The sequence below is a fragment of the Zea mays genome, chromosome 1 (genome assembly GCF_902167145.1).
Source record: "Zea mays cultivar B73 chromosome 1, Zm-B73-REFERENCE-NAM-5.0, whole genome shotgun sequence".
Classification (NCBI taxonomy): Eukaryota; Viridiplantae; Streptophyta; class Magnoliopsida; order Poales; family Poaceae; genus Zea; species Zea mays.
Window position 1 is genome coordinate 228,191,473 of NC_050096.1, and position 71,417 is coordinate 228,262,889.

A 71,417-nucleotide genomic window follows, 5' to 3' on the forward strand; every position below is an offset into this window, starting at 1 on the left:
GAGGAGCCCGAAGAACTCGCAGGAGAAGCCCCTGAGCAGCAGTCGGTTGGTGGAGGCAAGTGTCCCTTGACCTATCTCTGTCCTATACATTCTTTAATTCACCTCCCGCATTACATATTTATACCTAAGGATTGACTAGCTTTTGTTATCCATGTCCTTGTTTACCTATTTGGGTTGGATTTTTATTGTTTAGCTTTATGCTATTGCTCAACTCTAATCAATGAACATGATGAGATTATCTATGATACGTTGTTTTCCCTTCTCTTATTAAGATGTTATACTTGTGGCCTTTAAGGGGGCTCGAGCGGTTTCTCGAGTGCCTCTCCGTAAGGACCTGTTCTTTGGATGACCGCTCGGGAAAACAGTGCAACCATGAGGGTGGAATGGGGTGCCCTTAGCTGAATAATTAGAGGATCCGGGGTGTAGTTCGCTTAGCCGTTGTGCCGTCAATGGGGCTCGGTGTATGCGGCTCGCTCTGCCAAGCTTGGGTTCGCCCCCTTGGGGAGGAGTGCGGTGCATTTAGGAAACCTAACGGGTGGCTACAGCCCCGGGGAATCTTTGTAAAGGCTACGTAGTGATGCCCTGCTGGGTCACCTTGGTAGTGATCAATGGAGAGTCATGATCTCCGGGCAGAAAGGGAATCACGGCTTGTGGGTAAAGTGCACAACCTCTGCAGAGTGTTTGAAAAACTGATATATCAGTCGTGCTCGCGGTTATGAACGGCCAAGGGAGCTCCAGTGATTAGTGGTACTTGATCAGAGACATTTTGGTTTACAGGGGGCAATGAGATTGATGGTTATGGTTATGACTATGGTGCTGGTAAGTGGTATTCTTTCCGTTTGGAAAGGGTACATCGGACTAATAACTTGGGTTAATGCTAAAACCTGGATTTCTACTAGTAAATAATAATCTGACCAACTAAAAGCAACCACTGCTCAGGAGAAGATGAAGCCGTGGAAGGAGACTTCTAGGAGTTCCAAGACTACGACGAGTTCTAGGCGTGGGTTAGCGGCAACCCCCCAGTCGGCTGCCTGTGAAGGCCACGTTTATCTACGTTTCGTTTTCGCACTTTGATTTATTGTAAAGACTATGTGGATGTCTCAGACATATGATGTAATCGACTATTTCCCTTTTTAATACTATTTGAGCACTGTGTGATGATGTCCATGTTATGTAACTGCTGTGTACGTGAATTGCTGATCCTGGCACGTACATGGTTCGCATTCGGTTTGCCTTCTAAAACCGGGTGTGACATAGGTGCTCTCAAGTTGCTAGCGCGCGGACCCGATGTGACACCGATGTCGGAGGTGACGCTGCGATGACAGAGGCGACGGCGTGCTCGGATAACTCCACGTGACGAGAGAAGACGAACCGGGGATAGCCACCCGACGTCCGGTGACCGAGGATGTTTCCACGCGGGATTTGGGCCGAGACCGGGCCAATAACTCTGTGAGGCTGCCTTCCAAACATGCTAGTGTCGTACCCGTGAAAAAATCCCGCGTGGGCCGCCGGCACCGGGAAAAATGTGAATTCCACGCGAGGAAGCAGGCTGCCAAACTGGCCCTAAAGGGATTCTTGAGACGGGCTCAAAATGAGTTCGGCTTGAGAATCAAGAAGATAAGAAGCGACAACGGGACGGAGTTCAAGAACTCACAAATCAAAGGCTTCCTTGAGGAGGAGGGCATCAAGCATGAGTTCTCTTCTCCCTACACTCCACAACAAAATGGTGTAGTGGAGAGGAAGAATAGAACTCTATTGGACATGGCAAGGACCATGCTTGATGAGTATAAGACTTCAGATCGGTTTTGGGCGGAGGCGGTCAACACCGCGTGCTATGCCATCAACCGATTATATCTACACCGAATCCTCAAGAAGACATCATACAAACTCCTAACCGGTAAAAAGCCCAATGTTTCATATTTTAGATATTTGGTAGCAAATGCTTTATTCTTGTTAAAAGAGGTAGAAAATCTAAATTTGCTCCTAAGGCTGTAGAAGGCTTTTTACTAGGATATGATTCAAACACAAGGGCATATAGAGTCTTTAACAAGTCCTCTAGACTAGTTAAAGTTTCTTGTGACATTGTGTTTGATGAGACTAACGGCTCTCAAGTAGAGCAAGTTGATCTTGATGAGCTAGATGATGAAGAGGCTCTGTGCGTCGCGCTAAGGAACATGTCCATTGGGGACGTGTGTCCTAAGGAATCCGAAGAGCCTCCACAAGCACAAGATCAACCATCTTCCTCCATACAAGCATCTCCACCAACTCAAGATAATGATGTGGCTCAAGATGATGAAGGAGAAAATCAAAGAGATGAGCTACCTCAAGAGGAGAGCAATGATCAAGGGGGAGATGCCCATGATCAAGATGAGGAAGATGAACAAGCTCCAAGACCGCCACACCCAAGAGTCCACCAAGCAATACAACGAGATCACCCCGTGAACACCATCCTCGGCGATATTCAAAAGGGGGTAACTACTCGATCTCGTGTTGCTCATTTTTGTGAACATTACTCGTTTGTTTCCTCTATTGAGCCACACAGGGTAGAGGAAGCACTTCAAGATTCGGATTGGGTGGTGGCAATGCAAGAGGAGCTCAACAACTTCACTAGGAATGAGGTATGGCATTTAGTTCCACGTCCTAACCAAAATGTTGTAGGAACCAAGTGGGTTTTCCGCAACAAGCAAGATGAGCATGGTGTGGTGACAAGGAACAAAGCCCGACTTGTGGCCAAGGGATATTCACAAGTCGAAGGTTTGGATTTCGGTGAAACCTATGCACCCGTAGCTAGGCTAGAATCAATTCGCATTTTACTTGCCTATGTTACTTACCATGGCTTCAAGCTTTACCAAATGGACATGAAAAGTGCCTTCCTCAATGGACCAATTAAGGAGGAGGTCTATGTTGAGCAACCTCCCGGCTTTGAAGATAGTGAGTACCCTAACTAAGTTTACAAACTCTATAAGGCGCTTTATGGGCTCAAGCAAGCCCCAAGAGCATGGTATGAATGCCTAAGAGATTTTCTTATCACTAATGGCTTCAAAATCGGAAAGGCCGATCCTACTCTATTTACTAAAACACTTGAAAATGATTTGTTTGTATGCCAAATTTATGTTGATGATATTATACTTAGGTCTACTAACGAATCCACATGTGAGGAATTTAGTAGGATCATGACACAGAAATTCGAGATGTCGATGATGGGGGAGTTGAAGTACTTCTTGGGATTTCAAGTGAAGCAACTCCAAGAGGGCACCTTCATTAGCCAAAAGAACTATATTCAAGACATTCTAAACAAGTTTGGGATAAAGGATGCCAAGCCCATCAAGACACCCATGGGAACCAATGGGCATCTCGACCTCGACACGGTAGGTAAATCCGTAGATCAAATGGTATACCGGTCGATGATAGGTTCTTTACTCTATTTATGTGCTTCACGACCGAATATTATGCTTTCCGTGTGCATGTGTGCAAGATTCCAAGCTGATCCTAAGGAAGCTCACCTTAGGGCCGTAAAACGAATCTTGAGATATTTAGTTTATACTCCTAAGTTTGGCCTTTGGTACCCTAGGGGATCCACATTTGATTTGATTGGTTATTCAGATGCCGATTGGGCAGGGTGTAAAATTAATAGAAAGAGCACATCGGGGACTTGCCAGTTCTTGGGAAGGTCTCTGGTGTCTTGGGCTTCAAAGAAGCAAAATTCTGTAGCTCTTTCTACCGCCGAAGCTGAGTATATTGCCGCAGGTCATTGTTGCGCGCAATTGCTTTGGATGAGGCAACCCTTAGGGACTATGGTTACAAATTAACCAAAGTTCCTCTTCTATGTGATAATGAGAGTGCAATCTGCATGGTGGATAATCCCGTTGAGCATAGCCGCACTAAACACATAGCCATTCGGTATCATTTCTTAAGGGATCACCAACAAAAGGGGGATATCGAGATTGCATATATTAACACCAAAGAACAATTAGCCGATATCTTTACCAAACCACTAGATGAACAAACCTTTAACAAACTTAGGCATGAGCTAAATATTCTTGATTCTCGGAATTTCTTTTGATGTTTTGCACACATAGCTCATTAATATACCTTTGATCATATCTCTTTTATATGCTATGACTAATATGTTTTCAAGTGTATTTCAAACCAAGTCATAGATTGAAAGGGAATTGGAGTCTTCGGCGAAGACAAAGGCTTCCACTCCACTCCATCAAACTACTCACCCTTCGCCGTCGCTCCGAGCCTCTCTCCAACTTTGGTATAATCTTCACTCATATGTTATTTACCATAGGGAGAGAAAGTAATAGAGGGCTTATATTTCACTCAAGTATCCGTTTTTGGCGATTCATGCCAAAGGGGGAGAAAGTATTAGCCCAAAGCAAAAGGACCGCACCTCCACCAATTTCAAAAATTTTGAGTTAAGAAAAGATTTTTCAATTAATGATTTTTCAATCGGTATCTTATTTTTTAAAGAATTTCAAATTGGTACCACCCTCTTCAAAACTAATATATAAAACCCTCTTGAACACTAAGAGGAGGATTTTATTAAGGGCGAGTTTTGTTTAGTCAAAGAAAAAGCATTTGAAACAGGGGGAGAAAATTTCAAATCTTGAAAATGCTTCTCAAAATCTTATTCTTTTACCTTTGACTATTTGCAAAAGGACTTTGAAAAGAATTTACAAAAGAATCTTCAAAAACAAAACATGTGGTGCAAGTGTGGTCCAAAATGTTTAAAAAGAAGAAATCAATCCATGCATATCTTATGAGAATTTATTGGTTCAATTCTAAGTAATCTTTGCACTTACATTATGCAAACTAGTTCAATTATGCACTTCTATATTTGCTTTGGTTTGTGTTGGCATCAATCACCAAAAAGGGGGAGATTGAAAGGGAAATAGGCTTACACCTTTTCCTAATTGATTTTGGTGGTTGAATTACCCAACACAAATAATTGGACTAACTAGTTTGCTCTAGATTATGAGTTCTACAAGTGCCAAAGGTTCACAACAAACCAATATAAAGACCGAAAAAGGATTCAAATATAGAGAGCAAAAGTCAGCCGAAGTGTGCCCTGGTCTGGCACATCGGACTGTCCGGTGTGCCACCGGACAGTGTCCGGTGCACCAGGGACTCCAACTCTGAACTGCTCACCTTCGGGAATTCTGGAGGCCGCTCCGCTATAATTCACCGGACTGTCCGGTGTAGCACCGGACAGTGTCTGGTGGCGCACCGGACTGTCCGGTGTGCCAGCGGAGCAACAGCTACTTCACGCCAACGGTCGTCTGCAGAAGGCATTAAATGCGCTACAGTGCGTGCCAGAGTCAGAGCAGAGCCTGATGGCGCACCGGATAGTGAACAGTGCCTGTCCGGTGCACCACCGGACTGTCCGGTGGCCCAGAAGACAGAATCTCTAACGGTCGGAATCCAATGGCCAGGTGACGTGGCAGGCGCACTGGACAGTGTCCGGTTGCGCACCGGACTGTCCGGTGCGCCATGCGACAGCAGCCTTCACCAAACGGCTAGTTTGGTGGTTGGGGCTATAAATACCCCCAACCACCCACCATTCATTGCATCCAAGTTTTCCAACTTCCCACACCTTACAAGAGCTATAGCATTCATTACAAGACACACCAAAGAGATCAAATCCTCTCCCAAGTCCATAGTTCATTCCAAATCAAATAGTGACTAGTGAGAGAGTGACTTGTGTTCATTTGAGCTCTTGCGCTTGGATTGCTTCTTTTTCTCATTCTTTCTTGTGATCAACTCAATTGTAACCGAGGCAAGAGACACCAATTGTGTGGTGGTCCTTGCGGGGACTTTGTGTCCCGTTTGATTGAGAAGAGAAGCTCACTCGGTCTAAGTGACCGTTTGAGAGAGGGAAAGGGTTGAAAGAGACCCGGTCTTTGTGACCACCTCAACGGGGAGTAGTTTTGCAAGAACCGAACCTCGATAAAACAAATCCTTGTGTCTCACTCTTTATTTGCTCATGATTTGGTTTCGCCCTCTCTCTCGGACTCGTTTATATTTCTAACGCTATCCCGGCTTGTAGTTGTGCTTAAGTTTATAAATTTTAGATTCGCCCTATTCACCCCCTCCCCCTCTAGGCGACTTTCACCCCCTTATGAATATCGCCGAGGATGGAGTTCACGGGGTGATCTCGTTGGATTGCTTGGTGGACTCTTGGGTGTGGCGGTCTTGGATCCTCATCATCTTCCTTGTCTTGATCATGGGCATCTCCCCCTTGATCATTGCCCTCCTCTTGAGGTAGCTCATCTTCTTGATCCTCATCTTCATCATCTTGAGCTTGATCCTCATTTTGGGTTGGTGGATATGCTTGCATGGAGGAAGATGGTTGATCTTGTGCTTGTGGAGGCTCTTCGGATTCCTTAGGACACACATCCCCAATGGACATGTTCCTTAGCGCGACGCACAGAGCCTCTTCATCATCTAGCTCATCAAGATCAACTTGCTCTACTTGAGAGCCGTTAGTCTCATTAAACACAATGTCACAAGAAACTTTAACTAGTCTAGTGGACTTGTTAAAGACTCTATATGCCCTCGTGTTTGAATCATATCCTAGTAAAAAGCCTTCTACAGCCTTAGGAGCAAATTTAGATTTTCTACCTCTTTTAACAAGAATAAAGCATTTGCTACCAAAGACTCTAAAATATGAAACATTGGGTTTTTTACCGGTTAGGAGTTCATATGATGTCTTCTTGAGGATTCGGTGTAGATATAACCGGTTGATGGCGTAGCACGCGGTGTTGACCGCCTCGGCCCAAAACCGATCCAAAGTCTTGTACTCATCAAGCATGGTCCTTGCCATGTCCAATAGAGTTCTATTCTTCCTCTCCACTACACCATTTTGTTGTGGCGTGTAGGGAGAAGAGAACTCATGCTTGATGCCCTCCTCCTCAAGGAAGCCTTCAATTTGAGAGTTCTTGAACTCCGTCCCGTTGTCACTTCTAATCTTTTTGATCCTTAAGCCGAACTCATTTTGAGCTCGTCTCAAGAATCCTTTTAAAGTTTCTTGGGTTTGTGATTTTTCCTGCAAAAAGAATACCCAAGTGAAGCGAGAATAATCATCCATAATAACTAGACAGTACTTACTCCCACCGATGCTTATGTAAGCTATCGGGCCGAATAGGTCCATGTGGAGTAGCTCGAGTGGCCTGTCAGTCGTCATGATGTTCTTATGTGGATGATGAACACCAACTTGCTTTCCTGCTTGACATGCGCTACAAACCCTGTCTTTCTCAAAATGAACATTGGTTAGTCCCAAAATGTGCTCTCCCTTTAGAAGCTTATGAAGATTCTTCGTCCCAACATGGGCTAGTCGGCGGTGCCAGAGCCAACCCATGTTAGTCTTAGCAATTTAGCAAGTGTCGAGTTCAGCTCTATTAAAATCAACTAAGTATAGCTGACCCTCTAACACTCCCTTAAATGCTATTGAATCATCACTTCTTCTAAAGACAGTAACACCTAAATCTGTAAAAAGACATTTGTAGCCCATTTTGCATAATTGAGAAACAGAAAGCAAATTGTAATCTAAAGAATCTACAAAAAAACATTGGAAATAGAATGATTAGGTGATATAGCAATTTTACCCAGTTCTTTGACCAAACCTTGATTTCCATCCCCGAATGTGATAGCTCGTTGGGGATCTTGGTTTTTCTCGTAGGAGGAGAACATCTTCTTCTCCCCTGTCATGTGGTTTGTGCACCCGCTATCGATGATCCAACTTGAGCCCCCGGATGCATAAACCTACAAAACAAGTTTAGGCCTTGTTCTTAGGTACCCAAACGGTCTTGGGTCCTTTGACATTAGAAACAAGCACCTTGGGTACCCAAACACAAGTCTTGGAGCCCTTGTGTTTGCCCCCAACATATTTGGCAACTATTTTGCCTGATTTGTAGTGAGCACATAGGATGCATCAAAAGTCTTAAATGAAATGTTATGATCATTTGATGCAATAGGAGTTTTCTTCTTAGGCAATTTAGCATGAGTGGATTGCCTAGAACTAGATGTCTCACTCTTATACATAAAAGCATGATTAGGACCAGAGTGAGACTTCCTAGAGTGAATTCTCCTAATTTTGTGCTCGGGATAACCGGCAGGGTATAAAATGTAACCCTCGTTATCCTGAGATATGGGAGCCTTGCCCTTAACAAAGTTAGATAATCTTTTAGGAGGGGCATTGATTTTGACATTGCCTCCCTGTTGGAAGCCAATGCCATCCTTAATGCCAGGGCGTCTCCCACTATAGAGCATGCTATGAGCAAATTTAAATTTTTTATTTTCTAACTCATGCTCGGTAATTTTAGCATCTAATTTTGCTATATGATCATTTTGTTGTTTAATCATAGCAATGTGATCATGAATAGCATCAATGTTAACATCTCTACATCTAGTGCAGATAGTAACATGCTCAACGGTAGATGTAGAGGGTTTGCAAGTTTCTAACTCAACAATCTTAGCATGTAACATATCATTTTCATTTCTAAGATTGGAAATGGAAACATTGCAAACATCTAAGTCTTTAGCCTTAGTAATTAATTTTTCATTCTCAATCTTAAGGCTAGCAAGAGAGGCATTCAATTTATCAATCTTAGCAATTAAACTAGCATTATCATCTCTAAGATTGGTAATTGAATCATCACATACATTTGAACTTTCAACCTTAGCAATTAATCTAGTATTTTCATTTCTAAGGTTTGAGATAACATCATGGCAAGTGTTTAGCTCATTAGTTAATTTTTCACATTTTTCAACTTCTAGAGCATAAGCATTTTTAACTTTAACATGCTTTTTGTTTTCTTTAATTAGGAAGTCCTCTTGGCTATCCAAGAGTTCATCATTCTCATGAATAGCACTAATCAATTCATTTAACTTTTCTTTTTGTTGCATGTTTAAGTTGGCAAAAAGGGTGAGCAAATTATGCTCATCATCACTAGAATTATCCTCATCACTAGAAGTTGCATACTTAGCGGAGGATTTTGATTTTACCTTCTTCCTTTTGTCGTCCTTTGCCATGAGGCACTTGTGGCCGACGTTGGGGAAGAGGAGGCCTTTGGTGACGGCGATGTTGGCGGCGTCCTCGTCGGAGGAGTCGGTGGAGCTCTCGTCGGAGTCCCACTCCCGGTAAACATGGGCATCGCCGCCCTTCTTCTTGTAGTACCTCTTCTTTTCTCTCCTCTTTCCCTTCTTGTCGTTATCCCTGTCACTATCACTAGACAAAGGACATTTAGCAATAAAATGACCGGGCTTACCACACTTGTAGCAAACCTTCTTGGAACGAGACTTGTAATCTTTCCCCTTCCTTTGCTTGAGGATTTGGCGGAAGCTCTTGATGATGAGCGCCATCTCCTCATTGTCGAGCTTGGAGGCGTCGATGGGAAGCCTACTCGATGTAGACTCTTCCTTCTTCTCCTCCGTCGCTTTGAAGGCAACGGGTTGCACCTCGGGTGTTGAGGTGGAGCCTTGCTCGATGATCCTCTTGGAGCCTTTGATCATCAATTCAAAGCTCACAAATTTTCCTATAACTTTCTCGGGAGACATTAGCTTATATCTAGGATCACCACGAATTAATTGTACTTGAGTAGGGTTAAGAAATACAAGTGATCTTAGAATAACCTTGACCATTTCATGGTCATCCCACTTGGAGCTCCCGAGGTTGCGCACTTGGTTCACCAAGGTTTTTAGCCGGTTGTACATGGCTTGCGGGTCTTCCCCTTAGTTGAGCATAAAGCGATTGAGCTCCCCCTCGATCGTTTCCCTCTTGGCGATTTTGGTCACCTCATCTCCTTCGTGCGCGGTCTTGAGTACATCCCAAATCTCTTTGGCGCTCTTCAACCTTTGCACCTTATTATACTCCTCTCGACTTAGAGAGGTGAGGAGTATAGTAGTTGCTTGAGAGTTGAAGTGCTCGATTTGGGCCACCTCGTCTTCATCATAATCTTCATCCCCTACGAATGGTACCTGTACTCCAAACTCAACAATATCCCATATGCTTTTGTGGAGTGAGGTTAGGTGATATCTCATCATATCACTCCACCTAGAATAATCTTCAACGTCAAATGTCGGTGGTTTGCCTAATGGAACGGAAAGTAATGGAGTATGTTTAGGAATGCGAGGATAGCGTAGGGGAATCTTACTACACTTCTTGCGCTCTTGGCGCTTAGAAGTGATGGACGCGGTGTCGGATCCCGATGTAGAGGGCGATGAAGAGTCGGTCTCGTAATAGACCACTTTCTTCATTTTATTCTTCTTCTCGCCACTCTTGTGCGTCCTAATGCGTGACGGGGATCCCTCCTTCTTTTTGTTGCCGGACTCCCTTGATGGAGCCTTCCCGTGGCTTGTGTCGGGCTTCTCACCGGTCACCATCTCCTTCTTGGTGTGATCTCCCGACATCACTTCGAGCGGTTAGGCTCTAATGAAGTATCGGCTCCGATACCAATTGAAAGTTGCCTAGAGGGGGGAGAATAGGGCGAATCTGAAATTTACAAACTTTAAGCACAACTACAAGCCGGGGTTAGCGTTAGAAATATAAACGAGTCCGAAAGAGAGGACAAAAACAAATCACAAGCAAATAAGGCGGATGACACAGTGATTTGTTTTACCGAGGTTCAGTTCTTGCAAACCTACTCCCCGTTGAGGTGGTCACAATGACTGGGTCTCTTTCAACCCTTTCCCTCTCTCAAACGGTCACTTAGACCGAGTGATTTTCTCTTCTCAATCAAACGGGACACTAAGTCCCCACAAGGACCACCACACTTGGTGTCTCTTGCCTTGGTTACAATTGAGTTGGAGTCAAGAAAGAATGAAGAAGAAAAGTAATCCAAGCGCAAGAGCTCAAATGAACACAAGTCTCTCTCTCACTAATCACTATTTGATTGGAATGATGTTTGGACTTGGGAGAGGATTTGATCTCTTTGATTGTGTCTTGTATTGAATGCTATAGCTCTTGTAAGGTGTTTGAAGGCTGAAAACTTGGATGCATTGAAGTGTGGTGGTTGGGGGTATTTATAGCCCCAACCACCAAAAGAACCGTTGGTGAGGGCTTCTGTCGCATGGCGCACCGGACAGTCCGGTGCGCCACCGGACACTGTCCGATGCGCCAGCCACGTCACCCGGCCGTTGGATTCTGATCGTTGGAGCTTCTGACATCTGGGCCACCGGACAGTCCGGTGGTGCACCGAACAGGTCCTGTAGACTATCCAGTGCGCCTTCTGGCTCTGCTCTAACTTCTGCACGCACTGTAGTGCATTAACTGCTCTCTGCAGACGACCGTTGGCGCGAAGTAGTCGTTGCTCCGCTGGTGCACCGGACAGTCCGGTGATACACCGGACAGTCCGGTGAATTATAGCGGAGCGGCTCCCAGAATTCCCGAAGGTGAGCAGTTCGGAGTTTGGGTTCCTGGTGCACCGGACACTGTCAGGTGGTGCACCGAACACTGTCCGGTGGCACACCGGACAGTCCGGTGCGCCAGACCAGGGCACATTCGGTAGTCTTTTGTTCTTTTTATTTGAATCCTTTCTTGATCTTTTTATTGGTTTATTGTGAACCTTTGGCACCTGTAAAACTTATAATCTAGAGTAAACTAGTTAGTTCAATTATTTGTGTTGGGCAATTCAACCACCAAAATCAATTAGGAAAAGGTGTAAGCCTATTTCCCTTTCAAAAACCTCCGCTATCACCGGAATCCTCAGATATTCCAGCTAGTGTCTCATATGCAATCTTCTCCGCATTGGTTCTTTCCATAGCTTCATAAAATCCGGACAGCACCGGGTCCACAATCCTCTTTCCGTCAGCCATCAAACTGAAGGTCGTTGAAATGCCTAAGCTTGAATTCCAGCTAAAACTCAGCAAAGCAAGAAAGTTCGAAATGACGAGCGCAGTGCAAGCAACTGGAATGGCACAAAATGTTTTCAATGCGGGCTCCTATTTATATGCCTAGTGCCCCACGGTTTGTTGGGCTCTTCATGTCAGTGTTATTCGCTATTCTAGCGAAGGGAAGGTGTTTTTTCGGACCTTCGGCTAAAGGCTTTCGTTCACGTCACAGTCTAAATTTGTTACAAAAACAAATTAATACTGCAAGGGGCTAGCTACTATTGGGGGCCTTCTCCTTCCGAAGGTCCTCAAAAACATAATTAACTACTTGTTTTTAGCATAAGTTATTACAGGAGGCTTCGTCTCGAGGAGATGAACTTCTTTCTCATGACCAAGGACACATAGGATGAAGATAGATTCAAAGAAGATAAGGGTAAAACGCCGAACCTATTGCCGGACGGGAAAGCTTTGGCTCGCAACGAAGCAAAGGCATATTGATAATGGCCGAAGGAGAAAAAGACTACTTAGTCCTTTATAATTTGAATTATGATCATGTGTAAACATTAAGAACATAAATGTACTTTTGTCCGGGCTGCGTCCCGTGCCTATAAATAGATGAACAGTACCCTCGTACTGTTCACGCTGGATTGTATTCACTCTCTCGCATCATTGTCTTCAAACAAGACGAAGGTATCATTGTAATATTGATATTATCGATATTCACGTATGTTATGTGAGATGTGAATATAAATGAATTATGGAGATATGATTATCACATTTATTACTTCGCATTCTTATTCTTGTATTGATATGATGAAGTTACCTTTCTTGACCTTCGTCCGAGAAGCTTTATACCCGTAAGGAAATAAAGTTTCGGAAGGCGAAGGTCTTTAATAATTAATAATTGTGTTGCCTTGTTCTTGACTCACAGCATTTGAGAACAAGTGGCCAACAGTTGGATTATCAGATAGGGATGTCTAGATGTCTCCAATTAAAATTAGCTAATAACTAAACTATTTGTTACATTGTTTGGATGTCTCTAGCTAATTTTAGCTGCTAATTGTTAGCTGACTAAATATTAGCTTTAGTGATTCTAAATATGACTTCTTCATGCTCATGCGCACCATCGGAGAAGGGACAATGGGCAGCTTTTCTTTTTCTTCCAAAATTTAGGGATTTGATAATTTTTTTCTTGTTCTAGATTATTTTACTTAATTAATTTATAAATTGTTAAAAAGCAATGGCTCAAATTTTTCCCCGTAATGATCAGTATGTCCACTATAGTTGTTACAACAATATCTAGATCATACATGCATATAATGTAACAATTTTTTTGTTAAATTTTACCTCAATACCTAACAGAGACCTACCCATTAGGTTGCAGACTTGCAATTGTCTGGTTGGCATGGTGCTCTTATTTTGATGTAGATAATATGTCCATAACAACAAGGTGTATGTGTAGATTTTGTCAATGTAATGCTCTTAATAAGTGGGTTGGTCTGTTTATGAGCATGCATGATTGTACAATATGAAGGAACAATTAACACCTAAAAATTAGTAAATTATACTATCTAATTTACTTCTAAATTATGACCTATGTTTCTTTTAGTCCAGTATTACTGAATAAAAAACAATATTATATGTAACTACAATTTTAATTAAGTGTTGCTATCACTATCGTATATGAGTTACGCAACCTATGTTTCAAACTTATCCACTAGCCTATAACTAATAAAATAAAGCACACAACCAAGATAACATAATGTAAATGTGAAATCTTAAAGTGTGATAGAGATATAAACTCTTATTGGTGTGCTGATATTTTTACCAAGGTATCAAATAGCCCACAACCTTCACGGTAATACTCGTTGACGCCCCACACAATGGAATGCTCATGCAAGGGCCTAGCTCTAGGTCGGTCAGGTAACTCCATGGATAGCATCAGATCTTCTCCACGTGCAACTGGTCTTCCGGTTGTGGACTCTCCTAGATGCTCCACATTGTCTCCACTATTGAGTTTCTGGCCAAAACATCGTAGACCTCGTTACCTCCAGAGCACAATAGTGGTTACACTACAAATATGATCGGTATGATCTTGCAAGACTTACAAGCTCCACTCGATACAACTATTTTAATGATGTGCTCAAATGTCAAGGGGTAAGAGGTGTTTATTCCTCACTTCTAATCACTACATAAAACCTAGAGCAAGCGTTAATGATAGCAGTCTAACTAACTATGACACTTTGCAACAAGCATCGATGCTAATCACCGAGTGATTCCATAAGCACTTGAGTGTCTAGATATATTGTGTATGAGTCTTAACTCACTTGATATGTTTTCCAACTCCAATGTTACTCAAATGGCAAGTTGGGGTCCTATTTATAGCCCTAATAAAGAGTGAACTAGGGAAGGATTGAATTAGGTGACGAGGGTGAATGGGAGCCTGTAAAAATTATTGCACTTCTACAATCTTGGCTTGCTTCCCAACCTCTCACCCAAACCTTGAAAACACCAAAAAATCTCACAAATGGATCAAAATCAAGAAGACCTCAATCACTAAGTGACTGAATGCTCGAACATGTTCCTGGACTATGTGTGAATTAGAGGAGGCAACTAGAATAAAAAGTGGAGACACAAAAAACTGAAAGAGGCCAAAACTAAAACCTCATAGAACAATACATCAGTACCGCTCCTTTCCCTCATAGTGTTGTGGCCAAAACTTAAACCTCATAGTGTTGTGGCCTGCAACGCTGCTCCCTATGTGCGATAGTGTCGCATGGTCTATCTTCTATAAATCAAGATGAAATTTCAACCATAGTAATGTAGGAAGGATTCAAGAGGATTCAAGCGAAAGATGAGACTGTTGGGACTGTCCCAGAACACCCTACACTTGGCGCAGAACCTGGTCCAATAGCTCAATGCATGTTTATCTGGTTGCACGCTGAGCCCTTGAATAAGCTGCTCCACAATCACCAAATCCCTGCAGGCCGAAATCTTAGATTGAAACACCAAAGGCACAAACTGGACACTGAGTAATCAGCCCTGTTGTGTGTATGACATTTCAGAGTTATCATGGCAAAGTTCTCAAAAAAATTCTAGAAATATTTGTATAAGTTAGTTTAGCTAAGGGAAGTTTTGTGTAAAAAATGGAGATCATTTTATTACTATTTGTTAAGTGTTTGTAAAAAACAAATGTAAAATTATTTTAGTTAGTAATTATAAGAAAGACCACTTAACTTGCTTAATAAAATCAATAAAAATATCGTTAGTTTAGTAATATTATTGTTTAGCTTCAATAAAAAAATAGCCTTGGGAGATAACAAATGAATCAGGCACAAAAATATTAAGCTCTTTTTATATAGTTTTTTTTATTTTTAGTAATCCATCTGCTACTCCTCAAATTACAATAAAATTAGTGCAAATATAATATCTAATTTTCGATTTTTTAATATATATATATATATATATATATATATATATATATATATTGGACACTAGCAGAAGACGAAATTGAAAAAACAAACTGATGCCACTAAAATCAGTGTCATATCATCCAAACCGCCGACTAAAACTGCCTCGGGGCTTATTTGTCTAGTTTTGTAAAATTGACAGGGTTAAACGATCAATTTTGAGAAGCATGCACACTTCTTCATAATCCTCATTTGTAACGCCCTGAATTTGGGGGTAGAATTTTTTCTTCTTTTCTTTCACCAAATTCGGGCGTTACTCTCTTTTCTCTTTCCTCGTTTGCTCCTTCTTCCCAATTTCAAACCAGTATAGCGACAGGTGTCCGTGTCATGTATAAACCAAAACCTAAGTGTCATGGGTGTTGCATCATGCCGAAGCACATTTCTTTGTCTGGTGTTGAATGTTCGTCTCGTTCCGTTCCGGATTTCGGTTCGCGATTTAATTCCGTTTAGTGGTCGCGCTCGTCGTGGGTTTTCGATCCGCGAAGTGGCCCGGCCCAGCCCAACCTAGTCCAGCCCAGCCCAACCGGCCCGGCCCGCCCCGGCCTGCGCGCCCCCGGCGCCCAAACCCCCCCCCCCCCATGCGCCCCCCCTTCTCTCCCTCTCTCTCTCATTTGGATCTCCCGCGCAACAACCTCTCCTCTCCCTCTTCCACCTCTCTCTCCCCGTGGTGCCCTAGGGTTTGGAGACGGCGATCACCGGATTTTGGACCCCGAGGTGAGCTCCCCTCCCCTCCCCTTTTCTCTCTCTCTCCCTCTCCCTCCTTCCTCCCCACGCGCGCGCCCTCCCTCTCCCCTGCCCGCGCCCGACCCCATCCCCGCCCCTGCCCGGCGCGGCGGCGCCCCTGCCCGCCCCTCCCCGCGGCGGCGCTCGGCCCCGCCCGGCCTCCCTCGGCGCGGCGGCGTTCGGCGCCCGGCCCCGGCCCGCCCGCTCGGCCCCTCCCTCCCCGGCGGCGCTCGGCCTCCCCGCTCGGCCCCTCCCCGCGGCGGCGCTCGGCGCCCGCCCCCGGCCCGCCCGCTCGGCCCCTCCCTCCCCGGTGGCGCTCGGCCTCCCCGCTCGGCCCCGCCCCTTCCTCCCCGGCGGCGCTCGGCCCCCGCCCCGGCCTCCCCGGCGGCGCTCGGCCCCCCGCCCGGCCTCCCCTCGCGGCGGCGCCCGCCCCTGCCCCGGCCCCTGCGCGTGGCGCTCGCCCGCCCCGCCCCTCGGCCCGGCCGGCCATGGTGGCTCGGCGCCCTCCCGCGCCCCCGCCCCGGCCTCCCCGGCGGCGCTCGGCCCCCCGCCCGGCCTCCCCTCGCGGCGGCGCCCACCCCTGCCCCGGCCCCTGCGCGTGGCGCTCGCCCGCCCCGCCCCTCGGCCCGGCCGGCCATGGTGGCTCGGCGCCCTCCCGCGGCGCGGCGAGCCCCGCTCGCCCGCGCGCCCCCCGCCCCCGGCCGGTTCAACCGCCCCGGCCCCCGGCTCGGCTGCCCGTTTCCCCGTCCCGGCCTCGCCCGACCGTATCTTCGCTCGCCCGCGCTTGCGGTGATTTTTTTGTTAATTAGCGTGTTGCGTCGCGCGCTTCGCCACGCGACGGATTTGTCTAAATTCAGATTCTATCTTGTGTTGCGTCGTGCGCTTCGTCGCGCGACGATCCATTTTTGTTTCAGGTTGTTTAAGGTGTAACGCCGCGTGTGTATTCACGCGACGTTCCACTTTGGACTCAGTTTAGTCGACGTATGCCGTCGTGCGCTTCGTCGCGCGACGCTTAGCGTCTCCTCGTAACTAAGGCGAAGTGTCTCGTTGCGTGCTCGGTCGTGCGACGAGTCGTTAACTTTTTAATTTTAGAGAGCTTTGTCGCGCGTCTCGCCGCGCGACCATCCTTTTATTTATCTCCACCTGCTTATAATAATTAGACATGAAACATGACTTTACTTTACGCTAAACATAGTGTCTACATTAAATTTCCTTCTATTAAGCGAGTGGTTAATTTATAATCATGTAACGTGATCGTCTCTCGACTGTCTTTTCCTCTTTCTCTCTTAACCGTACTCGCGAGCCCGCGTGGAATGTCTGTTTACTTATTGCATTCTATTGTATGGTGTACTGTTCTTTGGTATTAAATATGTGGATGTATGTATGTTTGCGCTCGTATAGAGAACGATCCGGTTGAAGAGCCCGAGGAACTCGCAGGAGAAGCCCCTGAGCAGCAGTCAGTTGGTGGAGGCAAGTGTCCCTTGACCTATCTCTGTCCTATTCACTCTTTAATTCACCTCCCGCTTTACACATTTATGCCTAAGGATTGACTAGCTTTTGTTATCCATGTCCTTGTTTACCTATTTGGGTTGGATTATTACTGTTTAGCTTTATGCTATTGCTCAACTATAATCAATGAACATGATGAGATTATCTATGATACGCTGTTTTCCCTTCTCTTATGATGATGTTGTACTTGTGGTCTTCAAGGGGGCTCGAGCGGTTTCTCGAGTGCCTCTCCGTAAGGACCTGTTCTATGGATGACCGCCCGGGAAAACAGTGCAACCATGAGGGTGGAATGGGATGCCCTTAGCTGAATAATTAGAGGATCCGGGGTGTAGTTCACTTAGCCGTCGTGCCGTCAATGGGGCTCGGTGTATGCGGCTCGCTCTGCCAAGTTTGGGTTCGCCCCTTGGGGAGGAGTGCGGTGCATTTAGGAAACCTAACGGGTGGCTACAGCCCCGGGGAATCTCTGTAAAGGCTACGTAGTGATGCCCTGCTAGGCCACCTAGGTAGTGGTCAATGGGGAGTAGCTCTCTCCGGGCAGAATGGGAATCACGGCTTGTGGGTAAAGTGCACAACCTCTGCAGAGTGTTTGAAAACTGATATATCAGCCGTGCTCACGGTTATGAGCGGCCAAGGGAGCTCCAGTGATTAGTGGTACTTGATCAGAGATACTTTGGTACAGGTGGCTATGAGATCGATTGGTTTTGGTTATGACTATGGTGCTGGTAAGTGGTACTCTTTCCGTTTAGAAAGGAGTACATTGGGTTAATAACTTGGGTTAATGCTAAAACTTGGCTTTCTACTAGTAAGTAATAATCTGACCAACTAAAAGCAACTGCTTGACTTATCCCCACATAAAGCTAGTCCACTACAGCCAAACAGGATACTTGCTGAGTATGTTGATGTGTACTCACCCTTGCTCTACACACCAAACCCCCCCCATCCCCAGGTTGTCAGCATTGCAACCACTGCTCAGTCGAAGATGAAGCTGTGGAAGGAGACTTCCAGGAGTTCCAAGACTACGACGAGTTCTAGGTGTGGGTTAGCGGCAACCCCCAGTCGGCTGCCTGTGAAGGCCGCGGTTATCTACGTTTCTTTTCCGCACTTTGATTTATTGTAAGGACTATATGGACGTCTCAGACGTATGATGTAATCAACTATTATTTCCCTTTTAATACTATTTTGAGCACTATGTGATGATGTCCATGTTATGTAATTGCTATGTACGTGAATAACTGATCCTGGCACGTACATGGTTCGCATTCGGTTTGCCTTCTAAAACCGGGTGTGACATAAGTGGTATCAGAGCCGTGCTGACTGTAGGACCGCTAACCTAGAGTAGAATGGTCGTTCTAAGGACTACAGACCTCTGTCTCTGCCTTGACTTTGATATCCCTTCAAAAGTTGGTCATACCGACCAAACCTATGTTCTACTATATATTATACCTTGCTGAAAATCATGTTTTATTCTAATCCTTCATTTACTTATGATTCATTATTTGCTGGTCATATTAATTCTGTTCTTACCCTTTTGCTTGCGATGTCTTTTGTAGATGGCTCGACTTAGACACACTGCACGAAAGTCAGTCATCCCCTTCTTACCCTCCCGCCTTGCTGAGTGTCCGCTTCGCCGTCCCGTGGCCGGACAGTCCAGCCACTTGGAGAGACTACACCACCGCCTGCGTGAGGAGCAGGAGCGTCGACGACAGGAGCAGCAGAGCTCTTCCTTCTCGCTCCACCAGGAGATAGAGTCTGTGAGGAGCTGCTCCCCTGTGCTTCCTCTGGAGGCGCCCCCTGCACCACCACTGGGCGCCCCAGCTTCTGGAGTAGCTGCTGGAGGAGACCCAGACGACGGAGATAGCGACGACAGCTCGAGCCACGACACCGACTTCTCTGCTAACCCTGAGCCGGAAGGATGGGTTGCTCGACCCATCACTCGCGACGCTGCTCGCGGGTGTCACTTCCACGATGCGCTCGACACCCTGCTACGTCGGGCATTTAACCGGCATACTTGGTCTGTCGAGTATCGATGTGTGGTCTACCAGCATAGTCGCGGGGTCTACCCGGACCGCTGGGAGGCAACCTGCTTGGTGCGCTGCCCGGAGAACAGTCTCCAGGGTGCGGAGGCCTGCTCAGAGCACTATTCTATCTCTGAGCGGGACTCAGCTGAGGCAGCCATGCAGGATGCTGCACGGCGTGCGCTTTCGCACTACTGCTCGGTTTTCAGTGGGGCAGCTGACGGTCTTGACCTGAAGTATTACCCCCGCCGTCAATCTGGCAGCACAGGAGGCGTGATTGTCTCACCTGTCGGTGAGGGCAATCCTAGGTTGAGCAGCACAGTCAACCTAGCCGCCGTGCTAAACACGGAGCTGGACCATGCATTAGACGAGCTGAGTAGGGCTCGTGCTGAGATCGCCTTGCTGCGGGCTGAGCGCGCGGAACGTCGTCACCTGGATGGTGGTTCCCCCGCTCCCGTCGGGACTCAGCACCCGTACCGCTCACCTCAGCGTGGACACCAGTCTTATGGCAATCCCGCCTGCAAGACCAAGATAACTCTAGAACCATAGATCGTTAGAGTTGGATCTTGTAATTAATACGAAATATATACGTAGAAGCTTCAGTCTTAGCGTTAGTCTCAGTCTTAGTTAGTCTTAGTTAGACAGGGTAGTTTGCTATATCCTGTGCATCTATGTTTGTCATGATGAACTATGTTTGGTTTGGATCTTTGTAATGACTGTTACCAGAGTGTGGGTATCCCCTGCATTTTGGTTTACCTATTATGTTAATGGAGTTAGCTATATAGTTGGGAAACCTTTTATTCCACTCTCCTCTTTATCTGAGAAGCTGTGTGGTCTGTGTTGGAGATCAGTGAAGATGCTCATCTGTTCAGTGCTGTTGAAGAATTCTATTCTCTTTCCTTATGCTACAAGATTTGCCAGATCAGTTCTGATGTGTGGTTGCATTCTGCAGATGTCAGAGAACAGGCGCAGAGGAGGAAGGCGTGCTCAACAGGAGCGAGCCGCTCAACAGGAGGAGGTGCCCCAGCAGCAGCACCTGCCGCCCCCGCCCCCGATGTCGATCGAGCAGACGTTTCTGATGTAGACTCAGGCAGTTCAAGCCATCGGTCAGACTTTGGCCGCCATTCAGCAGCAGCAGCAGCAGGCCCCACCTCAGCCTCAGATGCCTCAGATGCCCAGAGACAAGCGTGCTGAATTCATGAGAGGTCATCCACCAACGTTCGCTCATTCTTCTGACCCCATGGATGCTGAAGACTGGCTGCGCACTGTGGAGCGTGAGTTGCATACCGCTCAGTGCGATGATAGGGAGAAAGTTTTGTATGGTCCCCGTCTGTTGAGAGGAGCAGCCCAATCATGGTGGGAGTCTTACCTCGCCACCCATGCCCACCCTGACACCATCACCTGGGAAGAGTTCAGAGGTAGCTTTCGTCAGTACCATGTCCCTGCAGGTCTGATGACAGTGAAGAAGGAGGAGTTCCTGGCTCTCAAGCAAGGGCCATTGTCGGTCAGTGAGTATCGGGACAGGTTTCTGCAATTGTCTCGCTATGCTCCTGAAGATGTCAACACCGACGCCAAGCGACAGTACCGTTTCCTGAGAGGCTTGGTTGACCCCCTGCAATACCAACTGATGAATCACACCTTCCCGACATTCCAGCACCTGATTGATAGAGCAATCATGATAGAGAGGAAGCGTAAGGAGATGGAGGATCGTAAGCGCAAGATCAGTGGACCCCAGCCTGGAAGCAGCAATCGTCCTCGTTTCTCAGGCAGTCAACCTCAGCAGTTCAGGCAGAACCAGCGCCCACCTCATCAGCATCAGCAGTTTCAAAGGCAGTATCCTCAGCATCAGTACCAGAACCGTCAGAGCAATCAGTCAGGAGGTCAGTTTCAGAGGCAGAATCAGCAGGCACCTCGTCTTCCTGCCCCAGCAACCCAGCAGAACAGTCAGGCAGCACCAGCTCAGGTTGGAAACAGAGCATGTTTCCACTGTGGAGAGCAAGGCCACTGGGTGATGCAATGTCCGAAGAAGGCAGCCCAGCAGCAGTCAGGCCCCAATGCCCCAGCGAAGCAGAATGTGCCTCAGCCTGGAGCAGGCAATCGCTCTCAGCCGCGCTACAATCATGGAAGGCTGAACCACTTGGAAGCTGAAGCAGTTCAGGAGACCCCCGGCATGATAGTAGGTATGTTCCCAGTCGACTCCCATATTGCAGAAGTGTTATTTGATACTGGAGCAACACATTCTTTCATTACTGCATCATGGGTAGAAGCACATAATCTTCCAATTACTACCATGTCAACCCCCATTCAAATTGACTCAGCCGGTGGTAGAATTCGAGCTGATAGCATTTGTTTGAATATAAGTGTGGAAATAAGGGGGATAGCGTTTCCCGCCAACCTTATAGTAATGGGTACTCAGGGAATAGATGTCATCCTAGGGATGAATTGGCTAGATAAGTATCAGGCAGTTATCAGTTGTGATAAAAGGACAATCAAGTTGGTGTCCCCACTAGGAGAAGAAGTGGTGACCGAGTTAGTCCCGCCTGAGCCAAAGAAAGGAGTTGTTATCAGATGGCTGTTGATAGCAGTAAAGCAGACCCAATCGAGATTATCAAGGTTGTGTCCGAGTTCCCAGATGTGTTTCCAAAGGACTTACCGGGTATGCCACCAGAGCGGAAAGTTGAGTTTGCTATAGAGCTTCTTCCCGGAACCGCCCCTATCTTCAAGAGAGCTTACAGAATATCTGGACCAGAGTTGGTTGAGCTTAAAGAGCAGATTGATGAGCTGTCAGAGAAAGGTTACATTCGGCCAAGCACCTCGCCTTGGGCCGCCCCTGTCCTATTTGTGGAAAAGAAAGATGGCACCAAGAGGATGTGTATTGATTATCGAGCTTTGAATGAGGTCACGATCAAGAACAAGTATCCATTGCCCAGAATAGAAGATCTGTTCGACCAGTTGAGAGGAGCTAGCGTGTTCTCCAAGATTGATCTGAGGTCAGGTTATCATCAGCTCAGGATCCGACCTTCGGACATTCCGAAGACGGCATTCGTTACCAAGTATGGTTTGTATGAGTTCACAGTGATGTCTTTTGGTTTGACCAATGCGCCAGCGTTCTTCATGAACTTGATGAACAGTGTATTCATGGATTACCTTGATAAGTTTGTGGTGGTATTCATTGATGACATTCTGGTTTATTCTCAAAGCGAAGAAGAGCACGCAGATCATTTGAGGATGGTATTGCAAAGATTGCGAGAGCACCAGCTGTATGCAAAGTTGAGCAAGTGTGAGTTCTGGATCAGTGAAGTCCTGTTCTTAGGTCATATAATCAACAAAGAAGGATTGGCTGTGGATCCGAAGAAAGTGGCAGACATTTTGAACTGGAAAGCGCCAACAGATGCTAGAGGAATCAAGGGCTTCATTGGAATGGCCGGATATTATCGGCGATTCATTGAAGGATTTTCGAAGATTGCGAAACCAATGACAGTGTTGCTAGGCAACAAGGTTGAGTTCAAGTGGACCCAGAAATGCCAAGAGGCCTTTGAAGCGCTGAAAGAGAAGTTGACTACAGCGCCTGTCCTAGTCTTGCCTGATGTGCACAAGCCCTTCTCGGTGTATTGTGATGCTTGTTACACAGGTTTGGGATGTGTGTTGATGCAAGAGGGAAGAGTTGTGGCTTACTCGTCCCGACAGTTGAAGGTTCATGAGAAGAATTACCCAATCCATGATCTGGAGTTGGCAGCAGTGGTTCACGCACTAAAGACATGGAGGCACTATCTGTATGGACAGAAATGCGATGTTTACACAGATCACAAGAGTCTGAAGTACATATTCACTCAGTCAGAGTTGAACATGAGGCAACGAAGATGGTTAGAGTTGATCAAAGACTATGAGTTGGAGATTCATTACCATCCAGGCAAAGCAAACGTAGTGGCGGATGCTTTGAGCAGAAAGAGTCAAGTCAATCTGATGGTTGCTCGTCCGATGCCTTATGAGTTGGCCAAAGAGTTTGACAAGTTGAGTCTCGGATTTCTGAACAATTCGCGAGGAGTCACAGTCGAGTTGGAACCTACCTTGGAGCGCGAAATCAAAGAAGCACAGAAGAATGATGAGAAAATCAGTGAGATCCGGCGACTGATTCTAGATGGCAAAGGCAAAGATTTTCGAGAAGATGCAGAAGGCGTGATATGGTTCAAAGACCGCTTGTGTGTTCCCAATGTCCAGTCCATTCGGGAGTTGATTCTTAAGGAAGCTCATGAGACAGCCTATTCGATTCACCCTGGTAGTGAGAAGATGTACCAGGATCTGAAGAAGAAATTCTGGTGGTACGGAATGAAGAGGGAAATTGCAGAGCATGTGGCTATGTGTGATAGTTGTCGAAGAATTAAGGCAGAGCACCAGAGACCTGCTGGATTGTTGCAACCGTTGCAAATCCCTCAGTGGAAATGGGATGAAATTGGTATGGATTTCATAGTCGGATTGCCTCGCACTCGAGCCGGCTACGATTCCATTTGGGTAGTAGTGGACCGCTTGACCAAGTCAGCCCACTTCATACCTGTCAAGACCAACTACAGCAGTGCAGTATTGGCAGAATTGTATATGTCTCGGATCGTTTGTCTTCATGGTGTGCCAAAGAAGATAGTGTCAGACAGAGGAACGCAGTTCACCTCTCATTTCTGGCAGCAGTTGCATGAAGCTTTGGGCACGCATCTGAATTTCAGTTCAGCTTATCACCCGCAGACAGATGGCCAGACCGAAAGGACCAATCAAATTCTTGAAGACATGTTGAGAGCCTGTGCGTTGCAAGATCAGTCCGGATGGGATAAGCGATTGCCTTATGCAGAGTTTTCCTATAACAACAGTTACCAGGCCAGTTTGAAGATGTCACCATTTCAGGCGCTCTATGGAAGGAGTTGTAGAACTCCGTTGCAATGGGATCAGCCTGGAGAAAAGCAAGTGTTTGGGCCAGACATTTTGCTTGAAGCCGAAGAGAACATCAAGATGGTCCGAGAGAATCTGAAGATAGCGCAATCAAGACAGCGAAGCTACGCAGACACAAGAAGAAGAGAGCTGAGTTTCGAAGTCGGAGACTTTGTCTATCTGAAAGTGTCACCGATCAGAGGAGTCAGAAGATTCGGAGTGAAAGGCAAGCTAGCACCCCGCTACATTGGTCCGTATCAGATTCTTGCAAGACGTGGAGAAGTGGCCTATCAGCTCAGTCTGCCAGAGAATCTGTCCGCAGTGCATGATGTTTTTCATGTGTCTCAGTTGAAGAAGTGCTTGCGTGTGCTAGAAGAGCAGTTGCCAGTGGAAGGTCTTGAAGTCCAGCAGGACTTGACCTACATTGAGAAGCCAGTGCAAATCCTTGAGGTTGCAGACAGAGTCACCCGAAGGAAGACCATCAGAATGTGCAAAGTCAAATGGGATCACCACTCTGAGGAAGAAGCAACCTGGGAGCGTGAAGATGATCTGATGGCTAAATACCCTGAGCTCTTTGCTAGCCAACCCTGAATCTCGAGGGCGAGATTCTTTTAAGGGGGATAGGTTTGTAACGCCCTGAATTTGGGGGTAGAATTTTTTTCTTCTTTTCTTTCACCAAATTCGGGCGTTACTCTCTTTTCTCTTTCCTCGTTTGCTCCTTCTTCCCAATTTCAAACCAGTATAGCGATAGGTGTCCGTGTCATGTATAAACCAAAACCTAAGTGTCATGGGTGTTGCATCATGCCGAAGCACATTTCTTTGTCTGGTGTTGAATGTTCGTCTCGTTCCGTTCCGGATTTCGGTTCGCGATTTAATTTCGTTTAGTGGTCGCGCTCGTCGTGGGTTTTCGATCCGCGAAGTGGCCCGGCCCAGCCCAACCTAGTCCAGCCAGCCCAACCGGCCCGGCCCGCCCCGGCCTGCGCGCCCCCGGCGCCCAAACCCCCCCATGCGCCCCCCCTTCTCTCTCTCTCTCTCTCTCTCATTTGGATCTCCCGCGCAACAACCTCTCCTCTCCCTCTTCCACCTCTCTCTCCCCGTGGTGCCCTAGGGTTTGGAGACGGCGATCACCGGATTTTGGACCCCGAGGTGAGCTCCCCTCCCCTTTTCTCTCTCTCTCCCTCTCCCTCCTTCCTCCCCACGCGCGCGCCCTCCCTCTCCCCTGCCCGCGCCCGACCCCATCCCCGCCCCTGCCCGGCGCGGCGGCGCCCCTGCCCGCCCCTCCCCGCGGCGGCGCTCGGCCCCGCCCGGCCTCCCTCGGCGCGGCGGCGTTCGGCGCCCGCCCCCGGCCCGCCCGCTCGGCCCCTCCCTCCCCGGCGGCGCTCGGCCTCCCCGCTCGGCCCCTCCCCGCGGCGGCGCTCGGCGCCCGCCCCCGGCCCGCCTGCTCGGCCCCTCCCTCCCCGGCGGCGCTCGGCCTCCCCACTCGGCCTCCCCGATCGGCCCTCCCCGCTCGGCCCCGCCCCTTCCTCCCCGGCGGCGCTCGGCCCCCGCCCCGGCCTCCCCGGCGGCGCTCGGCCCCCCGCCCGGCCTCCCCTCGCGGCGGCGCCCGCCCCTGCCCCGGCCCCTGCGCGTGGCGCTCGCCCGCCCCGCCCCTCGGCCCGGCCGGCCATGGTGGCTCGGCGCCCTCCCGCGGCGCGGCGAGCCCCGCTCGCCCGCGCACCCCCCGCCCCCGGCCGGTTCAACCGCCCCCTGGCCGGTTCAACCGCCCCGGCCCCCGGCTCGGCTGCCCGTTTCCCCGTCCCGGCCTCGCCCGACCGTATCTTCGCTCGCCCGCGCTTGCGGTGATTTTTTTGTTAATTAGCATGTTGTGTCGCGCGCTTCGCCGCGCGACGGATTTGTCTAAATTCAGATTCTATCTTGTGTTGCGTCGTGCGCTTCGTCGCGCGACGATCCATTTTTGTTTCAGGTTGTTTAAGGTGTAACGCCGCGTGTGTATTCACGCGACGTTCCACTTTGGACTCAGTTTAGTCGACGTATGCCGTCGTGCGCTTCGTCGCGCGACGCTTAGCGTCTCCTCGTAACTAAGGCGAAGTGTCTCGTTGCGTGCTCGGTCGTGCGACGAGTCGTTAACTTTTTAATTTTAGAGAGCTTTGTCGCGCGTCTCGCCGCGCGACCATCCTTTTATTTATCTCCACCTGCTTATAATAATTAGACATGAAACATGACTTTACTTTACGCTAAACATAGTGTCTACATTAAATTTCCTTCTATTAAGCGAGTGGTTAATTTATAATCATGTAACGTGATCGTCTCTCGACTGTCTTTTCCTCTTTCTCTCTTAACCGTACTCGCGAGCCCGCGTGGAATGTCTGTTTACTTATTGCATTCTATTGTATGGTGTACTGTTCTTTGGTATTAAATATGTGGATGTATGTATGTTTGCGCTCGTATAGAGAATGATCCGGTTGAAGAGCCCGAGGAACTCGCAGGAGAAGCCCTTGAGCAGCAGTCAGTTGGTGGAGGCAAGTGTCCCTTGACCTATCTCTGTCCTATTCACTCTTTAATTCACCTCCCGCTTTACACATTTATGCCTAAGGATTGACTAGCTTTTGTTATCCATGTCCTTGTTTACCTATTTGGGTTGGATTATTACTGTTTAGCTTTATGCTATTGCTCAACTATAATCAATGAACATGATGAGATTATCTATGATACGCTGTTTTCCCTTCTCTTATGATGATGTTGTACTTGTGGTCTTCAAGGGGGCTCGAGCGGTTTCTCGAGTGCCTCTCCGTAAGGACCTGTTCTATGGATGACCGCCCGGGAAAACAGTGCAACCATGAGGGTGGAATGGGATGCCCTTAGCTGAATAATTAGAGGATCCGGGGTGTAGTTCACTTAGCCGTCGTGCCGTCAATGGGGCTCGGTGTATGCGGCTCGCTCTGCCAAGTTTGGGTTCGCCCCTTGGGGAGGAGTGCGGTGCATTTAGGAAACCTAACGGGTGGCTACAGCCCCGGGGAATCTCTGTAAAGGCTACGTAGTGATGCCCTGCTAGGCCACCTAGGTAGTGGTCAATGGGGAGTAGCTCTCTCCGGGCAGAATGGGAATCACGGCTTGTGGGTAAAGTGCACAACCTCTGCAGAGTGTTTGAAAACTGATATATCAGCCGTGCTCACGGTTATGAGCGGCCAAGGGAGCTCCAGTGATTAGTGGTACTTGATCAGAGATACTTTGGTACAGGTGGCTATGAGATCGATTGGTTTTGGTTATGACTATGGTGCTGGTAAGTGGTACTCTTTCCGTTTGGAAAGGAGTACATTGGGTTAATAACTTGGGTTAATGCTAAAACTTGGCTTTCTACTAGTAAGTAATAATCTGACCAACTAAAAGCAACTGCTTGACTTATCCCCACATAAAGCTAGTCCACTACAGCCAAACAGGATACTTGCTGAGTATGTTGATGTGTACTCACCCTTGCTCTACACACCAAACCCCCCCATCCCCAGGTTGTCAGCATTGCAACCACTGCTCAGTCGAAGATGAAGCTGTGGAAGGAGACTTCCAGGAGTTCCAAGACTACGACGAGTTCTAGGTGTGGGTTAGCGGCAACCCCCAGTCGGCTGCCTGTGAAGGCCGCGGTTATCTACGTTTCTTTTCCGCACTTTGATTTATTGTAAGGACTATATGGACGTCTCAGACGTATGATGTAATCGACTATTATTTCCCTTTTAATACTATTTTGAGCACTGTGTGATGATGTCCATGTTATGTAACTGCTATGTACGTGAATAATTGATCCTGGCACGTACATGGTTCGCATTCGGTTTGCCTTCTAAAACCGGGTGTGACATCATTGAAGCACCATACAAGGGAATACTCATGCAAAGGCCAAGCTTCCGGTCAGGTAACTCTATGGATAGCCTTGGGTCTTATCCATGTGTCAGTGGTGCTCAAGGGCAACCAGGGCTGAGGACATCCTCCCCTGGAGCTCTGCCACAGTAAGAGGCAGGAGAACATTTGACACACCAAACGAGGATGCCTTAATGGATGGGGACAATGCGTCAACGCTCTAGCGACCATCAACGTGAGACACCACCCTGAACAAAACAAAGAGTGAGAAACAAAAAAGGATAGAAAAATCACTCTAAACACTTCAAGCATTCTTACTCTATCTCTAGGAGACGGCGTCGTATTGGCGTCCTCTCCTATGGGGGCTCATCTGTCGATCGCTTGCTAGGGTCTTGAGTGGGGGAGGAAGTTTGGAGCTAAACATGAGGGTTTTCTTGCTGAGGATGGGAGAGGCAGAAGCTGAAGAGGCAAAAATTACGTTTGGCGATGGAGGGCCCCTACTTATAAGAAGTATTGAAGCCCCTTCGCGAGGAACATGCAACTGCCCCTGAGTGTGCCCATTGGGTTTCAAAGCAGCCTCATTGCGGATAGTTCCCATAGTAACATTCCATCCTTTGGGGACCTAGCACAAGCACACCTACCGGTCATGGAGGTCCGACGGACCAAAACGACCCACATCGAACCTAGGCAAGTTGATTTGGGCCTAGTGGGCTTGGGGCTCGCTTTCACCATCATCGTCTAGGCAAAGGCCTCCGAAGGAACACCCCATTCCTTTAGAGGCTCAGGGACTACACACGGCGGGTGCACTCGCGCGCACCCACCACAAAAATCGAAGGCCACCAAAAAGGAAAGGCGCTAAGCTTCTTTAGCCTGATCCAGTGATAGCCATTAGAGGGAGTTTATTCTCCCCCTAGGGGCTCGGGGCTACTATTGGGGCAAAAAAACCAGACCCCTAGGCCCATGGGCCATAGAAAATAAAATCATAGCCAACCACATGGGATAATCTCCATCCTGCTAGAGAGTCAAGCCTAAGACTGAAGCGGGGACCTCGAGGGTCGGACGAGACATAAGCCATCATTGGATCAGCCAAATCGAATGTGTACTCATGGAGCCGGGCGGGACAGAGGCCGGTCCAGGGGTCGGCTGAATCAAACGTAGACCCTAGGGGTTGGGCGAGATGGAGGCATGCTCTCTTAGGTCTCCCGAGTCGGACGAAACGCACACGGCCCGAGGGACAATCGTGTGAGATTTGACCTCTCCATACCTTGACACCACTACCGCAACAGTCATCACGATGTGGCGTGGAATGGGGTTGTCCTCATTTCGTCTAACTCTCATATTGATTACGTCTAAATCAAATGTAGACCCCACATCCCTTGTACGAAAACGATAAAGACGCTACGGACGATCTGTGAGGTATGAGAGATCGGCGAGACTAGGGTACGAATGTAGTCTACATCGTATGAGCCCACTCCAGAGACATGCACCATCACTATGGGCAACTCTGTTTTACTAACCCTGGCATGGTCCCCCATCAGAACCAAAGACATTCAACGATACAGATCACCGCGCTCGCACACACGTCATGCCTTGACCAGGATAAGTCAACAAGTACAAGATTACGAGATCAATGAACAACATGAGAAGATGTTATTGACCGAAGTGAAGCACTTTAAGCCTTTTCATGAATTTTACTTATCTTTTTCCATTCTCTCCTCTAGGGAGGAACAAATGTAAGCAAACCTACCCTTAAGCTATAAAAGGGAGGGCTGGTAGCCGAAGAGGGAAAAGGGAACATAACGCAAGACAACACGGCCACCACGGCGGACTTAAGTATGGACATTCCATCCGAACCAGTATAATCATTGCATCCTACTTGCATACTATCCGGACCTAAAACATGCATCACTCGAAACACCGACAAAATGTTGCATCATGCTTTCACAACTTGATTTCAATTTTTTTGGCTTGAAAACCATGAAAGAACACTATACTTCGGATGTTGATTTTAAGGATGTGTTGATGACTTACAAAGAAGGAAGAAACTTGGAACAAATACTTCCTAGCTAATGCAATCAAACAAGTGTAACTTGCATTGCCGAAACCACGGTTTAGCTATCCAGGCTTAGGCGGCTATGAAAAAAACACCCATAGAGACAAAATGACCACAGTGGCTAGTAGTTGGGGAAGAACCATCCACGGCGCGCCCACCCGGCCGATTCTCGCCGGCCGTCGTCAGGTTTGATGGTCAAGATCTCCAGGTGGCGCCCCCGCTGTCTTTCCATGCCCAACACCCTGACGACCCCGTCCGGGTGGCCACGGTCGACGAGGTAGATGCGATTGACGCGAGCGCGGTACCAGGGGAACTCCGCCCGCGAGAGCGCGAACGCGCGATTCCGCCCCAGGAACAGACTGTTCCATCCGAGGTCCACCACGCGCACCAGCCGCACCGTCCTATCCCCGAGCCAATCCACCCTGTGCACCTCCACCGCACGCGCGAACCCGCTGCCGATCTTGATGCCCCCGTCGTCCACGCCCGCCATGTCGTCGTCCGAGTTGTACATGACGTCGTCGTGCACCGAGACGAGGAGCAGCTGGCGGTCACACTCCACCAGGTGCGTCTCGACGACGCGCCTCCCTTCGCCAGGGAGCTTGTCGTTGTCCGAGACGACGGCGTCGCCGTTCGCGTCGACGTGCTCGAGTGGGATGACCGCGGGCGCGTCCCCGTCGACCTCGCAGATGCAGATCGAGGACTTGAAGGCCACATAGAACCGCCCCCTGTAGTGCTCGACAGCGGCGTAGCCGGTCACGCTGAAATCGAGCCGCGTCCACGCCCCAGTGACGGAGCTGTAGTACGCGAGGCAGGTCGTCGGGAACCCGACGGCCACCGCGGCCCACTCGGTGGCCGTGGCGGGGTCGCCCGACAGCACGATGGTGGTCAAGTCGAGCCACTTCTTGAAGAAGCCGATGGGCGGGAGGCGGACGCGCCTGCCTGTCAAGGGGTTGAGGAGGAGGATGACCTTGGGGCTGATCCTCGGGTCCGAGAGCGCGAGGTAGCCGTGGGACGAGGAGAGGTACTCCAGCCCCGATGGCACGTTCGCGGCGAAGGGCAGGAGGGCGACGCTGGGGGCGAGCCAGAATGACGAAATTTCGCTGGCGCCCTGGCCGGAGCGGTCGGTGCGGGAGCCGACGAGCCAAGGGCGCGGGCGCCACGCGGCGGCGGCGGCGCCCCAGTCCGCGCAGACGGCGCGGAAACGGACGCGGTGAGCGTCGGCAGGGAGGAGGGCGAATATGCTGAGCAGCAGGTCCGCCGGCAGAGAGGACCACCCCGTGCCGCCCCTGCCGCCGCACGCCATGCCCGGCTGAGGCGCCGAGGAGAGGGAGAGGTTATGTCCAACTCCAACCTGTCTGCGCTCGGTGTCTTTCACGCGGCTGGCTCTGGCTTGCCTGCCCAAGCAAAGAAGGGGCAAGGGGGCTCAAACTGAAGCATAGCGGTGAAAAATGCAGCGTTCGCTGAAGTCAACATGCGCGGCTGGTGCGGAGCGGAGCCGATTTTTTTTTATTTTAGTCCTTTTCTTAAAAAAAATCACATTTAGATTATATATTATTTAATGTCGTTTTTACCATTTAGGCTGGCTCCAACAGCCGACAGGTAAAATGGGCAGGCAAAAAGTTTTTTACCCTGTGTATGAAGAAATACATGTCCTCTTGTTTCCAACAAAGAAGGTAAAATAGCTGAATGGAGAGTAGTGAATGATAAGAGACAAACATGGGACCAGATATCAGAGGCACAAGAAAAAATGTCTGGTTTCCATCGCACCATCTAAATTCGCTTTTCTCTCTCCTTAATATCATTTTGCCTGGCTAGGATGGCTCCCCTTTTGGAAACGTGTAGCATAACATGAAGAGACAAATTAGCTTTGGTTGGCCATTTACATGGTCTATTAGAGCTAGTCTTACTCGACGCTATAGTCTATAGCGTCGAGGTACCAGATGTGTCAGACTCTGATGTTGAGCGGTCACGTACAAACTCGCTGCCATATGAGCGGCATTGACTCGGTTGGAACTCGGGAGCTCTGCTTAATAACGAAATCTATTCAAACAGTAACAAATCTAGCTAAAAATATTGTAGAGGTCATAAAAACGACTTTACTATATTATACAAATTTTTATAAACTTTAACAGTGTTTTGCTAGGATTTATAAAATTCCTCGGGATCCGCTGATCCCGTGAACCTCTCTAAATTTGCCCCTGTATTGAAACTAACTTACACTCCTTGTCGTTCCTTTTTGTTAGCACATGCATCCTAGTGCGCACACGTATGATACCTCCGCAACTACTAGTATATGTCGTTGTTTAAAATGTATTTTCTTTTTTCTTACAAATATGGTCTTTTATATCAACAAAATGTTAGTGCAGTATAGGAAAAATAAATCGGACCAAAATAAAATAAAATCAACCAAAATAATGTACGTAACTGAAAGCAAAAGGACGAAAAAGAACATAAGCTTTATTTGGCAGCGATCTCGGCGCCATAGGTCACGACGTCAAGCTACGTCAAGCTCGACCACGTACGCACTAACTCAGCCACGTATGCACCACCTCAACGTCTAGAGTCCTGCGTATCCTTCACTCGGCGTCATAGATCATGGCGTCAAGACGTGTTACTTCAACGTTGTGAGTTATGACGTCAATTAAAAGATCAAAAACGATATTAAATCGTCCAGAGATCTAAATGTAAAAAAAATAAGAAAAGGAGCTGAAATGTAATAAAAAATCGGAGAGCGGAGCATAGCGACATGCGCGCAAGATTTTTTCGGTGATTTTGACGGGGTCTTTTTTTTCTCTGCAGCGCGACACGGCGGCGAGCCGGCGAACCGGGACCCGGGAACCCCGAAAACGGGAGCTGTTGACACTGACACGATGGGTTCGTGGATGGTGACCGATGACCTGGTGCGCCTGCGAGCAGTATTGGTGTACCGATGCACGAGCCGGGAGCCCGGGGGTAGTTGACACTGACACGATGGGCTCGTGGATGGTGTGGTGATAAACTGGTGCGCCTGCGAGCATTATTGGCGTACCGGTGCACGAGCCGGTTCGGTTGGTGCTGACCTAGCTGTTCCGCCTGTTCGTGTTGGTGGGGAAGAGATGAAAACATGCAGACACGAGGATCCAAAATCTTCGTGAACAAGACTGGATTCCGTTCAAAAAAGAAAAAGAGACTGAATCTGACTTGACCGTTTCCAACAACGGGTCGATCAAGATACCTTATGTTCTCGTGATTTTATTATTCAACACACCGAACTTTGTGCGGCATGTAAACAGGCGTCGTTGGCTTGTGCTTTCACGGTCTCATGACAGCGGCGACTGCAATGCCTCCATTATCGATGGGTTCCTATTTTCCGAATCTCTTGGGTCATCTTCGATTCGTCATGGAGATTTTTTTCCATTCAGGCTAGTTTGGTAATTTCATTTTCTTAAGAGGTTTTTATTTTCCTAAAGATAAAAATTCTTTTGAGAAATAATGTTGCCAAACTAAACCTTAGAAGATAAAGATAAAATAAGTTTTTTTCATGGAAATGTAAACGGAAAATCTCTTCCCACAAGTGAACGAGTACGAGACCGGGAAACATTCTCTATCTTCACTCCTATGTCCTCACAGGCATTTGTGAAAATTACTGCTTAGAAATTTTTTCATCGTAGGGACGAGGATAGGGAGCTATTCATCGACGGGGAATTCCGTGTTGTCATCCCTAAATATAGGTCTTAAATATTAATTAAAAATTGAACATACATTGATTATAAAAATTAAATAAGTAGGCCATGACTAATCCATGAATCTATTAAACTTAATTAAATTTTTAATTAGCGTATTTTATGATGCAAGGCACAAATTGGAGTGTTGTTAACGTATTATTATAAACACAGTTAAGAAAATGAACATGGTTTTAGAAGCATCTCCGAAGAAATACTACCGTAGACATGTAAATTTTAAGATTAAACACGTGGATTGAAGAAGATTGATGAATGGGTTTATATTTGTAGCTAGTCAAAAAAATAATCTCTTCTAATCCCCTTCAATCATCCTAAAATGTGAATAACCGAACAAGGTCTAAAACACATGTCTATTTGTTGCTGGACGTGGGTGGAGGCGCATGCATAAAACCAAGAGCAGCATTGCGTACATACGGGTCTGTTTGGTTGGGCTGTGGCTGTGAAAAAAAGCTAATGTGGGTTGTGAGCTGTCGAAAAAAAATTAATGTGGGTTATTAGCTGTGAAAAAATTGTTGTAGGTTGTGAACTGATAAAAAACTAAAAACTGTTTGGTGAAAACCACTAAAAGCCGCTAAGAATTCTTTCATGTATATTTTCGCCAATTCCATTCAAAAGTCACAAAAAACATATTCATAAGTGCTTTCAAGTGCTTTCAATTTTACACTGCGAAAAAGTCGATATTTAGAAAAAAAAAACTATTTTCTAGATTCAACCCTTTGATTTGGCTTTTAGCGTAAAAGTTAAATCCAAAAGCCAAACCATGATCCAATACAACATCCGCTGGCCCATGTCCCTTTCAATTTTTTAGGAAAAAGTTTTTAGTAATTTCTGTGAGATAACATATTTACAGTGGATTTTATTTTCTAAGGGCGCTACCGCGCTAATAAGAGATTTTGGGAAACAAATTTTTAGTGCTTTTTTGGAGCTGCTCTAAAACCTCTTTTAGGGAAAAAGAGCTAGTATATTCTCTCCGTAAACTGTCGATACTTTCTTAATTTTTTCGCATCCCCTGTATCGGCATCCTCTCACCCGCATATTTGCGTGAAGGATTCCCCAATCCTCTATATAGCTTACGTCAACTGACGGCAACAATTAGTATTTTAAACTTTTGTTACAGGGTCACGGTCGTAATCTGGCGGCCTGCAGGCACATGCAAGGCAAGTGTCGAGTGTCCTGATGCTTTTTCGCGTGTGGAACCAAATTGTAAACTGGACTGCTTCCTAAGATTTCTACATGCGACTTTAGCTGATATGCAGGGTCGTCAGCTTTTTTTAGCTTTCTACCAAAAAATTCAGCACCATTGTAGAGCAATAACTATACTTGTGTTCAGCTTTGCACATGGTACTTCCATTGTGCTCATCTTTTTTACTGAACCTGACTGCTTGCTTCCAGATTTCAGCAATTGTGTTCAGATGAAATACCGGTGCGTAAGTACGTGGCCCAATATATTATCCATTGGCCCATATTCCTTTTTAAATTTTTTAGATAAGTTTTTAGCAATCTACTGTGTGATAAAAAAAACTATGAATTTTTTTCCAACAGTCCCTAATAAAATATTTTGGGAAGAATTTTTTAGGGAATTTTTGGAGTTGCCGTAAGTCCCTGATCATTTCCACGAAGGCTTTTCTCACCGGAAAAAGATCGGAATTCCGGCGGGAATATAGGCCGCCAAAGTAGGACCTCGCAAAAGGCGGCTACCAAAACGCTCCGTTGCCTTTCCTTTCCCCACTTCCCCGGCTCCTGCCTCCCGCCGCCGACACCACCAAAAACCCTAGCAGCTCCACCCCGCCGCCGCCGCCGCCGCCATGGATGACCCTCGGATGTTCCCATCAGGATCCGACGACCGCTCCGACGCCGAACGCCGGCTGTACAACCCGTACCAGGACCTCAACATGCCCTACAGCTACCGGACGCTCTACGACCTCCCCACTTCGCCGGAGTTCCTCTTCCAGGAGGAGGCCCTGGCGCAACGACGCTCGTGGGGTGAGAACCTCACTTTCTATACGGGCGTCGGGTACCTCTCCGGCGCCGTTGGCGGCGCCGTCCTGGGCCTCCGCGACGCCGCCAGGGGCGCTGAGCCCGGGGAGACCGCCAAGATCCGCGCCAACCGCGTGCTCAACGCCTGCGGCAGCTCTGGCCGCCGCGTCGGGAATACGCTGGGCGTCATTGGCCTCATGTACGCCGGGATCGAGAGCGCCATGGTCGCGGCCCGTGACCGCGACGACTGGATGAACAGCGTCGCCGCTGGGCTTGGCACGGGCACGCTCTTCCGCGCCGCCAACGGGCCGCGATCCGCCGCCGTCGCAGGCGCCCTCGGTGGGATCCTAGCCGCCGCCGCCGCGGGGGGCAAGCAGCTAGCCAAGAGATACGTGAATGTCATATGATCGTGTTTTTTTTGTGGTAGCAATGATGAGCGAACAATGATATCGTCTAGTGCTCTAGTAGGGAAGGGGTTTGCCTTTTCTGAAAACTAGCTGAGGGCTTGTTCGGTTCTACCCCAATCCATATGGATTGAGGGGTCAAAATCACCTCCAATCCATATCAATCCCCTCCAATCCATATGGATTGAAAATAACCGAACAAGCCCTGAATGGGAAATTTTGAGCTTGCATTGGAATTGCAATGCAACATCGTGCTTCAAGATGCTTTAGTTCTGCTTTGTCCTTATATGTTAAGGGCTAGATGAAGGTATTTTTATCTCCTTGTTTGGATGCACATGTATTGTCGTCAATCCATTTCATGTTCTCAATCCATACATAGAAAAGTGGATTAGGGTGAACGTTAGTTTAAATTCTAACTAAATCCACTTCTCACACATATGGATTGCTAAACATGCCCTTAGAGTGTGTGTGTGTGTGTGTGTTGTGGTGATGTGTGGAGTGAAATTCTCTGAGATTTGACACTGCACCCTTAAGTTTAGTGCCTTTGAGATAAGCAATCTATATTGCTCATTGCTCCGAGATGAGATGACATCTTGTTTTCTGTCGTGATTTGTTCGAATTGGGGCAGACTGAACGTCTGCACCATTATCCCCATTCCATACCATGGTGATTTTTTTAAAAATTTTTTTGCAACCAAGCCTTCATATAAATTACAGATTGGATAGGCAAAAAGTTTGCATCGAAGCCTCCATAGAAATTACAGATTGGGACGCGAACCCTTCGTAAAAATTACAGATAGGGCAGTAGGATGATCAATTTTTTTACCCATTGATTCAGCCTTGACGTGCGACCAAACAATTTTTTACCCAATGCTACAGTCTTAGGCCACGTTCCTTTGAACCCAATCCATATAAATTGAATGAGATTGAGTGTGTTTAAATTCCTAGTAATTTAAAATCTCTCTTAATCCATACCAATCTCCTTCAATTCATATGGAATCAAAATGATCGAACAAGCCCTTACATGGCCTAATGCCAACATCTTATGGAAAATTCCATTATCAACCAGCACCTCCATTGTTACGTGTCACGACATAATAGAAGTCTAGAGCAGCACAAGAGCACTTGGACAAAACCAGAAAAGAAAGGCGTTTTGATGAGATGATTCAGTTAAAAAAAGATGACCCGTTAGACAAAAGGAGTCGGTCTCTAATGAGCCCTTTCTCACTTTACTCAGCGTTTGCATCCAAAATGGACGATGCGGGTTTCCATATGATACTTCACTTGAATACAAATATCAATCCTATCAGAAAACACGAGAAGAAAAACATGGGGAAAACGTGGGGAGGCTATGCCGAGCTATACTCTGCCGTGTGTGGCACAATAGTCAGGAGCCACATCATGTTCTCTACCATGACAACCGGAAACTGCACTAGCACCAATCCTATAACACAGTAAAAACCGTGTTCTGTTACAGTCGTTACAACTTTTAGATATCAATCTTATTCAGCAACCCCATGGGAATAAGTCGAGGATTGGGGCCATTTTAACTTCCGATTCCTTTTTATGATGATCTCTAAGGGTTTAGAGGCTCATCTTCCGCAGTCATCATTACAGCCTCTGCAGGAGAAAATTGTCATGGTTAGAAACCAAACAGATTCAGGGCTAGTTTAGAAATTTAAATCCCCGAGAATTCCGGTGGGGATTTAAATTTCCAAACTAGCCCTTACATAAGATTCGATGGTGGAAAAATGGCCTTTACGGTATTAGCGTAGAGCAATGTTAACATACTTGTCGATCTGTGAAGATCAGAGACAGCCATTAAGCGCCTCTGCAAGACTGCTGCCATGAGAAGGAAAATGGAGCACATGCCGAACATGACAGTTATTGGGAATGCATTCACCTGCACGACAACATTTATAAGAAAGAACAATAATAATTAAAATGAGATGTCCTAATATATATACCAGATTTAGAGGAACTTCTATTTATCCACATGTTTCAGCTGGAGCAGGTTTGTGCATTCCTTGAGTTCCTTCTTTGTTACTATATATATATATATATATATATATATATATATATATATATATATATATATATATATATATATATATATATATATATATATATATATATATATATATATATATATATATATATATATATTTTAAAAAAAAACAAGAATCTGGATATGGGGTTTTCTCAAGTTATTTTGCTGCTTACATTGTATAGTACCACGCAAACAAACAGGTTGAGCGGTATACGGAAGAAATTCATGATTGTGCTTCTTGCCTCCTCGGGAATATATTGAGATCTCATCTTCATGATTGATGGCCAAAATATACCAACACATGACTCAAAGGTACAGAAACCAAGAAGCTGTAAGCAGCCTCCTAACGAAATGCTGCCGCCTTTCTCCCCGGAGGGAGGTACTAGGAACTGTATAAAACATAAATAAGCAATGTTAGCAGAGAGAGAGAGAGAGAGAGATTGCATGATGTGATCAACAGACTTACATTGGTGACAACGGGGAGGAAAAGAGTAAAGGCTGATACTGAAAACACGATTTGCATATAACCTTCAACCTTCAGCTTCCTAGCTAACAAACGAGAAGCAATTGAGCTACCCAGCATCGAGGAAAGCATGAAGGTAGCAAATATGAAGCCGTGAGGAATTTCCTCATCCTTTGGGCTCAGAGCAGGAGTCCACAGGAAAACGAAAGTATACATTGATCCCTCAAACAATGACTGTATGGCTCCAAGCAATGCAATCTTCTCGTCTGAAATTTCACAAGTTCCTTCCACGTCAATTTTATAACTCACTAAATTTATCAAGCCATTTCCTAAGCTAGGACAGGCCAAACCTACCTGAAGCAATGGCTTTAGCTGCACCCTTGAACTGGGTTATCAAGTCCTTGCTGTCAGACGAATCTCCGTAGTTCTCACCCCATGATGATAAGATAATTGCCATTCCTATTGCTAGGAAGCAAGCAGCGGCATCAAATGGAGCCACAGGACCAAAACCCATGTTATCAGCAAGAAAATTTGCAAATAGGCCAGCAACAATGGCCACTAGACCATTGCCAAGAAATATAGCCTTGGAGAATGTTATCGACAACCATTGTGGATCAAATCCTTTCTGTACAATATCAGTGTAAAATTGCCCATTGTCAGCAAGAACAAAAGGGAATGAGAAAACAAAGCCATCAATGGCTTTATCATTAGAAAAATAAAAAAGAGCAACGTTGATATAGGCAAAAAGAACAGCGCAATGCATTGACATGCAGGCAATGGACTTCTCATGATACTTGTACATATTGGTACATAAATGTGCTAATTATCGACAAGGACGTCCATCATCCTGAAAAATATAATTGGACTGGACCACAGTTTTAGTTACTGGCTTGTTCTGGTCAAGCATGGGAACACCAGATAGTCCAGATCTGCTGACAAGGGCTTCAAATCCAACAAAAGAAAATAGCTGTACTACTGATAAGTGACAGGAAGACTGCAATATAGTTATCCTGAATTCCTTATGCACTGTGTTTTGCAATGCATTACACTCTAATATCAAAACCTTCCTCTAAAAATTATCACCATAACTGTATTTTAATTTAGGTATGTTCGATTTTCTATACCTTGGAAGTCATTTTATACAGTGTACTGCCACTCTAGAAGTCAAACCTCCCAAGTATTTTATCTTTTGTTAGCTTCAGTCAACCTATGTAGTCAGTACCGGCAACAGATGTACAGAAAGACAAAAGCAAAACAGGTCCAAAACATAACTAATAGAAGGTGTTTTCATGGGGAAAACGATGAGTTGATTAGGATTAAAGTTGAAGCGTGTCATCTCCGAGGTATCAATGTCACCGTGCATGGAGAGAAGCATCTGGGCAGCTACCTTGTTGTGCTCTGCCACGAGCCACGACTCAAACGCTGAGAAGAGCAGCGAAGTGGCAATGCCACCAAGGACACGCCCAATCATAAGAACTTTGTACTGGGGAGAGTGCTTGGTGATGCAGCTGAGGATGTAGGTGATGCAGTACGTGACACACGCCCTCTTCCGCCCCCTGACCACGGAAAATCCATCAGCCTCGTCGCCGTATCCACCAAAACAGAACGAAATCGACTGAATTCACCCCCAAGGCGGAGGAGGGCGCAACGCACTGCTTATCCGCGAGGGATCCGACGATGGTGCCGAAGAGCATGGAGGAACCGAAGCCGGCGATGAAGAGGCGGCCAATGTCGCCCTTGTCGAAGCCGTACTGGCTGTAGAGGTAGTACACGTAGGGCCCCTGCAGCCAGTCCCCAGCTGCACCATCCGCCGGAGCACAATAACGTCAGAGACCAGACCACCAAATACCACCGGCATTGCGCCCCCAGTCCAGATCTGGAGGGCGCAGTGCCGCGACGCAACGGGAATGCGAGGAAGGGCGAGGGAGGGGACCAAGCAGGAATCAGGAGGCGTACACATCATGAGGGAGTAAACGAGGATGTAGTTGTTCTTAAATGAGTTGAAGGCCGGGGAGGTGGCGACGCGGTCCTTGCCGGACTTGGCGAGCTCCAGCGCCGCCACGATGGCGGCGAGCGCGCCGAACACGAGGTAGTAGAACACTTCCATGGCGGGCCGGAGAGATCCCGAGGGTTGGAAGGGGAAAAGGGTGGTGGGATTTGGGGGGTGGGCGGATGGCGATTGGTTAGATTTATACGGCGCACCGGCTTGGCTTCTTCGTCGTCCCGACGGGATTTGGGTGGCGTGGGGCGAGTAGGCAGTGGACACTGGAGGCCTCGAGGGTGGAGGCACTCTGGTGGTCTGGTCTGGCCGTGGTGTGCCGTGCCTGCGGTGCCGGTGCCGAATTTTTTGTTTTTGAGTCCTTTTTATGTCAAAAATTTCCAATTAGACCCCCAGAAAACTTAAATGCAATTTTGGACCCATTTCTCGGCGCCATGAGCTATGGCGCCGAGTTTACACATCTCGGCGCCATAGATCTTGGCGCCGAGCTACCTGCCGTGCTGTCGTCCACGAGCTGACGCGGCGTCGACGTGGCACCGAGCTCGGCGCCAAGATCTATGGCGCCGAGCTCGAATATATAACCACAAAGCTTGTCTAGCTCAGTTGGCAGAGCGCAAGGCTCTTAACCTTAAGGTCGTGGGTTCGAGCCCCACCATGAACATATTTTTTTGTCTTTGTCACTGATTTGTTTTTTATTGTCCAGATTTTTTTGTTTATGTCGCTGATTTGTCTGTGCGTTCAATATTTTTTGTGACGGTGCGTGGGAGAAATACATACATATTACACACTTTCTTTCCGGCCAAAGTGGCATGCATGGCTGAAAATGCATGCACGCAGGAACGCACGACAGAAGCGGCGCCTTTTGGGGAAAGGCCATATGGGTTTGTGGCTCATCACGAACCAAAATAAATAAATAAAAAATAAAAAGTGAATGAACTTAGTGATATGGAATACTGAATTCTCATGCAACAAGATGACCTGATGGAGTATCTCCTTGATTAACTTTGATGGCTGTGTGGTAGTAGTGGCTTCTAGAATTAAATAAAGTTGCGTTATTAATAGATGATGCGTTATGTTGGTGTAATGGTACAATCATTTATGTTGTTGAGTGTGTTTATATATGTGCGCGAGAATGGATTCCACCCGGCTTTATTAATAGGTGAGGCCGGCCAGGCTGCTTCTTTTCGCTTTTATTTGGTGGAATGCACCTTCTGGAACAAGTAAACCGTAAGAGACAGAGCATCTCTGGGGGAGTTCAGGCGCAAGTTCGTGGCATGCATCTTGACCAGAACGCTAGCTACTTTAATTTCCGATGGTATCATCGGATGAGGGCCGTTCACGGTTTACAAAACCGTTTTAGGTTACCGGAGGTAAATCGATGGAAATCGATAAAAACAAAAAAATCTGGATAATAAAAAATAAATTAGTGACAAAGACAAAAAAATATTGAACGCACGGACAAATCAGCGACATAAACAAAAAAATCTGGACAATAAAAAATAAATCAGTGACAAAGACAAAAAAATATGTTCACGGTGGGGCTCGAACCCACGACCTTAAGGTTAAGAGCCTTGCGCTCTGCCAACTGAGCTAGACAAGCTTTGTGGTTATATATTCGAGCTCGGCGCCATAGATCTTGGCGCCGAGCTCGGTGCCACGTCGACGCCGCGTCAGCTCGTGGACGACAGCGCGACAGGTAGCTCGGCGCCAAGATCTATGGCGCCGAGATGTGTAAACTCGGCGCCATAGCCCATGGCGCCGAGAAATGGGTCCAAAATTGCATTTAAGTTTTCTGGGGGTCTAATTGGAAATTTTTAACACAAAAAGGACTCAAAAACAAAAAATTCGGGTGCCGGTGCTGGCTGATTTTGGGGTGTTTGTTAGAGAGACTAAAGATTAGTTTCTAGTTTTTAGTTCCATTTAGTCTTTTTTTGCCGAACACTAGAACTAAAATATAGACTAAAATGATTTAGTCTTTAGTCCTTCACATATGTGCTAAAAGAGACTAAATCATATTAATTCCACATTTACCCCTTATTTAATTCAATTGTACTAATAGCAGGAGAATGTTAAAGACTATTTTAGTCTTATTATGAGTCATTTAGTATATTCTTACTATTTTTAGCCCCTAGAACCAAACATGTTAGGGACTAAACTTTAGTCCCCTAACTAAACTTTAGTCCCTACACTAAAGAAACCAAAACATGGCCTTTAAAATATGTTTGTTTTAGACGAATTAAAAGAACAGTTTGATTACCGAAAAAAGAATTTGACCTTGTTTATGGGAGTGCTTGAACCTGCTTCATCTATGTTTTTTTAGAATTTCGTTTCATATTTTTAAGTGAAACCGTTCAAGCTCCACACACACAAAAGAGATGGAGTTCACCCTTCTCGCTAAACCTCTTTATTAGAGTTGCACCACTCAGCTTGATCATGAGTGATTCGTCCAAACAGGTTCATGACTTAAGTGTGTCTTATTTCATATTTCTTGAACTCATAGCGTGCGCATACAATACGCTTTAATTTAAGAAAGTTGAGTTAATTAGGTTAATTTCTCATAACGCAATTAATCATTTATTATAGACTTCGAAATTTATTTGGCTTACAAGATTAGGCTAAGCCTAACTAAAGCTAGCAAAAATGGTGACATAGCTTGTTATTATTGACACGGGCACCACGAAACAAAACTAAACCCTTTATAACACATATGTTTGCTAATCCAATAAAAAATATTGTTCAAAAACAATTAACCTTGTGTTTAGGAGCCGAGGAGTATGAAGACAGGGCGGACCTACATACAAGAGAGTGAGGGCCTAGGCCCCCACTCATTGCTTTGTTACAAGTATTAGTGTCTAGATTTTCACCATTAAGTCTCTTGCTGAGCCTAATTGAGATGTCCTCACTCTTGTTTTGTTCTAGGTCCGCTCCTGCTGCAGAGGAAGAAGGATGACGAAATAGTCAGGACAAAAAGTCATTTCAAACCTCTATCAGATGCCAAAGTAGCATAGAGGGAAAAACGATGACATAAATGGCATAATAACTTTCTCGATTATTCATATGAAATTTAGATATTTTATAATAAATTGTAGGAAATTGGTTTTAGCATGTCTAATTGTTTTTATTGAGGCAATATGCCAAAGTTAGAGAGGCAATTAAACAAAGCTCTTGAACAGCACAAGAGCATCTTCATAGAGGCTCTACATAACAGATCTCGAATGGTTTAGATGATCTTTTCAAATAGAAAACTCTCTAAAAGAACCAGAAGGGATTTTAGGAAAGAAACACTTATATCTAGAGTGGTGTTCATGACACAACGATAATTATCGAATTCACGTAATAGCACCGGAGGCATAAAGAGCTATTTCAAGAGGCACTTTATATCTTTCCTAATTGAATTGGACATCCAAACATAGATATCATGTAATCCAGACTTCTTGTTAGCCAAATATAAAAAAAAAAGTGCGAGAATGACTCTTTAAATTGTGTACACAAACAAGTCTCCAAATAACGATTGAAAGAGTAAGTTTTACTTCTTGGAGATGCATTGAGACCATATCAAGAGTCTTAATTTTATTACCCCCAAATCATCATGTGGAGAGTTATTAAAATACAAATATCTTTCTATATCGGTAACTTCCGTGTATCTTGTGCATACTCTAGATAGCTATACTCGCTATCTTTTTTTTTTTTTTGACCATCGAAAAAAATCTGAGATAAAGAATTTCAGTATTTAAAGATCAAACTAAAGATATTCTTGAAGATATCCCCCTGTAGTGGCCAGAAGCCCAGAACTACACTACAACGCCCAAAAATGTGCAATGACAGAGAAGATGGATGATGTTTTAGATTATATGAAAATATATAGGAATGTATATTAGATCAACTGGAAACCTATGGGTGTTTGTTTCTAAAGCGCAGGTGTAGTATCAGACTAGATTATTTCTTGGGCTACTGGTAGCATATCTCTTTTTCATGGAGGTCAGTGCTCACTGATTTGCAGAAGAAACATTTCTCCCTTGCAACTGGGTCTCGTCAAGCGTAGACACCCAACACGCATGAAAAAGGAAAAATGGATTGTCAGCCCAAGTAGCTGGGCCCCCGTTTTTTGGTTTGCCTATGCAATTGTCTGGGCTTGGGTTGTCGATTTGTGCTACAGACATCTGGACTGGATCTCCAGAAGTCGCAAAAAATGTGTTGGCCAGACAAACATCTACAAGAACCCGTAAACTATGCTTCAGGAACAGCGATAGGACCAATAACAACAGAACGGTCTGTTTGCTGCGGCTTATTACGAAACGATTTCATTTTTTTATAATATTATGCCTCTATAATTACAGCTGCTGCAGTTCGAACAGGACCAAACAAACCGAGAGTTCTATTCGGGAGCTGAAAAGGGGCGATGACAGAGTGAGAACACAGTAAGGACTAAGGAACTCTGCTTTTGGACTAACCAAACAAGAAAAGCAGCACAGCACAGGAATCTGATTTGGATTTTTGCTCCTGGGAGACTTCATGTTGAGCACCAAAGAGTCTCCCGATCTATCTCGCCTCTCGGCTCTCGCACTGACCGGCCGTCTAGTCTTTGGAATTCCCGGGGTGTCCCATTCAGGTGAGCACGTCCGGATAAAGACTAGGATGCAGAGCGACGTGAGATTGGCAAACGCCAACACAGGAAAGCTGCCTTTACGGGCCAGTAACGACGCCCCTTGGTTGCATCAGCATCACCTCACCGGCCAATATTGTTCAGCGGTGCGGCGGCGTTTGTGCAGTTGGGTCTCATGCATGACGCAGCTGTTGGATCGATCTCAAGCTAAACTTGATCAAATAATTGAACGTCCGTCCTAGTTAAGGAACGCAACAATTAATTGATTGTGGTCCTCCTTCACAGCGTGATGAGGACACCACTCACATATAAATAATGCATGCACATGCACAACAACTAAATTTACAGGTTCGTTCTTATCTAGTCAATTATATTTTAAAGCTTACGCTTTCTGTCATGGATATTTTGATAATTAGAAACCTTAGAGATGACCATCAAGAACTTGGGAAAGGACAAGATATCGAGAAGGAGAAGATAGGAGGTTCACAATAAGAGAAAGCCAAGTCCGACTCAACTTCGTCTACACCTCGAAGTCCAGGACCAGTCTGCACTAAAACGGACGTGCAGGATGCATCCGAACTTCGATTAGGTTGGGCTTTATATGGATGGAGAGATAAGGAAATAAGCTTTCCAACCCAACTAGTCTCACCTTAAAATTCATCTGAAGTCAACGGGAATCGTCGAAACAAGTCAGCGTTCAGATTCTGTTTTGGTGCTGCGACATCGTCTATTGGGCTGTGTATCGTGTTAGAGCCCATTAGGGGTAGCTCCAGGGGTTGTGCACGCCCCTAACCTCTATTTTAACAGCAGTCGCCGCCACATTATGGTTTGGGGTTTTGCTTAGATCATATATGTCATCGAACAATATCGTCGTTCATCGGTTTGTGGAACTCCACCTCGTGATCAATGCAGTTTTGATTACTTCCTACATGTTCTTGCTTGTGTTCTTGATTGCGCTTACAGGGATAATCCTTCGTGGCGAGATTACTCGTGTGTCACACCCGGTTTTAGAAAGCAAACCGAATGCGAACCATGTACGTGCCAGGATCAGCAATTCACGTACACGGCAGTTACATAACATGGACATCATCACACAGTGCTCAAATAGTATTAAAAAGGGAAATAGTCGATTACATCATGATGTCCAAGACATCCACATAGTCTTTACAATAAATAAAAGTGTGGAAAAGAAACATAGATAAACGCGGCCTTCACAGGCAGCCGACTGGGGGGTTGCCGCTAACCCACGCCTAGAACTCGTCGTAGTCTTGGAACTCCTGGAAGTCTCCTTCCACGGCTTCATCTTCTCCTGAGCAGTGGTTGCAATGCTGACAACCTGGGGATGGGGGGGTTTGGTGTGTAGAGCAAGGGTGAGTACACATCAACATACTCAGCAAGTATCCTGTTTGGCTGTAGTGGACTAGCTTTATGTGGGGGTAAGTCAAGCAGTTGCTTTTAGTTGGTCAGATTATTATTTACTAGTAGAAAGCCAAATTTCAGTATTAACCCAAGTTATTAGCCCGATGTACCCTTTCCAAACGGAAAGAATACCACTTACCAGCACCATAGTCATAACCAGAACCATCAATCTCATTGCCACCTGTAAACCAAAATGTCTCTGATCAAGTACCACTAATCACTGGAGCTCCCTTGGCCGCTCATAACCGCGAGCACAGCTGATATATCAGTTTTCAAACACTCTGCAGAGGTTGTGCACTTTACCCACAAGTCGTGATTCCCTTTCTGTCCGAAGATCATGACTCTCCATTAATCACTACCAAGGTGACCCAGCAGGGCATCACTACGTAGCCTTTACAAAGATTCCTCGGGGCTGTAGCCGCCCGTTAGGTTTCCTAAATGCACCGCACTCCTCCCCAAGGGGCGAACCCAAACTTGGTAGAGCGAGCCGCATACACCGAGCCCCATTGACGGCACAACGGCTAAGCGAACTACACCCCGGATCCTCTAATTATTTAGCTAAGGGCACCCCATTCCACCCTCATGGTTGCACTGTTTTTCCGGGCGGTCATCCAAAGAACAGGTCCTTACGGAGAGGCACTCGAGAAACCGCTCGAGCCCCCTTAAAGGCCACGAGTAGAACATCATAATAAGAAGAGGGAAAACAACTTATCATAGATAATCTCATCATGTTCATTGATTATAGTTGAGCAATAGCATAAAGCTAAACAATAATAATCCAACCCGAATAGGTAAACAAGGATATGGATAACAAAGCTAGTACATCCTTAGGCATAAATGTGTAATACGGGAGGTGAATTAAGGAATGAATAGGACAGAGATAGGTCAAGGGACACTTGCCTCCACCAACCGACTGCTGCTCAGGGGCTTCTCCTGTGAGTTCCTCGGGCTCTTCAACCGGATTGTTCTCTATGCGAGTGCAAACATACATCCATCCATCCATTGAAATTAGGAAACCAACAGTACACCATACAAGAGAACAAGTAGATTAAACATGCATAGAATATGACATGCGATATTGCATTTACCATGGTTAGAAAGAGACGGGGGAAGGTCTCGCAGGGGTTAAAGCTAATGCTCGAGGCGCACTACGGGTAGACGAATAACTAAACGTCACGTGCTCTAGTTCTACTAAGCTCCAATAATAAGGATTAGCTACATGCACTAATGGAAACGTGACCACTTTTAGTAGATTAACATTAAATGAGATAGACGATTAGCTATATAAATTAACTAACGTAACCAATTTCTAAATTGAGTCTCCTATTTTATTAACATGAACAATGTGATTAGCACGCATAAAATATAGGGGGGTAGACGGGGATGTCTGGGGGGTAGACGAGGGCACGGCGAGCCGTGCCAAGGCACTACGCATTACGCGAGCACGCGCGCGAGGCCGCACGCACGCGCCGTGAACTAGCCGTGCGCACGTCGGGGCCGCGCGCTGGCCGAGCTCAAGGTCGCGCGCCATAGGCACGCTGGGCCGAGCTCGAGGCCGCGCCGGGGCCGTCACGACGCGAGCAGGGCACGCCGAGGCGGGCGGGCGAGCACGGAGCACGGGCGGGGCGGGGCACGACCGGGGCCGGGGCGGCGCAGCCGAGGCCGGGACGAGGGCGGCCAGGGCCGGGCGGCACGGCCGGGCGCGGCCGGGACGGGGCCGAGGCGGGGCCGGGCGGGCGCGCACGGGGCGGGGGCGGCCGGAGCCGGACCGGGGCGGGCGCGGGGTGGCGCGGCCGGGCCGGGCCGAGGCGGGGGCGGCCGAGCCGGGGCGGGGGCGCCATGGCCGGGGACGGGGGCACCATGGCCGGGGAGAGGGAGGGAGGGGGAGAGGAGAGGGAGGAGGGGGGAGCTTACCGCGCAGGGGTCGGAGGCGGCGGCGTGCAGGGGAGGGAGGCGGCGACGACGCTGGGGGAGGGGGCGCGGTTAGTGCAGGGGAGGGGATGACGGGCGGGGCCCGCAGGGGAGGGGAGAGAAAATTTGGCGGGAGGGGGAGGGGGGCGCGACTGGGCCGCTTTGGGCCCAAATGGGGGCGCGGGGGGGGGGGGGGGGGGCGGCTAGGCCGGCCGGGGCGGCCCACGACGCGGGGGAGGGAAAGGGAGGGGGCGGCGCGGCTGGGCCGAAATGGGAGGAGAGGGGGAAAGAGAGAAGAAAAAGGTTTTCCTTTTTTTCTAAAATCTATTTTCCTAGATGAATGTATTTACATTTTCAAACAATCAAAAAGGATGCACGGTTCGGCATGGTGCATCAAACAAAATAGAGTATTTTAGGGTTTTGCTTTACATGGGATCTCAAGCCGAATCCCGCTATAACTTTGGAAAAGGTCAAGGTTTAGCAAGGAGAAAAGGGAAAAGGAAAGAGTAACGCCTGAATTTGGTGAGGGAAAAGAAGAAAAAATTCTACCCCCAAATTCAGGGCGTTACAAACCTATCCCCCTTAAAAGAATCTCACCCTCGAGATTCAGGGTTGGCTAGCAAAGAGCTCTAGGTATTTAGCCATCAGATCATCCTCACGCTCCCAGGTTGCTTCTTCCTCTGAATGATGATTCCATCTGACCTTGCACATTCTGATGGTCTTCCTTCGGGTGACTCTGTCTGCGGTCTCAAGGATTTGCGTTGGCTTCTCAACGTAGGTCAAGTCCTCCTGGACTTCAAGACCTTCAACCGGCAACTGCTCTTCCGGCATACGCAAGCACTTCTTCAACTGAGACACATGAAAGACATCATGCACAACAGACAAATTCTCTGGCAGACTGAGCTGATAAGCCACTTCTCCACGCCTTGCGAGAATTTGGTACGGGCCAATGTAGCGGGGTGCTAGCTTGCCTTTGACTCTGAATCTCCTGACTCCTCTGATCGGTGACACTTTCAGATAGACGAAGTCTCCGACTTCAAAACTCAGCTCTCTTCTTCTTGTGTCTGCATAGCTTCGCTGCCTTCATTGTGCTATCTTCAGATTCTCTCGGACCATCTTGATGTTCTCTTCAGCTTCAAGTAGAATGTCTGGCTCAAACACCTGCTTTTCTCCAGGTTGATCCCATTGCAACGGAGTTCTACAACTCCTTCCATAGAGCGCCTGAAATGGTGACATCTTCAAACTGGCCTGGTAACTGTTGTTATAGGAAAACTCTACATAAGGCAATCGCTTGTCCCATCCGGACTGATCTTGCAACGCACAGGCTCTCAACATATCTTCAAGAATTTGATTGGTCCTTTCAGTCTGACCATCTGTCTGCGGATGATAAGCTGAACTGAAATTCATATGTGTGCCCAAGGCTTCATGCAACTGCTGCCAGAAATGAGAGGTGAACTGTGTTCCTCTGTCTGACACTATCTTCTTTGGCACACCATGAAGACAAACGATCCGAGACATGTAACAACTCTACCAATACTGCACTGCTGTAGTTGGTCTTGACTGGTATGAAGTGGGCTGACTTGGTCAAACGGTCCACTACTACCCAAATATAATCGTAGCCGGCTCGAGTACGAGGCAATCTGACTATGAAATCCATACCGATTTCATCCCATTTCCACTAGGGAATTTGCAACGGTTGCAACAATCCAGCTGGTCTCTGGTGCTCTGCCTTGATCCGCCGACAACTATCACACATAGCCACATGCTCTGCAATTTCCCTCTTCATTCCGTACCACCAGAATTTCTTCTTTAGATCTTGATACATCTTCTCACTGCCCGGGTGAATCGAATAGGCTGTCTCATGAGCTTCCTTGAGAATCAACTCCCGAATAGACTGGACATTAGGAACACACAAGCGGTCTTTGAACCATATCACACCTTCTGCGTCTTCCCGAAAATCTTTGCCTCTGCCATCTAGAATCAGTCGCCGGATCTCACTGATCTTCTCATCGTTCTTCTGCGCTTCTTTGATTTCCCGCTCCAGGGTAGGTTCCAACTCAACTGGTCGAATAGATCTTCTATTCTGGGCAAAGGGTACTTGTTCTTGATGGTGACTTCATTCAGAGCTCGATAATCGATACACATCCTTTTGGTGCCATTTTTCTTTTCCACAAATAGGACAGGGGCGGCCCAAGGCGAGGTGCTTGGCCGGATGTAACCTTTCTCTGACAGCTCATCGATCTGCTTCTGAAGCTCAACCAACTCTGGTCCGGATATTCTGTAAGCTCTCTTAAAGATAAGGGCGGTTCCGGGAAGAAGCTCTATGGCAAATTCAACTTTCCGCTCTGGTGGCATACCTGGTAAGTCCTTTGGAAACACATCTGGAAACTCAGACACAATCTTGATGCTCTCAATTGGGTCTGCTTCACTGCTATCGATAGCCATCTGATAACAACTTCCTTTCTTCGGCTCAGGCGGGACTAACTCGGTCACCACTTCTTCTCCTAGTGGGGACACCAACTTGATTGTCCTCTTATCACAACAGATAACAGCCTGATACTTATCTAGCCAATTCATCCCTAGGATGACATCTATTCCCTGAGTACCCATTACTATGAGGTTGGCGGGAAACGCTATCCCCCTTATTTCCACACTTATATTCAAACAAATGCTATCGGCTCGAATTCTACCACCGGCTGAGTCAATTTGAATGGGGGTTGACATGGTAGTGATTGGGAGATTATGTGCTTCTACCCATGCTGCAGTAATGAAAGAATGCGTTGCTCCAGTATCAAATAACACTTCTGCAATATGGGAGTCGACTGGGAACATACCTATTATCATGTCGGGGGTCTCCTGAACTGCTTCAGCCTCCAAGTGATTCAGTCTTCCATGATTGTAGCGTGGCTGAGAGCGGTTGCCTACTCCGGGCTGAGACACATTCTGCTTTGCTGGAGCATTGGGACCTGACTGCTGCTGGGCTGCCTTCTTCGGACATTGCATCACCCAGTGGCCTTGCTCTCCACAGTGGAAACATGCTCTGTTTCCAACCTGAGCTGGTGCTGCCTGACTGTTCTGCTGGGCTGCTGGGGCAGGAAGACGAAGTGCCTGCTGATTCTGCCTCTGAAACTGGCCTCCTCCTGACTGGTTGTTCTGACGATTCTGATATTGGTGCTGAGGATACTGCCTTTGGAACTACTGGTGCTGAGGTGGACGCTGGTTCTGCCTGAACTGCTGAGGTTGATTGCCTGAGAAACGAAGACGATTGCTGCTTCCAGGCTGGGGTCCACTGATCTTGCGCTTACGATCCTCCATTTCCTTACGCTTCCTCTCTGTCATGATTGCCCTGTCAATCAGGTGCTGGAATGTCGGGAAGGTGTGATTCATCAGCTGATACTGAAGAGGGTCAACTAAGCCTCTCAAGAAACGGTACTGTCTCTTGGCGTCGGTGTTGACATTTTCAGGAGCATAGCGAGACAGCTGCAGAAACCTGTCCCGATACTCACTGACAGACGATGACCCTTGCTTGAGGGCCAAGAACTCCTCCTTCTTCACTGTCATCAGACCTGCGGGAACATGGTACTGACGAAAGCTACCTCTGAACTCTTCCCAGGTGATGGTGTCGGGGTTGGCATGAGTGACGAGATAAGACTCCCACCATGACTGAGCTGCTCCTCTCAACAGACGAGGACCATATAGGACATTCTCCCTGTCATCGCACTGAGCGGTGTGCAACTCCCGCTCCACAGTGCGCAGCCAGTCTTCAGCATCCATGGGGTCTTAAGAATGAGCAAACGTTGGTGGATGACCTCTCATGAATTCAGCACGCTTGTCCCTGAGCATCTGAGGCTGGGGTGGTGGCTGCTGTTGCTGCTGCTGAATGGCGGCCAGAGTCTGACCGATGGCTTGGACTGCCTGAGTCTGCATCAGAAACATCTGCTCGATCGACATCGGGGGCGGGGGTGGCAGTTGCTGTTGCTGGGGCACCTCTTCCTGTTGAGCGGCTTGCTCCGGCTGAGCACGCCTTCCTCCTCTGCGCCTATTCTCTGACATCTGCAGAATGCAACCATACATCAGAACTGATCTTGCAAATCTTGCAGCATAAGAAGAGAGTATAAAATTCTCCACCACACTGAACAGATGAGCATCTTCACTGATCTCCAACACAGACCAACACAGCTTCTCAGATAAAGAGGAAAGTGGAATAAAAGGCTTCCCAACTAGCTAACTAACTCCATTAACATAGTAGGTAAACCAAAATGCAGGGGATACCCACACTCTGGTGACAGTCATTACAAAGATCCAAACCAAACATAGTTCATCATGACAAACATAAATGCACAGGATATAGCAAACTACCCTGTCTAACTAAGACTAACTAAAAGCGAGACTAACGCTAAGGCTGTAGCTTCTACGTATATATTTTGTATTAATTACAAGATCCAACTCTAACGATCTATGGTTCTAGATTTATCTTGGTCTTGCAGTCGGGATTGTGAAAGGGAAATGTGCCCTTGGGCCATTTCTAAGTAGTTTGGTGATTGAGTGCCAACACAAGTGCCTAAATGTGAATTTATGCTCATGGATGGACAAAGTGCAAATCAAGAGTAAAGGTATGTTTCTAAGCCTTAGTACATTGGTTTTGTGTACTAATATACTTGTCTAAGTGTTAGAAACAGAAAGAAGAAGAAAAGAAAAGAGGTGAAAAAGGCTTGGCTGTGTACAGCCAAGACTCAGCTCAGTCTGGCACACCGGACTGTCCGGTGGTGCACCGGACAGTGTCCGGTGCACCAGGCTGACTCGGCGTGAAGTGGCCGCTCTCAGGAATTCGCCGACGGCGTACGGCTAAAATTCACCGGACTGTCTGGTGTGCACCGGACTGTCCGGTGAGCCAACGGTCGGCCGGGCCAACGGTCGGCCGCGGAATCTGCGCGCGACACGTGGCCGGGCCAACGGTCGGAAGGGGGCACCGGACTGTCCGGTGTGCACCGGACATGTCCGGTGCGCCAACGGCTCTCTGGCGGCCAACGGTCGGCTGCGCCGTTTAAGGAAAGAAATCGGGCACCGGACAGTGTCCGGTGTGCACCGGACTGTCCGGTGCACCAGTCGACAGAAGGCAAGATCAGCCTTCCAGATTTGCTCTCAACGGCTCCTAGCTGCCTTGGGGCTATAAAAGGGACCCCTAGGCGCATGGAGGAGAACACCAAGCATTCCTACAACATTCATAAGCACCAAGACATCGATTCCACGCATTTGGTTCATTGTGATAGCATCTAGAGCTCTTGTTGAGTTGTGAACTCATTGAGTTGTGTTGCGAGCTCTTGTTGCGACTTGTGTGCGGGCTGTTGCTCTGATTTTGAGTCTTGTGTGCGTTGCTAGTTCCTCCCTTACTCCGTATTTCTTTGTGAATCTCAAGTGTAAGGGCGAGAGGCTCCAAGTTGTGGAGATTCCTCGCAAACGGGATATTGAAAGGCAAAGCAAAACACCGTGGTATTCAAGTTGGTCTTTGGACCACTTGAGAGGGGTTGATTGCAACCCTCGTCCGTTGGGACGCCACAACGTGGAGTAGGCAAGCGTTGGTCTTGGCCGAACCACGGGATAAACCACTGTGTCATCTCTGTGTTTGATCTCTTGTGGTATTGTGTTTTGTTGAGACTCCTCTCTAGCCACTTGGCGATTATTGTGCTAACACTTAACAAGTTTTTGTGGCTATAAGTTTAAGTTTCACAGGATCACCTATTCACCCCCCCCTCTAGGTGCTCTCAATTGGTACCAGAGCCGTTCTCTTCACAAAGGGACTAACCGCCCGAAGAGATGGATCCTAAAGGGAAGGGAATCGTGATCAACGACAAGGAGAAGGAGTCCTTCGTCAACGAGCCAAGGGATGACAAGTCCAACGACTCGGGCTCGGGCCACAGACGCAAATATGGGAAGAAGAAGAAGACAAGACGCATCAAGGAGATCGTCTACTACGACAGCGATGAGTCTACTTCCTCCCAAAAGGACGAGGACCACAACGAATACGAGAGAAAGAAACCGGTCAATTCGAACTTTTCTTTTGATTACTCTCGTATTCCTCAAAGTACTAATGCTCATTTATTATCTATTCCACTTGGTAAACCTCCTCATTTTGATGGAGAGGACTACGGATTTTGGAGTCACAAAATGCGTAGTCACTTGTTCTCTCTCCATCCTAGCATATGGGAGATTGTAGAAAGTGGAATGCACTTTGATAGTACGGATAGTCCCATGTTTATTAATGAACAGATTCATAAAAATGCACAAGCTACTACTGTGTTGCTAGCCTCTTTGTGCAGGGACGAGTACCATAAGGTGAGCGGCTTGGACAATGCCAAGCAGATCTGGGACACCCTCAAGATCTCTCATGAGGGGAATGATGTCACCTTGCTCACCAAGATGGAATTGGTGGAGGGCGAGCTTGGACGGTTCGCAATGATAAGGGGCGAGGAGCCAACTCAAACATACAACCGGCTCAAGACCCTTATCAACAAAATAAGGAGCTACGGAAGCACGCGATGGGCGGATCACGACGTCGTCCGCCTAATGCTAAGGTCCTTTACCGTTCTTGATCCTCATTTGGTGAACAATATTCGTGAAAATCCTAGGTACACCAAGATGTCGCCCGAAGAAGTTCTGGGGAAGTTCGTAAGCGGGCGAATGATGATCAAGGAGGCAAGATATGTGGACGACGCGTTGAACGGTCCTATTCATGAGCCTCAACCCATTGCTCTCAAGGCAACGAGGAGCAAGGAGGCGCTACCGAGCAAGGTGGCGCAAGTTGAGGCGGCCGGGCTAAATAATGAGGAGATGGCCCTCATCATTAAGCGCTTCAAGACGGCGCTTAAAGGTCGCAAGGGACAGCCAAGCAAGACCAAGACAAAGGAGAAGCGCTCGTGCTTCAAATGTGGTAAGATTGGTCATTTCATTGCTAACTGTCCCGATAATGAAAGTGACCAGGAAAAGGGGAACAAAAGGGAGAAGAAGAAGCATTACAAGAAGGCCAAGGGCGAGGCACATATCGGAAAGGAGTGGGATTCAGATTGCTCCTCCTCCGACTCCGACAATGAAGGACTCGCCGCCACCGCCTTCAACAAGTCATCCCTCTTCCCCAACGAGCGTCACACTTGCCTCATGGCAAGGGAGAAGAAAGTAAGCACTCATGATACTAGTACTTATGCTTCTTCAAGTGAGGATGAGTCTAGTGATGATGATGAGATAGATTACTCATGCTTATTCAAGGGATTAGATAGATCTAAAATTAATAAGATTAATGAGTTGATTGATGCTTTGAATGACAAGAATAGATTACTAGAAAAACAGGAAGATCTTTTATATGAGGAGCATGATAAATTTGTTAGTGCACAAAATTCTCTTGCTCTAGAAATTAAAAGGAATGAAATGCTCTCTAGTGAATTATCTACTTGTCATGAATCCATCTTTAAATTAAAAAGTGTTAATGATGATTTGAATGCTAAGTTAGAAATAGCTAGTAAATCAACATCTTGTGTAGAAATTGTTGAAACTTGCAATAGGTGTAAAGATTTTGACATTGATGCTTGTAGTGAACACCTAGTCTCAATTTCCAAACTTAATGATGAATTGGCTAGTCTTAATGCTCAACTTAAGACTAGCAAGAGTAATTTTGATAAGCTAAAATTTGCAAGGGATGCCTACACAATTGGTAGACACCCTTCAATTAAGGATGGACTTGGCTACAAGAAGGAAGCCAAGAACTTGACAAGCCATAAGGCTCCCATCTCCGCCAAGGAGAAAGGGAAGGCCCCTATGGCTAGTAGTGTGCAAAAGAACCATGCCTTTATGTACCATGATATGAGACAATCTAGAAATGCTTATAGGAGATGTAACGCATATGATGCTTTTGATTCTCATGACATGTTTGCTTCTAGTTCTTCTTATGTGCATGATAGAAATGTTGGTAGGAGAAATGTTGTTCATAATATTCCTAGGAAAGTAATGAATGAACCCTCTACAATTTATCATGCTTTAAATGCTTCCTTTGCTATTTGTAGAAAGGATAGGAAAATAGTTGCTAGGAAGTTAGGGGCAAAATGCAAGGGAGACAAAACTTGCATTTGGGTCCCTAAGGATATTTGCACTAACCTTGTAGGACCCAACATGAGTTGGGTACCTAAGACCCAAGCCTAAATTTGCCTTGCAGGTTTATGCATCCGGGGGTTCAAGCTGGATTATCGACAGCGGATGCACAAACCATATGACGGGGGAGAAGAAGATGTTCACCTCCTACGTCAAGAATAAGGATTCCCAAGATTCAATTATATTCGGTGATGGGAATCAAGGCAAGGTAAAAGGGTTAGGTAAAATTGCAATTTCTAATGAGCACTCTATCTCCAATGTGTTTTTAGTTGAGTCTCTTGGTTACAATTTGCTATCTGTTAGTCAACTATGCAATATGGGATATAATTGTCTTTTTACAAATGTAGATGTGTCTGTCTTTAGAAGAAGTGATGGTTCACTAGCCTTTAAGGGTGTATTAGACGGCAAGCTTTACTTAGTTGATTTTGCAAAAGAAGAGGCCGGTCTAGATGCATGCTTAATTGCTAAGACTAGCATGGGCTGGCTGTGGCATCGCCGCTTAGCACATGTGGGGATGAAGAACCTTCACAAGCTTCTAAAGGGAGAACACGTGATAGGTTTGACTAACGTACAATTCGAAAAAGATAGACCTTGTGCAGCTTGTCAGGCAGGTAAACAGGTGGGAGGAGCGCATCACAGCAAGAATGTGATGACCACATCAAGACCCCTGGAGCTGCTACATATGGACCTCTTCGGACCCGTCGCCTATCTAAGCATAGGAGGAAGTAAGTATGGTTTAGTTATTGTTGATGACTTTTCCCGCTTCACTTGGGTGTTCTTTTTGCAGGATAAGTCTGAAACCCAAGGGACCCTCAAGCGCTTCCTCAGGAGAGCTCAAAATGAGTTTGAGCTCAAGGTGAAGAAGATAAGGAGCGACAACGGGTCCGAGTTCAAGAACCTTCAAGTGGAGGAGTTCCTTGAGGAGGAAGGGATCAAGCACGAGTTCTCCGCTCCCTACACACCAGAGCAAAATGGTGTGGTAGAGAGGAAGAACAGGACGCTAATCGATATGGCGAGGACGATGCTTGGAGAATTCAAGACCCCCGAGCGTTTTTGGTCGGAAGCCGTGAACACGGCTTGCCATGCCATCAACAGGGTCTACCTTCATCGCCTCCTCAAGAAGACTTCGTATGAGCTACTAACCGGTAACAAACCCAATGTATCTTACTTTCGTGTATTTGGGAGCAGGTGCTACATTCTAGTGAAGAAGGGTAGAAATTCTAAATTTTCTCCCAAAGCTGTAGAAGGGTTTTTGTTAGGTTATGACTCAAATACAAAGGCGTATAGAGTCTTCAACAAATCATCGGGTTTGGTTGAAGTCTCTAGTGACGTTGTATTTGATGAGACTAATGGCTCTCCAAGAGAGCAAGTTGTTGATTGTGATGATGTAGATGAAGAAGATGTTCCGACGGCCGCTATATGAACCATGGCGATTGGAGAAGTGCGGCCACAGGAACAAGATGAACGAGATCAACCTTCTTCCTCAACAACGGTGCATCCCCCAACTCAAGACGATGAACAGGTTCATCAAAAGGAGGCGTGTGATCAAGGGGGAGCACAAGATGATCACGTGATGGAGGAAGAAGCGCAACCGGCACCTCCAACACAAGTTCGAGCGGTGATTCAAAGGGATCATCCCGTCGACCAAATTTTGGGTGACATTAGCAAGGGAGTAACTACTTGATCTTGATTAGTTAATTTTTGTGAGCATTACTCCTTTGTCTCTTCTATTGAGCCTTTCAGGGTTGAGGAGGCCTTGCTAGATCCGGATTGGGTATTAGCCATGCAGGAGGAACTCAACAACTTCAAGCGAAATGAAGTTTGGACACTGGTGCCTCGTCCCAAGCAAAATGTTGTGGGAACCAAGTGGGTGTTCCGCAACAAACAGGACGAGCACGGGGTGGTGACGAGGAACAAGGCTCGACTTGTGGCAAAAGGTTATGCCCAAGTTGCAGGTTTGGACTTTGAGGAGACGTTTGCTCCTGTGGCTAGGTTAGAATCAATTCGTATCTTGCTAGCATATGCCGCTCACCATTCTTTCAGGATGTACCAAATGGATGTGAAGAGCGCTTTCCTTAATGGGCCAATCAAGGAGGAGGTGTACGTGGAGCAACCCCCTGGCTTCGAGGATGAACGGTACTCCGACCACGTGTGTAAGCTCTCTAAGGCGCTCTATGGACTTAAGCAAGCCCCAAGAGCATGGTATGAATGCCTTAGAGACTTCTTAATTGCTAATGCTTTCAAGGTTGGGAAAGCCGATCCAACTCTTTTTACTAAGACTTGCGACGGTGATCTTTTTGTGTGCCAAATTTATGTCGATGACATAATATTTGGTTCTACTAACCAAAAGTCTTGTGAAGAGTTTAGCAGGGTTATGATGCAGAAATTCGAGATGTCGATGATGGGCGAGTTGAACTACTTCCTTGGGTTTCAAGTGAAGCAACTCAAGGACGGCACCTTCATCTCCCAAACAAAGTACACGCAAGACTTGCTGAAGCGGTTTGGGATGAAGGACACCAAGCCCGCAAAGACTCCGATGGGGACCGACGGACACACCGACCTCAACAAAGGAGGTAAGTCCGTTGATCAAAAAGCATACCGGTCAATGATAGGGTCTTTACTTTATTTATGTGCTAGTAGACCGGATATTATGCTTAGCGTATGCATGTGTGCTAGATTTCAATCCGATCCTAAGGAGTGTCACTTAGTGGCGGTGAAGCGAATTCTTAGATATTTGGTTGCTACGCCTTGCTTCGGGCTCTGGTATCCAAAGGGGTCTACCTTTGACCTGGTTGGATACTCAGATTCCGACTATGCTGGATGTAAGGTCGATAGGAAGAGTACATCAGGGACGTGCCAATTCTTAGGAAGGTCCCTGGTGTCGTGGAACTCTAAGAAACAAACCTCTGTTGCCCTATCCACCGCTGAGGCTGAGTATGTTGCCGCAGGGCAGTGTTGCGCGCAACTACTTTGGATGAGGCAAACCCTTCGGGACTTTGGCTACAATCTGAGCAAAGTCCCACTCCTATGTGATAATGAGAGTGCTATCCGCATGGCGGAAAATCCTGTTGAACACAGCCGCACAAAGCACATTGACATCCGGCATCACTTTTTGAGAGACCACCAGCAAAAGGGAGATATCGAAGTGTTTCATGTTAGCACCGAGAACCAGCTAGCCGATATCTTTACCAAGCCTCTAGATGAGAAGACCTTTTGCAGGCTGCGTAGTGAGCTAAATGTCTTAGATTCGCGGAACTTGGATTGAATTGTAGCATACATGTGTTTATGCCTTTGATCATGTTCATTCTGCATTTTGTTGCTTATTATGGTGCTCAAGTTGTACAAGCACTCCCCGGACCTCACAAGTCCTTATGCAAGAGATGCACATATTTAGGGGGAGATGTGTTACAACTTGACCCTTTGAGACTAACCATATGCTTGAGTTTGCTTGATTTAGTCTCAAAGAAGGATTGAAAGGGAAAAGGTGGACTTGGACCATGAAAGACTTCCACTGCACTCCGATGAGAGGGTAACTTATTCCAAGTTCATCTCATGTACTCTTATTGCCTTTGTATTCTTATTGAAGATTTTGGTGAGGCAATGGGGTTAAAGGGCCAAGATTGATCCCGTTTTGGTGCTTGATGCCAAAGGGGGAGAAAATAAAGGCCAAAGTGATAAAGGGATCAGCTACCACTTGAGAGATTTTGAAAATAGTAGAATAGAGTTTTTTGTTTTGTCAAAAGTTGGCTTCTTGTGGGGAGAAATGTTGATTATGGGAAAAAGGGGGAGTTTTTGGAATCCTGAATCAAATACTCCTGAAATGACTCTCTTTATGACTTAACATGTGTGTTTGACTTAGAGATAGAAATTTGAGTTTTGATTTGCAAAAAACAAACCAAGTGGTGGCAAAGGATGATCCATATATGCCAAAATTGAATCAAAATAAATTTGAGTTTTATTTGAAGTGATATTGCACTTGTTCTAGTTGCTTTATGTTGTGTTGGCATAAATCACCAAAAAGGGGGAGATTGAAAGGGAAATGTGCCCTTGGGCCATTTCTAAGTATTTTGGTGATTGAGTGCCAACACAAGTGCCTAAATGTGAATTTATGCTCATGGATGGACAAAGTGCAAATCAAGAGTAAAGGTATGTTTCTAAGCCTTAGTACATTGGTTTTGTGTACTAATATACTTGTCTAAGTGTTAGAAACAGAAAGAAGAAGAAAAGAGGTGAAAAAGGCTTGGCTGTGTACAGCCAAGACTCAGCTCAGTCTGGCACACCGGACTGTCCGGTGGTGCACCGGACAGTGTCCGGTGCGCCAGGCTGACTCGGCGTGAAGTGGCCTCTCTCGGGAATTCGCCGACGGCGTACGGCTAAAATTCACCGGACTGTCCGGTGTGCACCGGACTGTCCGGTGAGCCAACGGTCGGCCGGGCCAACGGTCGGCCGCGGAATCTGCGCGCGACACGTGGCCGGGCCAACGGTCGGAAGGGGGCACCGGACTGTCCGGTGTGCACCGGACAAGTCCGGTGCGCCAACGGCTCTCTGGCGGCCAACGGTCGGCTGCGCCGTTTAAGGAAAGAAATCGGGCACCGGACAGTGTCCGGTGTGCACCGGACTGTCCGGTGCACCAGTCGACAGAAGGCAAGATCAGCCTTCCAGATTTGCTCTCAACGGCTCCTAGCTGCCTTGGGGCTATAAAAGGGACCCCTAGGCGCATGGAGGAGAACACCAAGCATTCCTACAACATTCATAAGCACCAAGACATCGATTCCGCGCATTTGGTTCATTGTGATAACATCTAGAGCTCTTGTTGAGTTGTGAACTCATTGAGTTGTGTTGCGAGCTCTTGTTGCGACTTGTGTGCGGGCTGTTGCTCTGATTTTGAGTCTTGTGTGCGTTGCTAGTTCCTCCCTTACTCCGTATTTCTTTGTGAATCTCAAGTGTAAGGGCGAGAGGCTCCAAGTTGTGGAGATTCCTCGCAAACGGGATATTGAAAGGCAAAGCAAAACACCGTGGTATTCAAGTTGGTCTTTGGACCACTTGAGAGGGGTTGATTGCAACCCTCGTCCGTTGGGACGCCACAACGTGGAGTAGGCAAGCGTTGGTCTTGGCCGAACCACGGATAAACCACTGTGTCATCCATGTGTTTGATCTCTTGTGGTATTGTGTTTTGTTGAGACTCCTCTCTAGCCACTTGGCGATTATTGTGCTAACACTTAACAAGTTTTTGTGGCTATAAGTTTAAGTTTCACAGGATCACCTATTCACCCCCCCCTCTAGGTGCTCTCAGATTCCCATAAGTCTGGCGTCCACGCCGTGGTGAGCGGTACGGGTGCTGAGTCCCGACGGGAGCGGCGGAACCATCATCCAAGTGACGACGCTCCGCGCGCTCAGCCCGCAGCAGGGCGATCTCAGCACGAGCCCTACTCAGCTCGTCTAGTGCATGGTCCAGCTCCGTGTTTAGCACGGCGGCTAGGTTGACTGTGCTGCCCAACCTAGGATTATCCTCACCGACAGGTGAAACAATCACGCCTCCTGTGCTGCCAGATGGACGGCGGGGGTAATACTTCAGGTTGAGACCGTCAGCTACCCCACCGAGAACCGAGCAGTAGTGCGAAAGTGCACGCCGTGCAACATCTTGCATGGCCGCCTCAGCTGAGTCCCGCTCGGAGATGGAATAGTGCTCTGAGCAGGCCTCCGCGCCCTGGAGACTGTTCTCCGGACGACGCACCAAGCAGGTCGCCTCCCAGCGGTCCGGGTAGACCCCGCGACTATGCTGGTAGACCACACAGCGATACTCGATAGACCAAGTACGCCGGTTAAGTGCCCGATGTAGCAGGGTGTCGAGCGCATCGTGGAAGTGACACCCGCGAGCAGCGTCGCGAGTGATGGGTCGAGCAACCCATCCTTCCGGCTCTTGGTCAGCAGAGAAGTCGGTGTCGTGGCTCGAGCTGTCGTCGCCACCTCCGTCGTCTGGGTCTCCTCCAGCAGCTACTCCAGAGGCTGGGGCGCCTAGTGGTGGTGCAGGGGGCGCCTCCAGGGGAAGCACAGGGGAGCAGCTCCTCACAGACTCTATCTCCTGTTGGAGCGAGAAAGAAGAGCCCTGCTGCTCCTGTCGTCGACGTTCCTGCTCCTCATGCAGGCGGTGGTGCAGCCTCTCCAAGTGGCTGGACTGACCGGCCACGTGACGGCGAAGCGGAAGCTCAGCAAGGCGGGAGGGTAAGAAGGGGATGACGGACTTTCGTGCAGTGTGTCTAAGACGAGCCATCTACAAAATACACCGCAAGCAAAAGAGTGAGAACAGAATTGATATGACCAGCAAGTAATGAATCATAAATAAATGAAGGATTAGAATAAAACATAATTTTCAGCAAGGTATAATATATAGTAGAACATAGGTTTGGTCGGTATGACCAACTTTTGAAGGGATATCAAAGTCAAGGCAGGGACAAAGGTCTATAGTCCTTAGAACGACCATTCTACTCTAGGTTAGCGGTCCTACAGTCAGCACGGCTTTGATACCACTTATGTCACACCCGGTTTTAGAAGGCAAACCGAATGCGAACCATGTACGTGCCAGGATCAGCAATTCACGTACACAGCAGTTACATAACATGAACATCATCACACAGTGCTCAAATAGTATTAAAAAGGGAAATAGTCGATTACATCATGATGTCCAAGACATCCACATAGTCTTTACAATAAATCAAAGTGCGGAAAAGAAACGTAGATAAATGCGGCCTTCACAGGCAGCCGACTGGGGGTTGCCGCTAACCTACGCCTAGAACTCGTCGTAGTCTTGGAACTCCTGGATGTCTCCTTCCACGACTTCATCTTCTCCTGAGCAGTGGTTGCAATGCTGACAACCTGGGGATGGGGGGGGGTTTGGTGTGTAGAGCAAGGGTGAGTACACATCAACATACTCAGCAAGTATCCTGTTTGGCTGTAGTGGACTAGCTTTATGTGGGGGTAAGTCAAGCAGTTGCTTTTAGTTGGTCAGATTATTATTTACTAGTAGAAAGCCAGGTTTTAGTATTAACCCAAGTTATTAGCCCGATGTACCCTTTCCAAACGGAAAGAATACCACTTACCAGCACCATAGTCATAACCAGAACCATCAATCTCATTGCCACCTGTAAACCAAAATGTCTCTGATCAAGTACCACTAATCACTGGAGCTCCCTTGGCCGCTCATAACCGCGAGCACGGCTGATATATCAGTTTTCAAACACTCTGCAGAGGTTGTGCACTTTACCCACAAGCCGTGATTCACTTTCTGCCCGGAGATCATGACTCTCCATTGATCACTACCAAGGTGACCCAGCAGGGCATCACTACGTAGCCCTTACAAAGATTCCCCGGGGCTGTAGCCGCCCATTAGGTTTCCTAAATGCGCCGCACTGCTCCCCAAGGGGCGAACCCAAACTTGGCAGAGCGAGCCACATACACCGAGCCCCATTGACGGCACAACGGCTAAGCGAACTACACCCCGGATCCTCTAATTATTTAGCTAAGGGTACCCCATTCCACCATCATGGTTGCACTGTTTTCTCGGGCGGTCATCCAAAGAACAGGTCCTTACGGAGAGGCACTCGAGAAACCGCTCGAGCCCCCTTAAAGGCCACGAGTAGAACATCATAATAAGAAGAGGGAAAACAACGTATCATAGATAATCTCATCATGTTCATTAATTATAGTTGAGCAATAGCATAAAGCTAAACAATAATAATCCAACCCGAATAGGTAAACAAGGATATGGATAACAAAGCTAGTACATCTTTAGGCATAAATGTGTAATGCGGGAGGTGAATTAAGGAATGAATAGGACAGAGATAGGTCAAGGGACACTTGCCTCCACCAACCGACTGCTGCTCAGGGGCTTCTCCTGTGAGTTCCTCGGGCTCTTCAACCGGATCGTTCTCTATGCGAGTGCAAACATACATACATCCATCCATTGAAATTAGGAAACCAACAGTACACCATACAAGAGAACAAGTAGATTAAACATGCATAGAATATGACGTGCGATATTGTATTTACCATGGTTAGAAAGAGACGGGGGAAGGTCTCGAAGGGGTTAAAGCTTATGCTCGAGGCGCACTACGGGTAGACGAATAACTAAACGTCACGTGCTCTAGTTCTACTTAGCTCCAATAATAAGGATTAGCTACATGCACTAATGGAAACGTGACCACTTTTAGTATATTAACATTAAATGAGATAGACGATTAGCTATATAAATTAACTAACGTAACCAATTTCTAAATTGACTCTCCTATTTTATTAACATGAACAATGTGATTAGCACGCATAAAATATAGGGGGGTAGACAGGGACGTCTGGGGGTAGACGAGGGCACGGCGAGCCGTGCCAAGGCACTGCGCATTACACAAGCACGCGCGCGAGGCCGCACGCACGCGCCGTGAACTAGCCATGCGCACGTCGGGGCCGCGCGCTGGCCGAGCTCAAGGCCGCGCGCCATAGGCACGCTGGGCCGAGCTCGAGGCCGCGCCGGGGCCATCACGACGCGAGCAGGGCACGCCGGGGCGGGCGGGCGAGCACGGAGCACGGGCGGGGCACGGCCGGGGCCGGGGCGGCGCAGCCGACGCTGGGACGAGGGCGGCCGGGGCCGGGCGGCGCAGCCGGGGCCGAGGCGGGGCCGGGCGGGCGAGCACAGAGCACGGGCGGGGCACGGCCGGGGCCGGGCGGCGCAGCCGGGGCCGAGGCGGGGCCGGGCGGGCGCGCACGGGGCGGGGTCGGTCGGAGCCGGGGCGGCGGCGCCATGGCCGAGGCGGGGCGGGCGCGGGGTGGCGCGGCCTGGATGGGGCGGCCGGAGTCGGGACGGGGGCCGGGCGGCGCGGCCGGGGGCCGGCGAGCCGGGCGCGGGCGCGGCCAGGCCGGGCCGAGGTCGGGGCGGGGGCGGCCGAGCCAGGGCGGGGGCGCCATGGCAGGGGACGGGGGCGCCATGGCCGGGGAGAGGGAGGGAGGGGGAGAGGAGAGGGAGGAGGGGGGAGCTTACCGCGGAGGGGGGGGGGGGCGGCGACGACGACGACGCGCAGGGGAGGGAGGCGGCGACGACGGCGCTGGGGGAGGGGGCGCGGTTAGGGCAGGGGAGGGGATGACGGGCGGGGCCCGCAGGGGAGGGGAGATAAAATTTGGGGGGAGGGGGAGGGGGCGCGGCTGGGCCGCTTTGGGCCCAAATGGGGGCGCGCGGGGTGGGGGGCTGGGCCGGCCGGGGCGGCCCACGGCGCGGGGGAGGGAAAGGGAGGGGGGCGCGGCTGGGCCGAAATGGGGGGAGAGGGGGAAAGAGAGAAGAAAAAGGTTTTCCTTTTTTTCTAAAATCTATTTTCCTAGATGAATGCATTTACATTTTCAAACAATCAAAAAGGATGCACGGTTCGACATGGTGCATCAAACAAAATAGAGTATTTTAGGGTTTTGCTTTACATGGGATCCCAAGCCGAATCCCGCTATAGCTTTGGAAAAGATCAAGGTTTAGCGAGGAGAAAAGGAAAAAGGAAAGAGTAACGCCTGAATTTGGTGAGGGAAAAGAAGAAAAAAATTCTACCCCCAAATTCAGGGCGTTACATCGTGTGTCACGAGTGATGTAGTGATTACCAACGGAGCAGTGGTGTAATGATTGCGAGGAGCCGTTCGTTTGGAGCCTGGGATCATCAACGTCGAGATCTCCACCCAATCAAGTTATCATAACTCACAGAAGATCAGACCTCGTCCTCTATCACACCGACCATATACATAAAATATGAGACCAGCGCACAAACCAATATTTACAGGTTCCTCCTCCACAAACCTAGGCGGGACACATCTACTCTAATGTAGTTAGTACGAAAAAGACCGCCGCCTGACTTGCCACCGCCGGAATTCTCCCCCATAGCGACCTCCTCCAATCCTAAAGGTATGGCACAATTTTACCCATTCTATTGGCTAGATTCTACAAATACTAACATTGACATCAGACGTTTTGTCACCCAAACCCTAACCCTTTAAGTTTTAGGACCCAACCGAGCCAAATCAACATAAATGGCTTGGATCCAGGTGAGCTTTAAATCTACTACAAGTAGGAGGAAGGGAATGGATCAACTCATGTGGCCCAATCCCTAAACCTAAGTCAAAACCATTGAAATCTCTGTATCCTAAGACTGTCAAGGGAGGTATATGATTATGCTGAATTATATAAGATTAAGTTATACAAGTATGCTGAATTATATAAGATTAAGTTGATCAACTCATTTCCATATCGTGCTCAGGTCAATGATCAGACTGAGTCTAGCAATAGGACATTGGTTAGTGTTATTAAAAAGAAGATATCTGGTCATCCTAGGCATTAACATAAGGTTTCGTCTGAGGCTTTATGCGCTCATAGAATATCTAAACACCGTGCTACTAAAGTTTCTCCTTTTGAACTTATATATAGACATGAAGTTGTTTTGCCTGTAGAGATAAGTCTGAACGCTATCAGGTTCATTAGGAAAAATGATTTAATTGTTGATGATTACTGTGATTTGATGATGGATAATATTGATAAGGTGACCGATAAGATGTTGAAATTGAGAAAGACAGAATCATGGTTGCCAAGGTCTACAACAAGAAGGTAAAGGCTAAATAATTTCAAGTTGGGGATCTAGTTCGAACAAGGTTCTTATGGCGTCGCCTAGGCGTCGCCTAGGCGACGCCTAGGCGTCCGGGCGCCTCTAGTTGCTAGGCGTCGGTCTCGCCGCGCCAAGACTGTGTATGGCGTCGCCACGGAGCGCCTAGGCGTCGCCATGGCGTCCAGTTCCGCCACGGACGCCGCGAACGCGGGAGTTTTTGAGGGCCGCTGGCCGCTGCTTCCCGCGCGTTACAGTTTTAGGGTTTGCAGCAGCCGCCTCTCTTCTCTTCCATCCTGAGCGCCGCCTCTGCTGTCTGCTCCAGTGCGCCGCGCCGCCGCTCCTCCATCTAGCGCCGCCGCTCCTCCAGTGCGTCGCGCCGCCTCTGCTCCAGTGCGCCGCGCCGCCTCTGCTCCAGTGCGCCGCGCGGCCTCTGCTCCAGCCTCCAGTGCCGCCGCGCCGCCTGCTCCAGTGCGCAGCGCCGCCTGGCGCCTGCTCCATCTAGCGCCGCCTCTCCTCTGTTGAGTGCTGCTGCTCGCCTGCTCTCCCTCTGTATTCCTCTGCTATTCCTCTGCTCTTCCTCTGCTCTTCCTCTGCTCTTCCTCATCTCCTATAGTCCTATTTTGTATGCAGCAAGCCAGCAAGAGTGCACCACTGCAAGTCTGCAACAACACACTGCCACCCTCATCAATCAATGGCTAGCCCAGCTTCAGTGAACAATGCCAACTATGATCCAAAGACAGACAAAGCAAGGAAGGCTAGCTCAAATGATCCAGGTTGGAAGTATGGTTATTGGGCAAATTTGGCAAATAGAGATCAAGTGACATGCACCCTTTGTGACACCATTGTTTCTGGAGGGATAAAAAGGCTAAAGCAGCATCTAGCAGGTGGCTATGGAGATACAAAGATGTGTTCAAAGACCACTACTGCAATTAGAAAGGAGATGAGGGATTACTTGGAATCCAAAAGAAGGAAAAGAGCTATTTTCCTAGATGATAATGAGCAGCAAGAGGAGGAAGAGGATGTAATGGTGGTGGATGCAGCAGCTGAATCTGTTCAAGTTCAACAAGATGAACCTATAGAATCCCAAGGCTCTAAGGTACAACCAAGTTCAGGGACTGCAGCCAAACACAGGCGTGCAACCTATCTGTACAAGGATACAACATCAATCAAGACCAAGGCAAATCAAGCAAGCAAGCAAAAGTCAATTGTGGAGATGCTTCGGAAATCACCTGAAGATGTAGTTGATGAAAGGCGTATGGGGCTTTGCTATTGATAGCAAGAAAAGCTTACTTAAGAGAATCATAGACATCATTGAGAAACGATGGATGAAACAAATGGACCATCCTTTGTATGGGGCTGCTCTTTATTTGAATCCAGGAAAATTGCATCCTCTCATTCGAGATGATGATGATGCAACTGTTGGCCAACTAAGAGGTTGTTTCCTTGATGTGCTTGCAAGAATGGTGGATGATGAAGAAACAAGAGCCAAGATTGATGCTCAATCCTTAGACTATGAAGCTCTTAGAGGAGAGGCCTTCTCAAACAAAATGGCCAAGAACAACCTAGAGACAATGAACCCACGTAAGTGATGCTTGACTTGTAATTGCAGCAGGTTTTTTTATACATTAACATCTAAATTTATGTTGTATTTCGCATTTGGCAATCAAGTTGATTGGTGGCGTTCATATGGTGGGCGTGCTATTGAGATTCAAAGGTTTGCTAGGCGTATTGTTGGTCTTTGCGCTTCATCATCGGGTTGTGAGAGAAACTGGAGTAGATTTGAGTTTGTGAGTATTGTTGTCTTTGTCTAATTGTTTAATTCTTAGCTTGTGTCTAGAATTTAAGCCAACAAATTATTCTTTTGTAGATCCATACAAAGAAACGTAATAGGTTGCTGCATAAGAGATTGAATGATATTGTCTATGTTTCCTACAACCGAAGGATGAAGACTAGGTTTCAAATAAGGCGTGAGAAGAAAGGGAAAGGTTTTGACCCTTTGGTCATTGAAGAGTTCGATTGGGATAATGAGTGGGCTGATTCCTCCTATGTGCAGCCTCAAGGTGCTCGTGGGTGTGATTGTGGTGAGGATGAGAATGGCCTTACATGGGAACTTGTTGATCAAGCTGTGGGTGCATCAAGCTCGCTGCGAGGCCGAAATCTTCCAAGGAATGCCAACAAGCGTGGAAGAGTTTCACACTCAAGGTTTGACTTTGAAGAAGATTTTGGTTCAGCCAATGAAGAAGAGGAGGACCAAGATCCACATGATGATGTTGATGTGACTGATTCTGAAGATGCACATGATGATGTTGGTGGAGAAAACACTGAGGCTGCTCCAGATGAGTTCGAAGATGGATATTGACTCACTAAGAGTTGGCTGATTTCAGATTTGCAGCTTACCTATTTTTGTGCAGTGCTTCAATGCTTCACTGCTTGAGTGCTTGTGCACTTACTAGTCTTTTAATCTTTTGATTGATCTATGTCGCTAAGTCATTATGGGGCTGGACTGGAACTAATTATGCCACTAAGACTAGCAGTCTAGCATATGTTGCTGCTGCTATTTTATTCCCACCAATGTATTATGGGTTTAATTTGATATACCTGTGACCTGTCTGCTGCTGCTATTTTATGTCTTACTGTTTTAATATGTCAATATTCATAGGTTAATGTAGCTTGCAGCTTGAAAGAAAGGAAGAGAGATGGATCATGGGTGCTACAAGAACAACAAAGAGAAGTGCAGAGTACATACCAAAGCATGGACAACAAAAAGGCTTGTATTGTATTCTCTAACCTTACCAATTTTACTATTGCAAGTGTTAGATTGTTAGGATTTTTTGCATATCCTCGCCTAGGCGATCCTCATATGGCGTCGCCTCGCCGCACGCCTAACTCGCCTAGGCGTTTGGAAGGGGGGCTGTCGCCACGCCTCGCCTTAACGCCTTAATAACATTGAGTTCGAAAGACAGTTTTGCGATTAAGGAACAGGGACGGGAAGTTTGATAAATGGTGATCACCAGGCTAAGAAGGACCATACAGAGTTACATAAGTGATATATGGTAATGCATACATGTTATAGATGCTGCAAGGTGATGAGCTACCTAAGTCATTAAATGACTATTTCCTGAACAATATCATCCTAGTGTATGACAAGATGCTTAGAAAACCAATGAATTTACATCAGGTTGTTTATGGCTTATACTAGGTGCTTTTGGTTCACTTAAGCTTACCCAAAAGGAAGGGGCTTGTGTTGAGCACCATAAATGGCACATAGAAAGCTCGGACGGTCCGATGTGGTTCGGACGGTTCGTGCTCCGGACACTATGGGATAGCTCGGACGGTTCGCGATTGGATTAACTTCAAGCGAGAAAACCCATTTTCTGTGCGTTCTTATCCATCTAATCACGTGGATCTTGTTGGGGAACGACTATAAATGAGTCTAGACATACCCCTTATATATATGAAGAGGTACGACCGATTACACACACTTACAAAAGAACGAATCAATCATTATATTATTTTCTTTACTTTCTTGTCCTAAGACTAGCAGTAATTTAGACTTAATATTAGCCTTTCTCGACGCATTTCTTCATCCCTTGGTGATTATAGGTCATCTAGGGACGTCCTAAGTGGCATGCTAACATAGAGCATTGTGAGGAGGTACATCCCTAATGTTTGTCCTTAAATTGGAGGCAGGCAACACACTCTGGGTCCAAAATAGATCTGTGAATTTGGAAGAAGTTTTACCAATGTTCGTTGTAC

General features: G+C 47.4%; 3 protein-coding genes and 1 non-coding gene across 5 annotated transcripts; 2 read left to right on the top strand and 2 right to left on the bottom strand.

Annotated features, from left to right (window-relative positions):
* Positions 1 to 30,236: 30,236 nt before the first annotated feature.
* Positions 30,237 to 31,781, bottom strand: LOC100192470 (uncharacterized). The gene has a single exon (NM_001137690.2). It carries the CDS (start codon positions 31,663 to 31,665, stop codon positions 30,484 to 30,486), a length of 1,182 nt encoding a protein of 393 aa, NP_001131162.2. The 5' UTR covers positions 31,666 to 31,781; the 3' UTR covers positions 30,237 to 30,483.
* Positions 31,782 to 35,716: 3,935 nt separating this feature from the next.
* LOC100282051 (mitochondrial import inner membrane translocase subunit TIM23-1) lies at positions 35,717 to 37,044 on the top strand. Its single transcript, XM_008666525.4, has one exon. The coding sequence runs from the start codon at positions 35,890 to 35,892 to the stop codon at positions 36,466 to 36,468; it is 579 nt and encodes a 192-aa protein (XP_008664747.1). The 5' UTR covers positions 35,717 to 35,889; the 3' UTR covers positions 36,469 to 37,044.
* A 590-nt stretch (positions 37,045 to 37,634) lies between these two features.
* LOC100191861 (major Facilitator superfamily protein) lies at positions 37,635 to 41,311 on the bottom strand. Of its 2 annotated transcripts, XM_008674574.3 has the most exons (8): positions 40,934 to 41,311; positions 40,631 to 40,775; positions 40,365 to 40,533; positions 39,332 to 39,602; positions 38,981 to 39,243; positions 38,688 to 38,903; positions 38,256 to 38,367; positions 37,635 to 38,084 (listed from the first exon to the last, which is right to left on the bottom strand). In XM_008674574.3, the coding sequence occupies exons 1-8, from the start codon at positions 41,082 to 41,084 to the stop codon at positions 38,041 to 38,043; spliced, it is 1,371 nt and encodes a 456-aa protein (XP_008672796.1). In that variant the 5' UTR covers positions 41,085 to 41,311; the 3' UTR covers positions 37,635 to 38,040. The 2 variants fall into 2 exon arrangements, with proteins under 2 accessions (XP_008672796.1, NP_001130757.1); NM_001137285.1 differs by having other exon boundaries at positions 37,668 to 38,084; positions 39,332 to 40,775; positions 40,934 to 41,116.
* Positions 41,312 to 41,564: 253 nt separating this feature from the next.
* Positions 41,565 to 41,637, top strand: TRNAK-CUU (transfer RNA lysine (anticodon CUU)). Its single transcript has one exon. It is a non-coding gene; the product is annotated as a tRNA-Lys (tRNA).
* The last annotated feature ends 29,780 nt before the right edge of the window (positions 41,638 to 71,417 follow it).

What these genes read in the sequence shown, in the direction of transcription:
- LOC100192470 (NM_001137690.2), bottom strand. Translation starts at nt 31,665, where the DNA reads ATGGCGTGCGGCGGCAGGGGCGGCACGGGGTGGTCCTCTCTGCCGGCG.
- LOC100282051 (XM_008666525.4), top strand. Translation starts at nt 35,890, where the DNA reads ATGGATGACCCTCGGATGTTCCCATCAGGATCCGACGACCGCTCCGAC.
- LOC100191861 (XM_008674574.3), bottom strand. Translation starts at nt 41,084, where the DNA reads ATGGAAGTGTTCTACTACCTCGTGTTCGGCGCGCTCGCCGCCATCGTG. An exon ending in TTTGCGTGGTACTATACAAT is followed by an intron (nt 38,368 to 38,687) that starts GTAAGCAGCAAA and finishes GTTGTCGTGCAG; the next exon opens with GTGAATGCATTCCCAATAAC. An exon ending in TGATCTTCACAGATCGACAA is followed by an intron (nt 38,085 to 38,255) that starts GTATGTTAACAT and finishes TTTCTCCTGCAG; the next exon opens with AGGCTGTAATGATGACTGCG.